Source organism: Coptis chinensis, chromosome 5, assembly GCF_015680905.1.
Source record: "Coptis chinensis isolate HL-2020 chromosome 5, ASM1568090v1, whole genome shotgun sequence".
NCBI lineage: Eukaryota > Viridiplantae > Streptophyta > Magnoliopsida > Ranunculales > Ranunculaceae > Coptis > Coptis chinensis.
In genome coordinates this window covers 7,302,223-7,374,311 of record NC_141460.1, presented here as the reverse complement: position 1 = coordinate 7,374,311, position 72,089 = coordinate 7,302,223, and the positions used below count along the sequence as shown (strand labels likewise).

Sequence of the window (72,089 nt, the reverse complement as noted above, 5' to 3'; positions counted from 1 at the left end):
CATTAATGAAAAACAAAAAGATTTAAAATCTTGAGGACTACACCAAAAAAAAATTTGGATGATATTTTGGGACTCACTTATGCGTGTTGTGCTTGCGAAGGTTTCTTTTGTGACTATGAGAAAGCACAGACTCATTTTAGGAAGGATCATCCTAAGATTGTTAAAGAAATCATGACTAGAAAGTAGGACTACTATCTCTACTTTCTTAGGTTCAATTGTAGGATGACTATGTTAGGCTTGAAGCCTCTCGGTATAGTGTCTTTGTGTTTCTCCTTTTAATGATCTAACTCTTAGGGAGGCTTGTAAGGTTTAACCTTTTGTAATAATAATAGGTTGGAGTCTGCCTTAACTTCAGCTTAATCTTTAAAAAAAAAACAAGAAGGTCGGGTCTTCCTTAACTCCAACTTAATCTTAAAAAATAAAAAAATAAAAAAATAAAAAAGATTGAGTACGGAGAAAGCATAGACGAAGTACAATTTATCATATTATTTTATTTGCACAAGCAAACACAATTAAATTATAGGTACTACAGTGTCAAATGTGTTTGTTATGTCTAATTTAGTGAAACGTGCCTTTGTTTGATTAGCATTTTCACTACCCTTTTCTCGGCTTGGTTCCCATGATGTCATTCACTAATTCAAATGGGGGACCATTGTTCTGTTTGGGAGAGTTTTACTCTGTCACGGCGACAGTGCGTAGTTTCACTACTAGGAAATTGGATTAATGAGAGAAACCGTCACAGATTTAGCATAATATCTATTTAACGCTTCTTTCTTAACTCCACCAAAACATCGGTGAAGGATTGCTTCACTGCTCCTTACAACAGATATTGCAAAAGTTATGTGGAAGTATTGATAGTTTAGGAACCAGTACGTTTCTCTGTTTCAAGACTTTCAAATTTTTGCCCAAAGATAGAGAGTGGTATTTCCCTGAATCCAAACCCAAAGAGATTAGTAGTATTCACAAGATCGACCAACATATATATACGTTGAGTAACAATATATTGTTATAGACTGGAAGACATCCATAGGCAACAAAATGGGTCTAGCATGTAAGATTAGAGACTGCCAAGTTAGCCAAGTAGACTGCCTATGAACCATACTTGGATTCCAATAGATATTGAATCATACAGAGACCTTGACAAGGATTCAGGCAAGTCATCCTTGGCTACCAAACAGGACTCTAATCTTCATGTACGACCCTTCTCTCCCTCGCATTGGAGACTAGCTTGCACCTACATCAATTGTTACACCAATTATCTCGTTAGAAGTTCTATTTATAAAGAATACACACAATGGGTAACGATATTCCTATCTACATAAGGAATAGTGAAACGTACCCTGGTGGGGCAATTTGGGATGAGGATAAGTAGGCTTTTAGTTATTATTTATAAAAAGAGCAAAATGTTATCGAAGACATTCATCTTACTTTTATCAACATCAATCTCCTTTTCAACCTTTTGAGTCACATAGCTACTGTTTCCAAGTCGACCACCTACACCATGCAAATGGATTCCCTTCTACTCCTTCAATGACAATGACATTCCTTTCGAACTAAGTCAATGGCAGGTGGTCTGGGACTCGAACCCCGCCAGCATCAAAGAGTTACTAATCTCATTTAAAACAAACTTGCCAATAAAAAAAAAAAAGTCAATGCGCGCTTGTGAGAATAGACCGGATATTATTCTCTTGGCAAATTCTCCAATTGTCATTGACTTGTGACTCTTTCAATCAAAATCATACAAAAGCAGTCTCCAAAACATTGTAGATCATATGGGACATGAAAATATGGGCATAAATATGACAATCCTTCTCTTTTAGTCATCCCAAGCGAGTGAAGAGACAGGGATTCTTAATTACCCCATATATGGAATAGTGGTCAACATCCCCGTATTGCCTCAATCCCTTAATAGCTAAATTTCTAGTTACTACTTTCTCTATATTACGAGTGGAAAGTACGTCTACTTGTCGACACTTTTCGTCCAGTATTGAGAAGAACTTTTGCAGGCAATATTTTAGCAAGATTTTCTTTGATCTAACAGACTAGTTTGTGTTACGTAAACGAATGCGGAAGCATGACAAATTGGTATCAGAGCCAAGGTTCTACCTAGGGCTTCTTTTGTTAGTTTATTGATTGTTTTGTGGTATATGAAAGTTTGAGAAAGTATGGCGAACGATCCTCCATCGGGTACTACTTCTACGACGTCTAAGGAGAATTCACCTCCTACGACTTTGAATATTAATCATGCAAGGATTGATGTGGAGAAATTCGATGGATCTAACAATTTTAGTATGTGGCGTTGTGAAGTTATAGATGCACTATGCCAACAAGACTTGGATGATGTGTTAGACGAAAAACCATCGGATATAGAGGAGAGTGTTTGGGTTAAGAAAAATAGGCGAGCTTGTGGTATCATAAGATCGTGTTTGGCTAGGGATGTGAAGTACATTGTTCTTAATGAGACTTCGGCCAAGGAAATCTGGAGAATCCTTGAAGAGAAGTACTTAGATAAGACAATAGAAGGTCGTGTCTTTATGAAATCAAAGTTGTATGATATGAGAAAGAAAGAAGGTGAAGAAGGTATTTCATTGTCCCAGCATATGAACGAGTTTAACAAGTTACTAACCGACTTGTTGAACATTGAAGAAGAAACGAAGGATGAAGACAAAGCTTTCCATTTGTTGAGATTTCTTCCCAAGGAGAAGTATGGGCATATAAAAACCACCATTATGTTCAGAAAGAAAGCTTTGAACTATTTTAAAGTGCAGTCTGCGTTGACAAATTGGGATATGATGAACAACAATGAAAAGAAGCCAAGAGAGTCGACGAGCACTGCTTTTGTGGTAAGAGGGAGGTCTAATGACCGCCCAAACTCTGGTGGTAGAAGAAGTAAATCTCGTTCCAAGTCGAGAAGGTGAAATCTTGCCCGTGATGAGTGTGTTTTTTGTCATGAGGTTGGACATTGGAAGAAAGACTGCAAGAAGTTGAAACACAAGCAGAAAGATACTGAGCAGAAACAGTCTAATGTCAATATTGCTCAAGGAGGTAATGATTTTGATAGTTCAAATTTCTCTTTTCCTGTTACATCGAGTATTTGTTTCATTAATTCCAGTCATTAGATTTTGGATACAGGTGCTACCTATCATATTTGTCCCGTAAGGGAGTGGTTTACAAGTTTCAAAGAGCTTGAAAGTGGTGATGTGTTGATGGGGAATGATCAACCCTGTTGTATTATGGGGATGGGTAATATTCGTCTCAAGATGTATGATGAAATGGTTAAGAAAATAAAGGATGTTCGATATGTTCCCGCTTTGAAGAAGAATCTTATCTCTGTTGGTACTTTAGAAGCTAAGGGCTACAAGGTAGTCATTGACATTGGTGTTCTAAAGATAGTTTCTGAAGCAATGGTTATCATGAAAGGCATACGTCAGAATAACTTGTACTATTTGAAGGGTGGTATAGTTAGTGGAGAAGTAGCTGTTACTGAGCATTCAAAGGCAGTTGCTAAGGAGGCTACCAGATTATGGCATATGTGTCTTGCACATGCAGATGAGAAGTCCATGCAAACATTAATAAAGTAAGGACTGTTGAAAGGTGTTAAGACCTGTAAGTTGGATTTTTGTGAGCATTGTGTTCTAGGCAAACAGACAAGGGTAAAGTTTGGCACCACTATCCACCATACACATGGAACCCTTGATTATGTTCATTCGGATGTTTGGGGGGGAGGGGGTCCTTCTAGGAATGCATCTCTTGGAGGGAACAAACATTATTATGTGACCTTTGTTGATGATTACTCTAGGCGTTTGTGGGTATATACCATGAGAAACAAGGATGAAGTCCTAGATATCTTTGTGAAGTGGAAGAAGTTGATTGAAACTCAGACTGGCAGAAAGATTAAAAGACTCCGAACTAATAATGGTGATGAATATATGAGTAATCCGTTCTTGCAAGTATGTCAGAATGAGGGAATAGAGAGGCACTTCACAGTGAAAGGTACGCCGCAACAGAATGGGGTAGCTGAGCTCCTGAACCGTACTCTAATGGAGAAAGTTCGGTGTATGTTGTCCAATGCTGGATTGGGCAAAACATTTTGGGCTGAGGCTGTGAGTTATGCATGCTACCTTGTTAACAGGTTGCCTTCGGTTACAATTGGAGGTAAAACTCCTATGGAGGTTTGGTCTGGTAAACCTTCTCAGGATTATGATTCCCTTCGTGTGTTTGGGTGTCCTGCTTATTTTCATGTCAAAGATGGTAAGTTTGATCCTAGAGCAAAGAAAGCTATCTTTGTGGGTCTGAAAAGTGGAGTTAAAGGTTATAAGCTATGGGATCCAAAAGATAAGAAATTTGTTTTGAGCAGAGATGTGACATTTGATGAGGCTTCTATGTTGAAGTCTACTGACTCTCAGCAGATGGAGATTGATGCATCTTCACCTAGTCTAGATGGTTTTGTATCTAGTAGATTGGCAACCATGGGTAGTCAGTCAGTTGATGTTCCAATTGAAGACACAGAAATAGTGATTACAGGTGATGGAACAAATGATGATGCAGAGGATATGGCTCCATTAGAGGAGCAAATGAATGTTGGTCCTTTGGCTCCGGTTCATGAGCCTTTGCAACTAGTAAATCTAAGAGGAATGTTCTCCCATTGTATTGGCTAAATGATTACGTTACATATGCACTTCCTGTTATTGAAAGTTTTGATGAAGATGTTCCTTCCTCATATTATGGAGCAATCCAGTGCTCCAAGTCAGAAAGGTGGAAGACAGCTATGGATGAGGAGATGTAATATCTTCATAAGAATGATACCTGGGTGCTTGTAAAGTTACCTAAGGGTAAGAAGGCGGGAAATGGGTGTTTGCATTGAAAGAATGATCTCTAAGTAATGAGTTACGTTACAAGGCAAGATGGGTAGCTAAAGGCTACGTTCAGAGGGAGGGGATTGACTATAATGAGGTGTTTTCTCTGGTTGTGAAGCACTCCTCCATACGCATCCTTTTGGCCTTAGTAGCTCAGTATGATTTGGAGCTAGCCCAGTTCGATGTAAAAACTGTTTTTTTTACATAGTGATTTAGAAGAAGAGATCTATATGACTCAGCCAAGTGGGTTTTAAGTTGCAAGAAAAGAGGATTTAGTGTGTAAACTGAAAAAATCGCTATATGATTTGAAACAGTCTCCCAGGCAATAGTATAAGCGGTTTGATCGGTTTATGCTAGGGCTCAAGTACACAAGAAGTCACTACGATCATTGTGTCTATTTTCGCAAACTACATGATGGTTCTTTCATCTACTTGCTCTTGTATGTTGATGATATACTTATAGCCTCAAGAAGCAAGACTGAGATTGATAAGCTTAAACAGCTTTTGTCCTCAAAATTTGAGATAAAGGACTTGGGTGAAGCTAAGAAGATTCTTGGCATGGAGATTCAGAGAGATAGAACAAAAGGTAGAGTTTGTTTGTCTCAAAAGACATATTTGAAGAAGGTACTATAGAAGTTTGGTATTGATGGGAACACTAAGTCTGTGAATACACCTCTTGCCCCTCATTTTAAACTTAGTGCTACTATGTCTCCGAGTTCCAATGAGGAGCATGAGTACATGACTCATGTTCCATATGCAAGTGTTGTTGGTAGTTTGATGTATGCGATGGTGTGTACTAGGCCAGACATTTCACAAGTTGTTAGTGTTGTTAGTAGATGTTTCGACCAGATATGATCAAAACATCAAGTGTTGATAAAAGAGACAAAGAATGTAGAAAAGTAATTGGAAAAATGATGGTGATCGGGGGAATGATGAGACTGTACCTTGCGGTTGCCTACATACCCAAATTATCAATGGGATCAAGTCTCAAGAACGTAGTTCTGTATGAAAAATAATTTGGTATTTATATAGGTAGAGTAGAGAGTCCTTGTAGCTCAAGTAATCTTGTAGCTTGAGTAATTGTGATAGACTATAACTTTCAACTGATAATTATCTTTTTGATAAGAAATGAATCTGGACATAAATCAACGTACATTAGTGGCAAGCCATGTGGCTAAGGTTCAGCCTTAGCCACATGAGTTAATGGGCCTGTACATTGATCCATGATATTGCGAATTGGGCTTTAGCCCCGCAATCGGTAAACGAATAAAGTGGAGACTCCTACCAATGGATGTTTGCCACGTAGGTGGGGGTCGAAACACCGCCCCCTCTTTGGCATGCGAACAAAGTTCATATGGCAAAGAAGAAAGAAAAATGATCGGAATGATAACGAAGTGTCGTGCGAAAAGAAATAATTGGAAAATTGACTGTCGAAAAAAAATTTGTGAATTATCGGGAACGAAATAATGGCAAACCAACGTATACGGGACGCAATGTAGTTAAATAAAAGATGGCCGAAAATGCACAGAAAAAAATAAAATATGCACAGAAATAAAATTGCAAAAAAAATCGATTGGCGAAAACTGTACCGAACGCGTCACGTAATAATACGAAATTTGAATTCGACGATGCGTGCCAACGGAATAGCGATACGTGGATTATACCGTTGAAAATTAAACGTAGGGGCAATTTAGTAATAATAATAATAAAATGAAGTTAAATACGAATTGGACTCAAAGTGTTCGGATGAGATAAGAATTGAGAGTAGAGATGAAGTTGGAGTTGGAGAAGAATCCCACCAGCACTGGAAAACCCGCTCGTAATCCTATATAAGTGCTGGGCATATCCCAATCCAGAAAAACACTATACGCTCATCCAACAGAACAGACGTAGGCAAGAGAAGTTTTGAAGTCGCATAAAGCTCGTCGTCTTCCGTATTACTGCCGCTTTTGAACGTTGTGTGCCGTCTTCCACCGAACAGGCACATGTTCAGCTCATCGTAGATTTTTGGTAAGTAAAACTTTACTCCTTATACTCCTTGTATTGATCCCATCAAACCATACTTTTGTCCAGGTTGAAAACGCCACACCTTGATAGCACCAGGTATAACCATCCTCTTACCCTTATCATAAGGAGGATTCAACCTGTCTTGGTGGGGAAAACACCAAGCGGTGGTGCTGATTTTCGTGGTCGTTTTTTCTTGTCAAAAGCTGTCTTACCGTAACCACTACGGAACCGGTAATCGGTTACTACTTCCTATGGCGTAAAGGCTTAACAAATGCCTAGCTTACTCCTCCACCGTCATCTCATCGAAACAGTAAGTTGTAGGAAGAGGAACGCTTTATCCGCAAAACCACGACTTTGTGGTTGCTAAAAGCGATGAAAGAAGGGGCTAGAATTCAAAACCAATATTAATCAAACCTTATACGGTGCAACACCTTCTAAGGAAGGGCACCGTGCACTGGCCCCATTGATTTGGTGTTTGTTTTTTTTTTTCTTTTTTTTAGTGATCATGAAGAACTGCTGGAGAAGACGGTGATAAAAAGGTACTGAAGATGAAGATGGCGCTCACGTTCAAATTGGTACTAACCAATATGATACGGTGCAGCGCTTGTGAATGAAGGGCACCGTACCTGTTCTTTTTAATATGGGCAAAGTGTATCCGGAATTGAAAGAATAAAACAAGATACGGTGCCGCACCAGCAAAGGAAGGGCACCGTACCTGTGTTGCCTTGAGCTGACCCGGTTCACCCTTGTGGAGCTAGTGCATCCGGTTTTTGAGCTATCTGACCCGATTTTTTTTTTTTTTTTTTTGCAGGTAGAAACGACTGTATTACACGGATGAAAGATAATCGAGAAGAAAAAAACTCGATGACGATCGGAGACTTGGTGAGGTGGAAAGAAGGTGACGATATCTGGCCGACTACCAAACCGCGTCGATGGTATTTGAAGGAAATACAGAAAATACTAGGACTCGAGAAATTTGAGATGGAAGAAGTGTACGAATTTGAAACGAAAGTCGAAGAAGATGAAGTAGTAATGGCTTACACACAATTAAATTGCAGGAATACAATTCCGTTGAATAAAGAAATTGCTAATTATTGGAGTGGTGGCAAATTGCACGGGACAACCGCTAATATCGTTCGGGTTAATCTTTACGAGAGCACAATCGTTTACAAAATGAATTTAATGAAGGTTTGGGGCTCAAGAAATCTTCGCGTTGATACGACCGAAAGCCATACTGACGAAAGGGTACATACAATTTAAAGTTGAATTCAAGGATTCAAACAGAACTTTTAAAGGGTTCCCAAAAGTATACACCGGATGGGATAGATTTCTGTACCGTTTGCGAAGGAAGTGGAATCCGACAGAGTTTAAAGTGCCAAACAAATTTCGAGGTAAGCCAAAACATAAGTATTGAAAACTGTACTACGAGTAACCGGTTGACTAACACGAGGTATTTTGTGTCTAATAGAAAACGCGAGTACACTACCAAACCTTGAATTGGACAAGAAAGTGGAGAACAACCTTCATTTCTTCTTTCATGAATGTTCTGACGAAAGATTGGTAGATCTGAGCTACTTTGATGATATTGTTGATTTCCAACACTACGGGGGTAACGAACAACAGCCCGATAGGTCCAAGGAGACACATAGTGAAATGGCGAAGAAGAATAAGATTCTCAGAAATGCAATATTTGGCAGCGATAGCGATAGTGAAAAAGAAGATGGAACGGAATTAACAGCCGAGAATTAGTCTTTGCCGAGCTTGCCAAACACAAATAGCTTAATTGTACAAAAGAAGATGTTCCACAAGAAAACGGGGTAACGGAGACCAAGAGAGACAACCAACGTTAATGTATGATGCCTCGAGGGACGAGACTACAATGCACAAAATAGCCCAGACGAAATAAAGTACATTCTCAACACAAAGAGGAAAAGGTATGTACCGTAGAAAACATATATATGTAAAAGTGTGGGGAGATGTAATATCTCGCTCTGGTTTAGTGTATACAGGAAAAGAATGGCGGGGAAAAGAACGAAACCGTGATACATACAAAAGATAGTGCAGCGAAGAACACAAAGTCGGTGAAAGAAAACAAACGGCAAAACAAAATGCAGGAGCAAAAAGCCAACCACCACTGGCAATCTTGTCGGGGTAGTACTACTTCATGGAGGAAAACCACATAATTTGTTAATGATGAAGTTGATCGTTGACTTTTACTATTGCGTTAGGACGGTAAAGAAATTTATGTCCGACACTAAACCGATGAAATTGGTAGATGAAGCAAAGATGTTCAAGTCTGGATGACGAAGTGAAGGTATCGCCAGGGACCACGCCAATGGAGGGGCTCAAAAAATATCAAAACTGTGACCAGAATACGGAGAACATCGGAGAATATGACAGAGCAGTGTCAATGATTTTCGATAATATGAACCAGGTATGATAGTATTTTTTTTATTTTGTATTTTTTATCATTTACTGCAAACTTGTGTTTAAGTCTAAAAGATTGATGAAAACAGATATTTTTCGCCGCAGGTTAAAACGGCAGTAGTGCGGGTCAAAGAAATTCATGAAAAAGTTGCGAAGAAAAGTATCGATCCGAATGAAGTCAATGTCGTAGAAGAATAGAGAAAGTGAAAATACTCAACCGAAAATTGGAAGAGGCAAACAAAGCGTTAAGCGGAACCAACAGAGAGTTAGAAGACGAAAACAAAAACTTAACCGAGCGGACGGAAGAAGCCGAGCAGAGATCGTACGAAGACTTTGGGAAAGCCTGTGAGATAATGGAAGAACACAAACACTTAAAAGCAGATGTGATAGAATTAAAGGCACTCGTGGCGACCAAAGATCAGGAACTTAAACGTGCGCAAAAAGAGGCAGAGAAAAATAACAAGCGAATGACAGATTTAAACGAGCGGCTCGGCCAAGATCACGTGCAAATGGCACATTGTGAATCGTCCGTAAGACAATTGACAGAGACTTTAATAGAAACGGGAGATGAACTAGAACGTGAGAAGATGAATTACAAAGATTTGTACGAGTTGTATATGCGAAAAGTTTGTAAGGAACCATTGGATTTGCCCAAACCAATGATCATGTGATTTTGCGTTTGTAATACCATAGAGCTAAAAATTCTTTTTGAATAAAAATAAAGTATGTGTTGGCAATTGAATATCATTGTGATGTCAGATAACATACCTGTGGAAAACTGACAATGTTGTTGAATTATATATATGACACGAAATAGAATGAAACGCCCCCAATGCTAACTTTAAGCTTGCAAAATTAGATTGAGCGAAAAAATGCTCCGACGCAGAACTGACGAAACGAAATGGGGTAACTTCATCAAATGTTGACATAGCGCGAGTAACTGACTAAGCGAGCGTAAAATAGTTCAATTTAGACTGACGAAATTAAATGTGGTAAGTTCGTCAGATTTTGTCGTAACGATAATAACGATAGTGAGCTGAATAAATAATGCTCGACTTAGACCGACCGAACGAAATTAAACGTTGTAATTTCACCAGAGTTTGTTGTAGCGATAATACGACTAAGCGAGCGTAAAAGCGTTCAACTTGGATTGACGAAATTAAACGTGGTAATTTCGCCAGATTTTATTATAGCGATAGTAACGACTAAGCGAGCATAAAAGCGTTCAACTTAGACTGACGAAATTAAACGTGGTAATTTCGTCAAATTTTGTCGGAGCGATAGTAACGTTGCGATGGAAACAAAATTATAACATTAGAACTCAGGTTTTTCGTTCAACTTGTTAATTTTGTCCGCTCATTTAGTAAAATAATTTGTTGCGACGAGCGTAAACTAACACCGCCGTGGGTCGGCCGGAAATAAACCAACAATGTCAAGGCCCCATTTCGTAAATGACCAAGGTTTATGGATTGGATGACGCTTCGTCGCGGGAAGTTGACCCATATCATATATCATGTGTTTGACAAGGCACACACTTCTCGGACAAACGCTTAACATCCTTTGGCATGTATGGTCACCAATACCATTGGGTCATTGCTATGTGAGCAAGACTTCGCCCCCGGGAGTGGTGTTCACATAGTCCTGAATGAATTCCTTCGAGGCCTAGTAAATTGTTCGTTACGCTTAAACAACGAAGGATAGGATTGAGACTTGTCTTTCTTTGTGGATAGAGTTTTTAGTCATCGAGGAATTCCACGAGCATCGTCCACCGCATGATCGTCGTCGATAGATACCGAGACATTATCGATTGCCAAGCTCGTTGGAATCATCTTACAAAGATAAGTGGTTAATCCGGTGTTGTCATACTTGATTGGCGACTTGATTTTCTACGAATAAGTATGCGATAGAATCGGGGATGCCTTACATCATAACGTGGATACTTGTCACGGAATGATAGATGTAAAATTTCATGCAATTCGTTGAACGAAGTCTAAATAAACGTCCATTCTATCATTACAAGCCACATATTATCATTCAAATTGGCTAACGACTAGCTTAGAATAATTAATCGTGAACTTAGTCCCCAATGAAGAGTTGCGTATACCACAAATGATAGTTTCGGACTTCGGCCATATTATTTGACGATCAAATCCCCAATGTAGAGACCTCTCAATTATGTCTTCATTCAAACTTCAAGATGACACAAATAAGACCAGGAGGCAAACTTATTATGCTTAACTATCGGTGTAAATCTAGCAAGTAGGCGATATATCCGATAAATATTTCAAGTCATCGCCCCAGGAGGTAATGACAATTAGAGATCGACGTTTTCCTCATCAAGTAATGCTTTCGACATAGGAATATCATCAATAAGAAAATCAGTCATTAGCGAAACCAAAGTTTGTCTCTGTTTAATTGTATGAGTGTCAGAGACAATATTGTAAACGCTAAGTTAACTTTTCCATTCTGCGACTCGATCCGTAGACGTTGCGAAAAAACTTGCGCAACGGATATTCGACAAGTATAAACTTCAACTATTCCTTCTTTGAAATAAGCTTAAGACGTCTGACAACATGAAACAAGGCCAGTGTAATATTTTCAATACAAGAATGCCTCGAGACATATGACGGACATTATCCGCAACAGATGATAAAGAATCGTCAGAGGCAATAACCGTCTTTGAATAATAATTTGATCGGTGGAATGGTAGCTGGGTCGTATGCAATCGGATGTTGAAAAGGAATAGGAGGGAGTAGTTCGATACCACCAGGTTGACCTGGAATCGCACATTCGCGATGATCGTCAGTAAGTGCATTGAGAACTTAGGCTCGTCGAGTATTCGTCATAACTTTTGTAGAACGTGATCGTCGGTTTTGCATAAGAACCGTAGACGGCGCCAATTATGTTTCGACCAGATATGATCAAAACATCAAGTGTTGATAAAAGAGACAAAGAATGTAGAAAAGTAATTGGAAAAATGATGGTGATCGGGGGAATGATAAGACTGTACCTTGCGGTTGCCTACATACCCAAATTATCAATGGGATCAAGTCTCAAGAACGTAGTTCTGTATGAAAAATAATTTGGTATTTATATAGGTAGAGTAGAGAGTCCTTGTAGCTCAAGTAATCTTGTAGCTTGAGTAATTGTGATAGACTATAACTTTCAACTGATAATTATCTTTTTGATAAGAAATGAATCTGGACATAAATCAACGTACATTAGTGGCAAGCCATGTGGCTAAGGTTCAGCCTTAGCCACATGAGTTAATGGGCATGTACATTGATCCATGATATTGCGAATTGGGCTTTAGCCCTGTCGATTAAACGAATAAAGTGGAGACTCCTACCAATGGACGTTTGCCACGTAGGTGGGGGTCGAAACAGTAGATATATGCATAACCTTGGGAAGAAACATTGGCAAGCTGTGAAATAGATTCTACGGTACATTCTTGGTACTGTAGATGTTGGTTTGATGTTTGAGAGGGATACTAGTAGGTTTTGTGTGGGTTATGTGGACTCTGACTATGCAGGTGATTTGGATAAGCGCCGGTCCACTACTGGGTATATATTTACTTTAGCTGGTGCTCCGGTAAGTTGGAGGTCTATTTTGCAGTCTACAGTTGCATTCTCTACGACAGAGGCAGAATATATGGCGGTGACTGAGGCTATGAAAGAGGTTATTTGGTTGTAGGGTTTGTTAGATGACTCGGGTATTGTGCAGGGTCAGCTCGAGATTCACTATGATAGCATAAGTGTTATATATTTGGCCAAGAACCAAGTTCATTATGCCCGTACGAAGCATATTGATGTGCATTTTACTTTGTCAGAGAAATTTTAGAGGGTAATATCTTACTCACTAAGATAGACACCAAGGAGAACCCAGCTGATATGTTAACCAAAGTGGTTTATAGAATCAAGTTTCAACATTGTTTGAATTTGATTCATATCCTTCATTTGAGATGATTTGGCTCTTAGGGGCATTGGTGAACTACGGTCGACTTGATCCTTTAACAAGAGTACGTAGGCATCCACTATGTGGTACAGTCGTGTTTGGTCCAATTGTCATACTTCCGCATTCGTTTACGTAACAGTTTGTTCTTCCAAAGTTGACCCGCCTACTCATTACTTCTTAATTTTAACAAGATGTACTTGAGAAGTTCCATAACTTCTCCAGTGTTTTGGCAACATCTCGGCATCTCGCTCTCTTCCCATATCGGCATAACCCCAACTTTTTCTTCCTAAACCCAAGCATTCTTTGCAGACAGAAACTATCAAATGATTTTGTAAAAATGCATCTCCATCAAGCTAGTGGTGCAATAATGTATCCGAGGTTTTAAGCAATTCAGGTTTTATGCTTTTTAGACTTGATCAGATTAATCTTATATTACCCTTTTACCTTTAGCAATGCAGCTTTTATGCCTTTTTCTTTTTCGATAATCCCAGAGCCATATATTAAGTTTCAAAATATTGAAGGTTACATAACAAAAATTCTGGCCGAGGCTCATTTCCTGAAAACTTAAGCGCCCACTTGGCAATAGAATGAGCCTCCCCAGTTTCGGTTCTTCTAATCCAGTTACAAGTAGAAGGAAAATGCAAGGAATTAAGGCTAGACCTAATACTACTCAGAATAGAGGTACAGTTCCAGTCTGAAGGATCTTGCTCAGATTTAATGCATGGTTTTCATGACACTCTGATTATCTCCATGTAGTACAGCAACTTCAGGGGATATAGATTGCATAAATTTACATGCCAGCTCATTAGCTCAACAGCAATGTATTCAGCTTGTAGAGCACTGGAAGCTCTAAATTTAGAGAAACAGGTTTTATGCATGTTAGACTTGATCTTAGTAACCTTATATTACCCTTTTACTTTTATCGAAAGGATGACTCTACATTAATGGACTTGCACCGGCCTTTTGCGTATATTCCAACAAAACATTTTACTCTAACAAATCAAGTGGATTGGTCTGGTTACTTAATTATGTACAGTCTAGCGATCGATCACAGGAAGAATGACACTTCATTTAATTCGCATTTCAATCATCAGGAATCCTTAAGCCCTTCAGATACTATAAAATGTCAAGCAACTATTAGTTCATTAGTTGACCCAATGGCAAATTCATACTTAATCTAAAAGTCATTGGGTCCATAAGATAATATTGCATCATACAGAGACCTTGAGGAGGTTGTAGGCAAGTCATCCTTGGCTACCAAACAAGACTCTAATCTTCGTGTAAGACCCTTCTCTCCCTCGTTTTTGTATACTACATACATTGTTAGACCAATTATCATATTAGAAGTTCTATTTATAGAGAATGCAGAGAAATATAATCATATTCCTAACTTCATTATGGAATATACACGGAGCAAATAAAGGTTTACGGAGAGCAGGGAATATCGTTGTGCAGTCAGCACCAAATGTTTCTTAGTCAATAGTGAGAAAGTGTAACATGATACAGTATATTGTCCCTGATAAGGCAATTTGGGCTGTGAATAAGTAGGCATATAGCTATTTAAAAGGGAAAACAGTGTTGCCAAAAATTGAAGAACGATTCGTCTTTCTTCAAATTTCCAAGTCGACCACGTACGTACAGCATGCAAAATTGCAAATGGATTCCCTTCTACTACATCAATGAAATCTTAACATTCCTTCCGAACTAAGTCAATGCCTTTAGTTTGACAATAGGCCGGATAGATATTATTCTCGTCCAAATCCTCGATTAGTCATTGACCTGTGACTCTTTCAATCAAAATCATACAAAAAGCAGTCTCCAAATCATCATATAACAATCTTCTTCGTCACTTCAATAGGCATAATGCCAATCATTCTCTTTTGGTTAGCCAAACGAATAAAGTGTCAGGGATTCTTACCCCATATGCATAGAATGGTCAACATGCCCATCCATATTGCATATTGCATGCATCCTCAATGTCTTAATTTCAACTTATGGATTTCCTTTTTTTTCTTCTGCAGTTTCTTTTCTCTGAAATTGAGAACACGTACTCTCAGTGCTTTTTGCTTTTCCATGGTTAAATAGTGTATCATAAGATTGAAAAGGAGATAAAAGTAAAATGGATGTCTGCACATTTTCATGAGCCTTTCAAATAGCTAAAAGCCAAGCTACTTGTTCAACGCCCAATTAAGTTGCCTCACCAGTGCACCATTGGCACAATATATACCGTATCTTTATTTAAGCCCCTTTTTATCCAATATAGTATTATACTATTGTGATTGTGTTACGAAAAAATGTGTGTAGAAGAACGTTCACCCATCCTCGATCTATATATGTTATATATGTTAGAATATATTCCTTATCGAGCTAGAAGCAGATTGAGTTGAAGTTGACTATTAAGTGATCGATAGGAATATCATCTTCATATGTGCATTCTCTATATATAAGTAGAGCTAGACCCTTCTATTTATAGTTGAATATACGGTCATGATCGAATGTCAGAAATCTGATCCAATGAGTGAGATTTGATCACTATTCAACTTTTTGACTTTAAGGAATAGTAATCACTATTTGACACTATTCAATACTATTCAACACTATTCATTTTTTTACTTTACAAAAAGTTAAATAATAAAAAATCTAAAATATTTACGTCGTCTTTGATGAATAGTGACGTGTTTGGCTTTAATTCTGATTTCAAATCATACGACCATTTTGTAAAAGCAAGATGTCATTGCGTAGAGTTTCCTGTGTTGATCATTTTGACAGGTCATATACTTCAATCAAAATTAGGAGTCAGAAGATATCGTCTTTTAAAGTTTTCTCTTGTCCTTCGGGCTAATTTAGGTCAGTTTGACCAAATTTTTTACCCGAAAATCTCTCCTTTAGCTAGCTTAGGGACTTAAGTTTTTATTTTTCAACTTGTTTCATAGTTCTCTGAGTCCATGGGCTTTGTTGGCAGTTTTTTTTTTTTTTTTTTTTTTTTTAAATGGTTATGGGGTTGAGGCAAACCCCTACCTGTTGATTAAACTTCAAAGAGTTACATACCTCCCCAAGAGTATGATCATTAGAGGGAAAATCCTGAGTACATAATAATAGGCTCGAAGCCTTACAATCATGAGAAACTCATGAAAATAACCCACTCGGGTACATACACAAAGACTTAACAACATAAAAACATCTAATGTCTGCCGCCAAACAAAAGTTTATCTCTTAAGACCGGGTGATTATTCCTTAGGTGTTTATGTGTGCTTGAAGTCATAGAAAAAGGTCCCACATTCACCGCAAGCATATGTTAGACCAAGAGTATCATCCAAAATTTCCTTGATATATCCATCAAGGTTTTTACCTTTATATCTTACTTTGAAAGCTTGCTTAATCATAGCTAAGGTAGGACTAATTTCACCAGCTAAGCGCCCCCTGACCACACAAGGAGAGAGTTTCTTGCTAGTTCTCTTTTTTGACTTTACCGTAGTTCATTCCTCATCAGCTCGAGTTTCCCTCTGTACTCTCGACCTTGTACCATGTGAAGAGATAGGTTGTGCTTTATATCTCGTATGCTATTCTATGGGAGTACAAGACTACTCACTAATCAAGAGGTTTTGGGAATCATTTGTACCTACAGCAGCATCCACCTGTACTGTAGCAGAATCCACTTGAACCACAACATCCAAGACTACACTACAAATTTCAGAATTCATGTGTACAAGAGCAACTTCTTGATGAGGTGGCTCATTCTCATGCTGCTCAACTTGTACCTCCACATGTTGTTGGCTATCTGCTATGACAATTGGAGTCACCTTACAATCCCCATCTCCACGATTAATTTCCTGATTACAAATTGATGGATGATTTGTAGTAGCAGTACCAATATTCCTTGCTTGCTAATCATGTGAAGCTTCTACAGAGACCTCTTCATGATTAATGGGAGTTGATGGATGGTCTGCAGGAGTAGTACCAATATTCTTAGCTTGTTGATCATGTGAAGCTTTTACAGAGCTAACACTGGTTTCCCCCTATTGAGGAGTTTTCTTAAGAGCCCAATGTTGCTTTTGCTTTTGTTTGCTTTTACAGAGCTATCACTGGTTGCGCTGCATGTTGAGGTTGTTGAGCATCCTTGTTCATTTGGCAACGATCATCCGAATGCCCGAAAGTTTTGCAGATGCTACATTTTGCAGGAATCCAATCATATTCTAAGCCAATATCCACTTTGTTCTCTTTACCCAATCATTTGGAGATTTAACTGAGCTAATACTGAAGATTTCAAGTCCAAGCTTTATTTGATTATATTTCATGCTAAAACGCAGGTTTTGTGTGTATTTTATCGTTGACTGTTAAAACCTATGAAAACATGAAAATACAATTAATTTACATTTATTAAACACATAATTGACCCAAATATAATGTCTCTACAGGGTTTAAAACATAGTTTTAGGTACTTATCATCTACCTATGTGTTGCCTGTTAATATTTGTAACAAAATTGATAAGGCATGCAGAAGTTTTTATTGGCACGGTACTGATGATACTAAAGGGTCCATACCATCAGGTGGGACAAACTCTGCAAACCCAAATCTTTTGGGGGGGGGGGGGGGGGTGGCTTGGCTTTAGAAAAGCTAGTGATATGAATAAAGTTTTGCTTGCTAAACATTGCTGGAGAGCTATAATTGACACTACATCTTTTTGGGCTAGAACTTTTAGAGCCATATATGGTAATAAGTGGCTAGGTCAAAAACGTAAACCTATCTCTAACGCTTCATTGTTCTCGAAGACCACATGGTTATGCCAAATGGTTTGAAAAACATTAATGTTGTTGAGTTGATGTTGGACGGCGGTGCTCAATGGGATATACCTAAGATGAATGATATTTTCCCACCCCAAATAACTCCCTTCATTTAAACCTTGACAATTAGGCCTGATGTAGAGAGTGATAAGCTCGTATGGAATCATTCTTCAAATGGCCTTTTTTTATGTGAGATTTGCATTCAGCATCTCCTCCGGTCAAGATTATTAGAGTACACATTCATTTTCTTATAAAAAGAAAATTGTAGCTAAGATTTGGAAGTTGAAATTGGCTGGAAAATGGCAACACTTTTTTTGGAAGATGTATATGCAAGCTCTACCTACAAGAGATCGGCTGCTAGAAAGAAAGATAGAAGGGGATATGAGTTGCCCCTTCTATGAATCTTGTATTGAGACACAAGTACATATCTTCCAAACTTGTGATTGGACAAAGAGTTTGTGGTTCGCTAACCCTATCAACTTGAGAGCTGAAGCGTACTCGGATTGGAGCATAAGACATTGGCTTGACGAGGTTGTCAATTGGTGTCACAATAAGAATGAGGATATAGCAACCAAAGGTTTTCTAGTTTGTATAGTCATGCATCACATTTGGGAAGCAAGGAACTTGTATAAGTTCGAACATACAAACTTCAACAAAAGAGGGCGTCATAAAAGGAGCAATGGCTATATGTCGGCAGAAATGCTTGGAAGCATATAAAGCAAACAAAGAAGAAGAGGATTCCATTCGTATCTTTAACCTTAACTCTAATACTTTGAATATGGTTGAATCGCTTCCAGTTGTTAATGAAGATTGTATTAATATACGGTTTGATGCCTCTTTTGACAGGAAAAAGAAGAAGAGGCAGGAGTGATAGCTCAGTTGCTACAGTTTTCAGAACCTTCAAAGTTCGAAGTGCTGAAGAAGCAGAGTTTGTGGCAGCTAAACTGCTATCCACTTGGCTGGAACTCTATCTGCAAGTTGCTTTCGCATTGAAGGAGACAATCAACGAGTGATTCAAACTCTAGCAAATCCGGCACCTTTTACTACTTTTGAGAACCTAGAGTGGCAACTAGAGACCATTGTAACAGCTTCAAAGCTTTCTCTTAATAAAGTTATATCTCGTAGTATAATTCATATGCATGGGATTAGTAGGTTATTTAACGTGGAGGCCCATGAACTTGCTAGGTGGGCTATTAGGAATCAAGACATGGAGCCTCTTCCAAAGTGTATTGCAACTCTAGATTGTGATCTTATTTAAATTTAAATTTTAATGTGATGGGTGATTAGCAAAAAAAAAAAAAAAAAATCTCTCTTGTTTTACAATTTAGAAACACCTCCCTCAATGATTTTAATCAGCTTCCTCCGTTTTAAGTAATTTACAAAAAACTCACTCACCTCACTGAAATTAGAATTAATTTTTATATTATTTAAAATAATTTAGAAAATTATAATCAACTCTTTCTAATATTTTTATATTATTTTTTAAAGATATTAGAGCGACAGATTTGAAGATTTGAAAAAAACCTATGCAGCCCGGTTAGCGTACTTGTACAAGTTCATTTGTAAGAAATAAGATAGAGAAAGAAGGGTCTTACATTGTCCGTATATTTTCTTGCTAATGTGGGCCCAACAACAGTATAAAAGCTCATGGTATTATTTGGGCCTGGTCCGGTCCATACAAACACTCAGTTGTTTATTAAAAGTTAGCATTTCTGATTTCAGTTGTTTCAGACCAAGAAAAAAACAAACCCTAGATTTGCATTGAAACTACCGAAGAAGAAGAAAAAATGAAGAGTGTGGTGGTAATGGTTTTAATGATGATGATGTCATGGACCGTGTTTGCCAGCTCATCAGATTCACAGCAGCAGCTGCCTTTTATTGTGGCTCATAAGAAAGTGGGTTTGACTAAGCTGAAATCTGGGTCGGAGAAAGTATCTGTTTCCATCGACATCTACAATCAAGGATCTGCGTATGTCTTTTTTACTCATAAACTCAAAACTAATTTTTTATTTATTAGATCTCATCTTTTTTTTTAACTGTAAATTAATCATTATTGGATTAAATGGGTTATATATTTTGAATGAATTATGGAAGGATTTATTGTAGGCTTTGCTAGGAAAGGAATTTATAATAGTTTCTTAAAAAACTAAAAAAGAAAAAAATCAAAGTGTGTTCATATATAAGATACTATGTAGCCATCAATGAACAGTTCGAATATTGGATATAGCTAAGCTAATAACTCTGGAACCTTGATACTGATGATAGTTGGAGTTTCCTAGTTTATGTACTGTTTATGATGGGTTTGGGAAGTATGTGGAGCACTGTGAAGGCGTTGTAGAACTTGTTCCCTGTGCTTGTAATGTCTTCTCTTGTTTATGGCTTCCTGTGTGTGCGTGTGTGGCATCCTTTTGGTCTCATATACACAAATGATTTTTGGTATTTTCTACCATTATTGAATTGGAGTGTCATGTAGCACTCAGTTTAATTTCGTTCTCTGGAATACCATTACCAACAGCATTGAGATTCGAAGATTTAGTATCCTCATGGTCATTTTTCTCTGTTTTGGATATCCTATATTTTAAAAGTTGGAACTTATTCCCTATCCCATTAATTTCTCTTTTCCCCCGGTGAAGGTTGGGATCAAACCCAATACCTTGGGCCCTACCTCCAAAGTCTTGACCTGTAGGCTACTGAACACCCACACCAATAACGTTGATATCACCCCTCGTAGTTGGTTTAGGTGTTTAGGGATGGTTAGGATTAACTACATTAACCGCATGATCTTGGCTGGTTCGGTTATTTTAGGTGCTGAGAATTGTCAGTTCAGGAGGTTCTTCTCCTTTTGCACATACTCGTAATGGTAGTAAATGTTTATATCACTGGCTTGAAGTAACAATTCAGCTCCGTCACGTATATATTTGGTCTGATATGTGTTGTGATTCCCAATATAATAATCAATATCTTTATAATATATCGATTATGCCTTTATAGTCATAGATTTGACGTGAAGTAACAATTCAGTTCCGCAGTTGGGATTGATGGGCTTCTAAACAAATTTTTTGAAGTCATATTTTTCCAATGCTTTGTGATGTGTGGCTCTATGACATAGGCAAACATTTTAGTGTGGATCCTCATGTAAATTAAAATCTGCAATGACCAGATGATAACTCAATATTGGGCCAATCATCATGGTATCGTCTATATAAATATGTGGAGATGTGAAAGCTGGGTTTCTGAAACGTTGCTCGTGTAATTTTAACCATTTAAAATATTGTTAGTATTTCAAAATTCTGTAGTTTCTACTATTCCAAGACTTTAGGTGCTGCAAATTTTCAAGTCAGGTCCTTTTTTCCCGTTGCTCATATCTGTAAGGTTAACTTCTATGAAGCACGGATACTTCTTCCGAGGCAAAGTATTTTTGTCTGACATGTGTCTGATACTCCGTTTGGAGTATCCGATTCATTAAATATATTTTACAATTTGAGAAATGCTTGGAACACGCTGATGACATGCACAGGGCACTATTTGTGTGCTGTTTTTTTTTTGACAAAAATCTATGGTACATGGACACGCCATATCTTAAAAGTAATTTGTGTCGGATATGTATCCACGTGTCCGTGTTGAACACACCACGGACACATATTGCATGTGATATACTCAATTTTGCATATTTCTCCATGCCAGACACTTTGTATTCGTGTCGGATATGGACACACATATCCAATGTAACTTAGCAAAAAAATTAAAAACAAAACAAGACCCCATATAGGGGTTTTATTCACTCATTTCAAACAAAACAATAGGTAGAATTGGACCCAATATAAGGGTTTTATGCTGCTTAATGCTATAAATTAGTTAATTAAAATGTTGGTATTTTGATTGAATTTGGTGGAGAATGTAATGTTCAATTGAATATACATATTTAAAAAATATACATATAATGTGCCCTTCACATTTCCTTATCCTCTTTGAAAATTGCTGTATCCATGTTGGATCGTATCAGTGTCACGTGTCTGTGCTTCATAGGTTAACTTAAGGTTTGTGTCATCAACTGGTTGGTTTAGACGTTTCGGGGCAGTTTTCATAGAAAAGGTTCACTGTTACATGTGATGTATTTTTCTGTTATAATTTACAAGTAATCCTACGATTGTTTATCGAGAGCATGCTAAAGCTATATACTTTTTTTTTATCGGTACTAGAGTTATAATTTCTATTATCTTAGCTGTAAGTTATCAATTTAGGTTGTCATAAATACCCATTTTTCTTTGGTAATCATTTCAGGACTGCATATGATGTAATGCTTACGGATGATAGTTGGCCCTCAGATGCTTTTGAAGTTGTCAGTGGTAAAACTTCCACATCTTGGGAAAGGCTTGATGCGTAAGTTATCCTTATTTTCTAGATATCGAGCTCTTTGATTTACCTATCATCATTTTCACCTCATTAGCTCGAAACTTATTTACATCTATGACAGTGGATCTATTGTTGCTCACTCTTTTACTCTGGAATCCAAAGTGAAAGGCCTGTTTCATGGTTCCCCAGCTATCATAAAATTCAGGATTCCTACAAAGGCTGCTCTACAGGTTTGCATCTTATTGGACACAATGTCTGTTTCGGTTTTGTTGATATGATGAGTATTTTGCCATTTTGGACTATGCTAACTAAATTATTTGCAGGAGGCTTACTCAACCCCAATCCTTCCTCTAGATATCCTTGCAGACAGACCTGCAGAAAAGAAGTTTGAATGGGTAAGTTGCAACTTAGACTTTTTCCTCTTAGACAAATCACATCTGTTTTACTGTTCGATTGACATTTTAGATTCAACTTCAATGCTGACTGATTTTTTTTAATTGTCTTTTCCTTTGATGAATCTACTTCGTCCGTTACCAAATATGCTCAGGCAAAGGTAAGATTCACACCTATATATATATCCAAATAAGCAATTCTTGCATCTTCCTCCCATACTTTTAGATGATATGAAGTGCTAGTTACAATGAACCTATTTTGCACTTTGACTGGATCTTGTTAAGATCTTGTTCCGTGTTAAACCTAACAAGATGGTGTTATGTAGTAACCATATTTTTGTGGTCGGATTTCCCTCTTAGCATATCTATTCTGAGAATGCTACATAGTAATGATTAGGGTCATCCAATCAGGTTGATTTCATTTCTTGTTGGTACCTTATGGTAGACCTATGAAATGTTGGGACCTTAGCACCGTATTCTTGCTTCTAGTACGGTCGTATGTCACAAGGCAGATGCAGAATCTTTATCTATCTCCCTCTTCCTTTTCTTGACAGTATCTTCTTAAGATTACAGAATGTGCTAGGAGCTTTTCTAATTTGGTTATCATTATTATGAATGCAGAGGTTGTTGGTGAAATATGGCTCACTCGTGTCTGTAATCTCCATTGTGGTTTTGTTTGTATACCTGGTTGCTACCCCATCAAAATCTGGTGCTGCAAAGACTAGCAAGAAAAGACGCTGAACATGGTAGTTGAGTTGGTAGTGTTTGTTGTTATTTTTTCTTTGTGAGGCAACTAGAGTCCCAACTACTTTTAGCTATTAGTTGTCAAAATGAGAAACTCTGAGATGAGAAAGTTATATGTTGATCAAAGCTGTACTCGCTTTTGTTTAAAGTAGGTTCACTCAAGGAAAAAACAGGTGATGAAAATATGAATTTTGTGCCGTTAATCTCAGTTTAAGTACAGTTTTTACGTCGTAGCCTTAATTCTTCAGACGATGGTCTTATCGAAAGTTCCTTTTAACTAGGATATTTGTATCACCAAAGTAGTCAATGCTGGTCGCAGTAATTTGATTGACCAAATTGTGTTTCCAAAATTCCACAATTATTTATCTCTGTTATTGGCTTTCGCAATAGTGGCTGCAATATGATCTTTAATGTATATAATTTCAAATGCCAAGTGTTATCCAATGGAAGAAATAGGAGGATTGTGTTTTATGTGGTTATCTAAGAACATTGTATTATATGTTTAAGAGTTCCGTCGTTACTCATTAGTCATTTGTATCTAAGTTGCTCACTTGCCAGCTTTTTCTGCTGCTTGTATGGTTCCTGTACCTCTAATATTATTTCTCAAAAAATTTCTCTAGTCTTTTGGGCTCTTCTTTAAGTTATCTTGGGAAGGAGAGAAGATTATTTCTCAAAAAAATTCTTTAATCTTTTGGGCTCTTCTTGAAGTTATTTTGGGAAGGAGAGAACAACAATACTATACTGACACAGGAAAAATGACAGTCAAAGACAAGACACATTGACGTGGCGTGTTGCAACATTGATATTCCAGTAGTGAAAGTAAGAGCTAAAAATTTATTTTCCCTCTCAAAATGTTTTTTCTCGTTTTTCCATTCTCATATTTTCTTCATAGCAAATCATCTATTTCATTGATTTCCCATAGTGTAATATTGATGCTGTGAGTGGTTTTCATGGTGCAACATTAATGTTGCAATGGTGGTTTTTCATGGTGCAATATTGATGTTGGATGTTGAAACAAGACTGCAACTCCGCAAGAGCCGAAACCATAGAATAACATGATTGTGTATCAAATACAACGAAACAATATTTGCTACAACTAAATGTGGTGTTTAAAATTAAGGCCAAACATTAGTTGCAAAAAGATTTTCAACAAACACAAGTATCATTGTCACTGCTTATTTCTCATTATCAAGGAAAGCCTCCTTGGCGAACAAGCTTTTAATGAAAGGAAAAACTATAGATGTACAAAAAAGTAGGAAAACTCATTCTAAAAGTCTATGGACGTAGTGTCCAGAACAATAGTTTCGGAAGGAGCTCAGCCATATAAAGTCTATAGTCCCAATTTGAGGAAGTCCTACAGCAAGGAGCTCAACCATATAAGGTCCATAGTCCCAATTCGAGGAAGTCCTACGCTGTCCTGTGATTCAAGAAAAAACTATAATGTTTAGGTCTTTCCTTAGGAGTAATGCTCATGTTTCCTACATTAGGAAGATCACATTTAGTATCTGCTAACAATTAGACCAACTCTTGTGGTTTGAGTGGATACATCTATATATTCTACATTCTACAGTGGATAGGGATGCGATTGTTAGGAATATACAACTTAATTGTACTTACTCTTTACCAATTACCAAACTATACAAACCTTTTGTCTTGTACGTGTCTTGTATTTCTTAATTAAATCCGAGCCTAGTGTAAATACACTATGTCCTTAAGACTGATTTTCCTCCTCACAGTGCTTGAAGATTGATAGGAAACTGTTTCCCAAGATAGAACGGATTTCCTTCTATAGAAAGCTAGCACTTTAATTCTATAGAATCAACTAACACAACATAGTATTTGACTAAGAACAGAAGGAGAAGAGAAAGATCAGAACTTTATGTGATCTGGTGTGTCTTTCTCTCCAAATTAATCCACTATTTATAGGTTCGTGGTGTCTCTTCGAAACAACACAGTGACTTTTGGGAAAAAGTAAGCAACTTTTTGAAAAGTTACATGTTTCGAAAAGACACCATTTCGGCATAAAACACTATTTCGAACCAGTGCCTATTTTGAAAGGTCACACATTTTCGACATGATGCACTGTTTCGAACCAGTGCACATTTCGTAAGGTCGCAACTTTTTCGCATAATGCACTGTTTCGAACTAGTGCATTCCTTTTGAAAAGATTTTTCTCACTTTACGTACTGTTTCAAGAGAAACCCATTTCATCTCAAGTGGGGTAACTTGGGAGACAAATTACTCATTCATATCTCAATGCATTTGTGCAAAGCAAATCAATTTTTCTAACAGCAATAATGAGCGCTACAATGGTTTTGATTTCTAAGTATGGGACGCCACTCGAAATGGCTTATCATGTTTTTCGCCATGCCAATGAGAGGCGCCTAGTGTAGTCAAATTTTCAAACAATAAATTTTTCGAAATAAAGTGCTAGTGTTCGGAAAAGGATTGTGTGAGCTAGACCTGAGTCAACCTGCATATGTAGTTGCATATACACGGTGATAAATTCAGTTACTGATAGAAGAATATGGTTATGAGGGCCATTAGAGGGAGATTTTCAGGGTTTTATAGGGATATATTTAACAAAGATTGCATAATAACCAAGTTGATACAAAATCACCAATAACTTTCACTTCACAGAAGCAGAGCATATGGCCACTATCTTGTGAATCATGTACTGGTTGGTCGCAACCTCTAACATATATCTTAAACTATTTTAAAGATCTCAGGTCTGAGCTACAATCCCGCAATAGTGGTTTATTATTTGTTTATATGTAACTCTTCAATTTTTTTTTATATACGGTTTTGTCCTTACTATGTTAATTTAATTACACAAACCCAAATAAAAAAGTTCAAGTAAATTTGAATTAACATTAAGGACAAATATATTATTTAGATTCAAAAAAAAAACACGTGTGTGGAGCTCGTGCATCATGCAGTAGTAGGGAAGAAGTTATATACGAGGGACGAAAATGCAACAATCCTACTAGTAGGCCCTTACAATCCCACTAATCATTTGCACAACTCCCTGTAAAAGAAAGACAACTAGCTAGTCAAATCTAAAATACATAGTCTAGGGGAGCCTCCCATTTATATAACCATTGGTCGGCTGAAAATTTTGATTCCCCTCAAGTAGATGCCAAAACACATGTATAAAGAATCTGCCTTCAATATCCTGTTTACTCTAGTTATAAATGTTTCTAAACAGTATTTTATTAATCTCTAAAGAACATAAATGAAAGAAAATTTACATAGCAAAATACTATTTTCTTCTGCTATTTCTATCTCGTTCATATTTATTTATTTGTAAGAGATGTGATTTTACCTTTCAATTAAACTGTCTTTGGAATTAGTTACATTGTTCTCAAACCCTAGTACCAAGAAATGTGTCTCTAATAGCGTGCAATTCTCTACTGACATCTCTAATATCCATTCTCTCTGATGGTGATTCCACAGAACATGCAACCCCAATTCTGACTATTGTAGTCATGCACTCTAGCAGATTTGTTCTTCTGTGACTGTTAATTTTCATGCTATTAGTATCTCCTAAAGTATCATCTCCTTCATATAGAAGTATTGGATCTACAATCTTTATAAGTTGATGATCTTGTAAACCGTTGCTAGCATAGTTATGGAGGTTTAAACCGTCTTTAAACATCTCATCGGTTGGTCTCATTCCTGTGGACATTTCTAACACCATAATTCCATAACTGTACATATCACCTTGTATGGATGCATCAGCTCCCATACCATATTCTGCAATATACAAATCAATCACTAGTGTCCATTAAACAATTTAAATATAAAAATAAATATATATCAAAAGCATTGGCCAAAAAAAAAAAAAAAAAAGAAAAGAAAATCAAATAAAAAATCAAATAAAGAAAAATAATAGTAATATCGTAATGTTGATAAGGTCTTCACAATCGTCATTTAAGATAAGTAAACAAACTAGCTTAATTGCCACCACAACTACAGTTTTTTCATCATCGATCTTTTGAATTTTAACTCAACTAACATGGACTGAAAAGAAATTAGATCTTGATAGTTTTTATTCTCTCTAACAACTTTTTATTTGCACTAACAATTCATTTTTCCTCTTTTAATTAAGATATCTAAATAACTATGTTATAAGCTAGATCCGAAGATGAAAACATCTAACTATCCAAGGCCCACCTCTACCTATATTAGCTTGTGTAACTTGGGTGTTAATGGCGTTGAACTTAACACATGCAGGAAAAAAGAGACAAAAGGATTTGAGTTTCACTAAAATGTGGCTACACAGAAAGATTAATTATAACTAATGCATTATATCATATATTGATTTATTTTATTTTATTTTTTTGGTTGGCAGATATTGATTTAATGCATTTATGAATTGGAAAAAGGACTAAAATCAACATATGTCGATATTTAAATTCCTACCTGGAGCGGCATAGCCAATAGATCCCTTTACCCCTGTTGAGGTACTTTGATTACCATGCAAGTTCTCTATTGATCCCGAAAGAAGCTTCGCTAAACCAAAATCACCAACATGAGCTACCATATCACTATCAAGAAGCACATTGCTTGGCTTTCGATCACGATGAATGACCAAAACGTGGCATTCATGATGAAGATAGCTAAGTGCAGAAGCAACATCAATGGCGACATTTAGTCTTTCAAGTATGTTCAAATTCAATTCTTCGTCTTGTTCATTGGTCTCTTGATGCAACCACTTCTCTAAACTTCCATTTGGCATGAACTCAAAGACTAGTGCTTTGAATTCATTTCCTTCATAATCCATACTAGAGCAAGAAGTTAGAATTTTAACAAGATTTCGATGGCGGATATTTCGCAATGATTCACACTCTGTTGTGAAACTCTTTGAAGCTCCTTTCAAATGAAGTTTGAACACCTTAACAGCAACAACGGATTCATATTGGTTGAGCATTCCCTTATACACACTGCCAAAACCACCTGAACCAACATAATTAGTTGGAGAAAATCCACCAGTCGCTTGAGAAAGATCTCCATAAGAGACCTTAACATGCTGATCACTGAATGATGGCAAAGAAGCTGTTTTAACTTTACTTTTTCTTCTCAAGTAAAATATTAGAGAACATGATGCCAAAAGGATAAAGATTGCCACACTGATCATAATTTCTATTTTGGAAGTATTGGACCTTCCTTGCTTTTTTTCATCTTGCTTTTCAAATTCGTTAATTCGGCATAGTGGCAATTGTAGTTCACGTATACTCCCACAGAGATCAGAATTTCCAGCTACTGAGAAATTACTTACAATTTTAAAGATTCCATTCAGTGGTACCTTACCTTCAAGTTTATTGAAGGATAGATTTAACCGCTGGAGATACTGAAAGTCCTCTAAATATTTTGGAATTCCACCAGACAAGTTGTTTCTTGATAGATATAACTCTTGGATATTCTTTAAAGAACTCAAAGATTGAGGAATAGTCCCTTCAAACAAATTTTTGCCCAAGTCAAGATAATCCAAAGTCAAACACTTACCAAGAGTACTAGGCAATGAACCAGATAACTTATTTTCAGACACATCCAGTGTAACAAGATTTGTTAGTTTTCCTACTTCTAAAGGTAGGGAACCAGTTAAGGAGTTCACTGCAAAGGAAAGAAGCAACAGAGAGGATATATTAAAGATCTCTTTTGGTACGGTACCATTTAGGTTGTTTTGTTCCATACCCAGTTGTTGCAATTGGCTAAGATCACCAAGACCTGAAGGAATGTTTCCTTCCAGTCTGTTCCTTCCTAAAAACAAGTAACTCAATTTAGTATTGTTTGCTAGAGAAGATGGGATCGGTCCAGACAATTTGTTTGCGTACAGAAGTAAGTTCTGTAAACCAAGAAGTTTTCCAATAGAAGATGGAATACTACCGTAAAAGTTATTAGAATTGAGAGCCAATGAAAACAAATTGACCAGGTTCCCAATCCCTTCTGGGATAATTCCAGATATTCGATTATGTCCTAGATACAACTCCTTCATTTTGTAAGAGAGATTGGTAATAGAGTTCGGGAAAACACCTCCAAAATTGTTTCGGGACAAGTCCAACATCGTTAGATTACTGGAGTTGGTCAAATAAGTAATAAAACTCAAATCATGAGTTTCTCCTGTTCCCAGATAATTGCTTGCAAAATTTATCATTTCGATAGTTTGAGGGAATTGAAAATCTTCAGGAACTCGTCCTTCGAAATTGTTTATTGAAATATCAAGTTTTTGAAGTTTAGAAACATTAGCTAATGAAACTGGGAGTAGTCCAGAAAGTTGATTTCCACCCCCAAAGAATTCAACGAGATTAGGAAGGGTGATGCCCATGTCTAATGGAAGACTACCACTAAATTGGTTACCGGCAATTCCTAAGAGATTCAAGGATGAGATGTTGAAAATTGTTAACGGGACCTCACCAGACAGTCTATTAACTCCAACATTGAAGTATGTTAAGCTTGACAGTCTATTGGCCGGAATACTTCCAACCAATGTATTTTGTTTTGTAGAAAAGATTTGAAGCGACGAAAGATTACCTAAAGAAGGGGGTAGCACTCCTGTCAAATTGCTTCTTCCAATTTTCAAGAATACAAGCTTTGACAATGAGCCAAGCTTTGACGGAATATTCCCTGACAATTTGTTCCAACTTAAATCAATGTACCTGAGTTCAGTACACTGGGTTAAATTGACTGGAATTTCTCCTTCGAAAGTGTTATCCAACAGATCGAGTTTTTGAAGACGAAACAACCGACCGGTTTCTTGTGGGATCTCACCGTAGATATTATTGTGGTCTAGGTTGATGACCCTTAGGAAACTGAGGTTTCCAACATGAGGCGATAGCGATCCAACCAAACTCTGGCTGGAAAGATTCAAACTTATGACTCTTTGATGATGCTTGCCGCATGTAATGCCTTGCCACTGACAGAAGTGAAAAGATTGGTTCCACGAGCTTAAGCCTTCAATTCCATCTCTAATGGCGATTAGAGATAGAAGATCAGTCTCATTTCCTGAGGTGGCCATAGAAAGTTTTGTTTGTAACAATTGGTTAAAGAGTAGGAAGATCATGTAAAAGTTATGTAATGTAAATGCCATTGAAATCATCTTTGAGAATTGTAGAACTAAGGTATGTATTGTAGCAATATATAGGAGCATTGCAATGTGTACTTGGTTGATTCACAAATGTGAATCCTCCGTTTCAGACTTCAAATTTGGTCTTGCCTGTCAAGATCTCCATTAATCATGCTGCGTAGAATAATTTGTTGGGAGATTTCACTAGAAAGTCACACCTCAATCTAGCTACTTTCTATCCCAAATGATTTCAACTTGGAGATCACACCAAGGAAATCACCCACCCAAGACTTTGGTAGTTATCACAACAACCTCAACAAAGCAAAACCACTACAATATCATCACAATCCATAGCAACAATAATAATGGAAGTAACAATGCAAAGAGACACAGAGATTTAGGTGGTTCGGTAAATGTTACCTACATCCACACACAAGAGCCGAGTTTCCTTTATATCAAAGATTGAGAGTTTACAAGAGATCAAGAATCAATAAGAAGAGGCCTCACTCAAACCCTAGCTCAACAGATTTTCCCACAATACCCTAGAAATGAATCTCTCAAAGTTGTACCTCAAAACCCTAATCTATTTTCTTTATATATGTGTACATAGACAAAGGGAAGTAAAATGGGCTTGGGCCTCACCTCGAAATTATAGGTGAGGCCTTGAAGCCCTCTTCAATAGAGCTTGAGCTGAAGTCCGCCCTTAGGTGGCCTGAGAGCGCTTCTTTTTCAACGGTCATGAGCTGAAGGCTTTATAGATTCTTCATCGAGAACCAGGGTGAGTGTGGTATACGGACACGGAGCAAAGCTCGGCGGTTCCAACAAACCCAACAATCTCCCACTTGGAACCTTCGAGATGCTTCATGCACATCACATCTCAATTGTACCTTCAATCCAAATCCAAAAAAAAACTAAAGAAACACTCACCATCCATCATGGTCTTCCAAGCAAGAACCCCCGAAGTTGAACACTTCAACTTCGCCTCCACAACACCCTATCATGACATAGACATGTCTCCGCGTGATACTCCATGAATAATACAATATCCATTTCACCGCTTCCCAATGATGTGTGCCAGGTTAGCCATAAACCTCCAAGCAACTCCCATCGCATGGGATATATCCTCGCGTGCAAACCATGTACCACCGCCTAGGGGTTTGTCGGGAACCATGCAAACTCTTTTCAGCTTGCACACCATATTTCTCTATCCTTCGTAGGAAACCCAAAGATTGTCGCGTGTAAATCTCCTCAACATGGTCACAATGGAGGTGAGCAGTTTTCACATTTAACCGCTTAAGATTTAAACCTTCCGCTACAACAATACTAAACACCGACCTGAAAAGTATTTGGGGAGAATATCATTGCCAAATATTTCTTGGAACCATCATGTTCCTCCTTGACTCGATACACCCATTTGCTCTGTAAGTCTTGTCCTTGGGTACTTTGGCCAACTCCCCCAAGTGACACTAAAGGCGAGGGACTCCATCTCATCATGCATAACAAGCTCCCACTTGCTAGCATCACCAACCTCCAATGCCGCGATCATAGCAATGAGGTTCACCATCATCGATAAATAAATAGGTGGAGGGAGGATACTTCATGCTCGACAGCTTTGTTTGCTGGATAACCTCCTTAGTGCACGAGGTGGAGATGGACTTGGTGGCGTAGTCTCTTCACCCGAGTCACTACTATCATCATCTGACTGTGGAACTTCCACAACACCACGACTCATATAAGAGCCTTCCAACTCAACATACTTTCGGTGTCACTAGAACCGGGCTCCACGGGCATTGCTTTTTTTCGTCCTTGTACAAAACCATCTCATGAACAAGGCATTTCTACGAATAATTTTCCGGTTTTGGTCATCCCAAAAACGATAACCAAGATCATCATCGCCATATCCAATGAAGGTACACTTGACATCAAGCTTACTCCTAGCTTGGTCACTAGTGTGCACATAGGACTCACACCCAAACACTCTCAAATGGGAAAGGTTCACATCCTTCCCACTCCACACTTCCTCGGAATTCTGGAATCCAAAGGTACCGACGGTCCCTCGGTTGATCGGGTAAGTCTGGCGTTGCTAACACTCTCGCCCTGAATTGCTCGGGCAAGTCCGCTAGTGTAACGATACACCTAGCCCTATATGTCAAGATGTTCTAATCATCCGCTTTGCTACCCCATTCTCCTGAGGTGTCCCTCGCAAAGTCTTTTCCATCTTGATGCCACTGTTAGCACAATACTTCTTAAAACCTGAATCAATATACTCTCCACTATTATCGGATCTCAGCTTCTTCACCTTGAAGCATGTCTCATTCTCAACCATGGCCTTCCACGTCTTGAACACTTCCAATACCTCGGACTTGTGTCTCAAGAAATAGACCCACACCTTTCTAGTATGGTCATCAATGAAAGTCACAAAGTATAACTTTCCGCCAAGTGAAGAGACATTAGCTGGCCCCCAGACATCTGTATGAATCAACTCAAGCTTCCTAGCTTTCAGAGTTCGACCCATCTCCTGAAAACTCACCCTTCTCTGCTTTTCAAACATGCAATTCTCGTAGAGGTCAAAGTCCGTCGACTCTAACGGGAGTTTACCAGTGGAGTGAAGGACTTGCATTCCTTTCTCACTCATGTGACCAAGTCTGCGGTGCCAAACATTTGGATCCTCTTTGCCATTTGCCACGGCATCCGACCCACACCCGTGTGCGGTCATGTAGAGAGTACCATCCTTGTCGCCTTTAGCGACTATTAGAGAACCCTTAGAGATTTTCCAAGTATCCTTCATGAAGATTGTAACAAATCCTTCACAAGCCAATTGACCCACCGAAATCAAATTCTTCCTCAAACCGAACGTTTAACATCCCTTAATAACCATGTCCTATCTTTCAACATAACACGGACATCACCTTTTCCAACAATGGCACAAGATTGGTCATCACCAAGAAAGACCTTTCCAAGGTCACCTTTGGTGTAGTTCACAAAGAACTCTCGATTTGAGGTCACATGGAATGATGCGCCGGAATCTAAAACCCAAGACTCCTTAATGTTCTCCATCGAACATATCAAAGCATCATCTTCCACTTCAACTACATTAGCTTCTTGATTCTTCTTGTAGTTGTCATTCTTTGGTGTTTGGCATCGGTTACTATAGTAATGCAAACCACAATTGTAACATATAATGATACTAACATCTCTAGGCTCATCACTGGGGGGCATGAGAGTTCATTCTCCCCTTCTATTTCTCGGTCTACCACGACCCTTGTGCATGTGCATCCCTTCGGCTTCAAAGCCGAACCCGATGTCGAGGCTCCATCCGAACTCCTTCGAATTTCCTCCGCTAGTATCATACTAACCACATCATCAAATTTCAGCTTATTCATTGCCGAGCCACTAATAGCGCGAACCGTAGCCTTCCAACTTGGAGGCATTTGTCCTATTATCGCCAACGCCTCACTTCATCACTAAATGTAATCTCAACCGACTCAATTGGTCTTTCGTTTGGTTGAATTCATTTAAGTGGTCCTTGAAGGAATCATTCTCCGACATTCTCATGGAGAAGAGCTTGGTAATCAAATAGACTTTGTTCGCGGCCGAAGGTTGCTCATACATGCACGTTAGTGCCTTCATGAGAGACGCCGCCGTCTTCTCATTTTTAATATTGAAGGCCACTGACTTCGAGAGACTCAATCGGATTGTGGCCAAGGCCTTTCTATCTTGCAAATCCCATTTATCTTGCGGAATCTCATCGGGCTTCTCACATATCAATGTTTCCATCAAATCCTTTTGATAGAGAACATCCTCAATTTGCATCTTCCAATAGCCGAAGTTTGTTCCGTCAAACTTCTCTATCTTGTAGCTTTCCTTTTCGGTCGTCATGACTCCCACTGAACCAAAACAACGGTGGAGAACTTCTCAGAGGAATTTCTTCAAACACCTAGCTCTCTCTGTGCTAAAGGTGGAAACTTTCCTCACACACCTTGTTCCAATGATTCAAAACCGTGCTCCGATACCACTTGTTGGGAGATTTCACTAGAAAGTCACACCTCAATCTAGCTACTTTCTATCCCAAATGATTTCAACTTGGAGATCACACCAAGGAAATCACCCACCCAAGACTTTGGTAGTTATCACAACAACCTCAACAAAGCAAAACCACTACAATATCATCACAATCCATAGCAACAATAATAATGGAAGTAACAATGCAAAGAGACACAGAGATTTAGGTGGTTCGGTAAATGTTACCTACATCCACACACAAGAGCCGAGTTTCCTTTATATCAAAGATTGGAGAGTTTACAAGAGATCAAGAATCAATAAGAAGAGGCCTCACTCAAACCCTAGCTCAACAGAGCTCCCACAATACCCTAGAAATGAATCTCTCAAAGTTGTACCTCAAAACCCTAATCTATTTTCTTTATATATGTGTACATAGACAAAGGGGAAGTAAAATGGGCTTGGGCCTCAATTGAGCACCTGAGGCGGCTGCCCCATAGGTGGTGAGGCCCTCTTCAATAGAGCTTGGCTTGAGTCCGCCCTTAGGTGAGCCTTGGCTTCTTCAAACGGTCATGGTAGCATGGAAGCCCTCTTCATCGAACGAGGGGTGAGTGTGGTATACGGACACCGGAGCAAAGCTCGACGGTTCCAACAAACCCAACATAATTTGGTAATCAGGGCCTTTTTCATTCTAATTAATGTCGAGTAGAAGTGTAGAACTACTGGTTCACTCAATCTCTGTACTGCTTAATCTTATTCCAGTTTCGTATATCAAAATATGGAACTTAAAATTATTTTCTGATGAATCCTTTTCTTCCTTATTTTCATTTTACTGATGGAGTACAGAGTCTGTGTTATTCGCTTTTACTTCATCACACAACTTCTTGGTAGGAAGCATTGCAGATTTGCAGAACAATGTGGAGTTGTGGACCTTTCGCATAACAATTTTACAGGTACCATACCAGAACAAGATTTTGCTCTGTCCTCGCGTTTAATTACATTGACCGGATCCATACCATTGGAAGTTGGTAATATAACTTGAAAAATCTTCAACTTAAGATGTTTCTGAGAACAAAATGTAATTATGAAGTTGGTAATTATCATAGATATGCCCTTGAGCTGCATAATGAGAACTAGAGTAGCTTGTTCAGAGCAACTAGCTATTGAGTGAATGAACATTCAAGATGCTCTGAGGGAAATAAATTATGTTAGAGAAACTATCAAGTTTGATTGTTCTATCGTCCATTAAAATATGGTGTCTACAGTTTATGTTGGCGTGAATATATATGTTTTTAAAGAATCAACCATTGGTTTTTTGCATGCAAGTAAGGAATTTTAAAGAATCAACCATAAAAAGAGTACACGTACACATGAATTAGAGCTAACTTTGTAAGGTTTAACCTTTTGCAGTAAAACAAGTGGGGGGTCTGCCACTCTTCCTTGACTCAAAAATAAATAAATCAATCAAATAATTTCGGTTGACTTTAAGAGTCCAGAATAACCCTATTGTTTCTGTCTTACAGCTGTGGAATTGTGGAGAAACTCATCCTCTTATTAATGTGGAGAAACTCATCCTCTTGTTTCTGTCTTTAGTTGTGAAGACTTTTTTTTTCCGGAAATATCCTAAACAAGACAAGAAAAGTGCTCATTCTTCTCAATCCAGCCAAAACACTCAATTTTGACCAATTTAAAATACTTCTCTCTCCTCTCTCCTTGTCCCCCCTGATCTGACCTTGTCTCATTGTCACTAGACGATTTTCTTTAGATTTGTGTGCTATTTTTAAACCGTTGGATCGCAATAGAGTCAAGATTAAACATCAATCTCTTTTCTCCAACACTCATTCTTCTCCTTCTCTAACACTCCTCACGCACAGTACACACACTGTAAATGAAGAAGCAATTAAGTGCAACAACATCAACAACTTATAGCAAATTAAAGACTATTCTGAAAACTTATTTACATAATATGAAACTTAATTACAACCATTTGAACAAGTTCAGAATGTCAAAACAACCATAACATCCATAACAAAATAAAGCAAGCAAGATTTAAAGGAATAATGACTTAATCTCTAATAAATAGTTTCCTTACAAGTTCATTGACATTGTCAACATTGCCTTCTATTAGCATTTTAACCGGACCATCAATGATGACTTTCAAATGGCTTTCCTGAACTGGTCCTTCTCCAGCAGGTTGTTTATCCTTATCCTCACTTGTTTCACTTGGCAAATCAATCCATCTAAAACCTTTGCACCATTCACCATTGCCAATACTAATCTTGCATGACAGATACCTTTGCCCCAGACTCCACTCCTGTTTACTGATACCATACCTCATATTTGTATTGAAGTATCTTGGACACTTAAGCTTTGCCCATGGACAGTTGATTTGCCAATGGCCAGTTGACCCGCACCCAAAACACTTGCTATTTTCGGTTAATGTTGAATCCATATATAGTTGCTTTAGTAGCACTAGAACCTTCTCCCCCACCCATTTGTTTGAGAGACAGTAAAGAGAAATGTATACAAGTCTGCTGGGTGAATGAGCATGAATATAAAGAAAAGGTTTCCTGCCTAAATAGTTTCCCACCTAAATTTCCCGCCAATATGGTATTGTTCTTATACATATACATCTATTGCAACTGGCATACTGCATTGCAGTAACAATCAACAACTTATAAAAAACAAAAACATAAGAGTGAAACAATTGACACGTACATAAACATGTTGGCGGGAAAAAACATAAGGGAACTTAGTGTGGCGGGAAGCCCATTACTGTATTACCACGACGAAGTGTCCTAATTGACACATGTCTGTAACCCGATTAAAAATAAAATTACGGATGCAATCTTAACTAACAAAAAAAAATCCTTAAGTAACCTTCTAAGCAAAATTACAATTCAAAATATTCCCAAAATGAGAAAGCTTAATCTCACATGTCGTTCATCTCTAGACAAAATGCATAAACTGTTCAAGAGTTTTAGTCAGGAGGAGGAGAGAAGATTTTTAGAAATCGTGCTTTTCTAAATTTCTAAACATTCAAGAGAATTTGCACACGATGACTACTCTGGTTTGTGATGTAATGGAGCACATGGTTAGTAGACTCTATTATCGAATCGGCAACAAAGATCTGGAGTTTAAGAAGAGTGACGTGGCTTTGATAATGGGTTTAAGTGTCAAGCCAGTTGCCAACTCTTTTTACACTAGAGACGTGAAGATACCATCAGACTTTCGAGCAAGGTATTTCAATGGAATTTCTGTTAGTGAAAACCAAATCTTGGAAGCTAGAGAACTATCCAAATCTAGTGAAGATAAAGCAGACATATTTCGACTTAATTGTTTGTATGTTTTACTTCAAATTGTAATTCCTGGTTCTTCTAGGACAATAGATGGAAGATTTATTGATCTTGCGGTCGATTTAGATACATTTGATAAGTTCCCCTGGGGAACTCCCTTGTTTGAGATGTTGGATGACTCTTTGGAAGAGATTTCCAATAATGTGAAAGAAGGGAAGCTTTCTTTTCATGTCTATGGTTGTGTAATATGTTTTGTTGTATGGGCATATCTTCACATTCCTACATTTGGTGCTCGTGCTCGATTTCCAAGAATACTTGATTGGGAGAAGTTCCTCCTAGGAACATGCATCTTCAGACTTTCAAGAAAAAATTGGAGCCATTAAAGGGGAAGGTTGTGGTGTTTGAGCATCTGGATATACTTGACGAAGAATTGAATGAGGTAGTAATGAAGGAAGCATTGTAGCTACATGCAGAACAAAGAGGTACTTCTGATAAGGGGTTCATGCTAGAGAGACATGCTAAAGTACTGAAGGGCCTAGTAAGATTCTCATATAGCACATTGTCATTATTGATATGTCAGCCACTATGTTATTGTTCTTCAATGTACATCATTGTTTTATATTGCATCAATGGTTAACAATTGCTTAAATTAAAGATTTTTGTTGGACTGAAGAAAATTGTTATTTAAGAATTGTTCAATTGGGTTTATATGTTTAATTGTGAGTGTCTTTTTTGTACTTGCACTCTGTGACGTAGGATATGTCAACAACTTTGTGAAGCTTTATGTGATTTTGAAATTAAATGTTCATACAGATGACAAAAGAGGTTAGGGTTATTGGAAAAGAGCTGAAGACTGAGCTTACGACTTCAATTAGAAATGGGATGGAAACAATACTGCAAGAAATTGTTCATGGGAAGAATAAAGTTGTGCTGGAGACAAGCAATGGGGAGGTGAAAGCATCTGATGGGGTTGTTAGGGCACCAAGAACAAAGTCTATTAGAAAGAAGGTTTCAAATACTGAGAAAATTGTGTCTTCACCCAGTCGAAAAAGGAATTCATCTGTAATGAAATTGTCAACTGAAAAAAGGAGTTCATCTCCAAAGAAAGGGTCAACTGAAAAGAGGAATTCATCTACAAAGAAAGTTTCATTTGATCTTCCTGAAGGAAAAAGTTGTCAAGAGGTGCTAATTGATGCAACAATACCTGAGACGTTCAAAATGGTGAAGAGGAATAGGACTGGAGAGCCACAACATGTCCAAGTTCAACCATCTAGAGTTAGTAAAAAAGAGGCAGTAGCCAAGAGTAAAAGGCAAAATATGAAAAGGTTAAATCAGGTGAGTGAGAAAAGAAAGGCAATGGAGAATAAGGTTAAGGAAGCTAACAAAATTAAAAGAATGAAGTTAATTTTAACTGATGAAGAGGAAGAGACTGACATGGAAGTAAAAGAGATGGAGCATAATGAAATAGAGTCATTTGCAGCTAGTGTTCTGACTGAGATTAGTGAAGAATTACCTAAGATTGATGGTGATATTGAAATTGAATTGGAGGCTCGGCATGTGGGTGGGGAGATAAATGAAGAGAAGAGAAAGTTCTAGATAATGAAGAAAAAGAGAAAGAGAAAGAGAATGCAACAGATGAAATAAATGGGGGGAGTCAATCTGTACTTGTGGATGAGCAAGAAGAAGCTCCTACTATGGCATTAGTTGAATTGGTCCAAGAGTATACTCCTTTGAATGTTGTAGATCCTAGAGGTATGCTTGTTGACAATCATGTTGATATAGATGCAGAAGAAGTTTTGAACACTGAAATTAGGAAGGTAAACTTGGCTGGTTTACTTGCTGCTACTGCTGAGCTTAGTGACATCACTGACTTACCATCCCTATCACCAAGTGTGAACAGAACCCCTGAGAATGTGAGGGAATCTAGAAATGAGGAGGGTAACACTAAAGCTACTGTTGCTGATGAGGTAGACTTGGGTGATGTGGAGAATGAAGCTAGGGTGAATGATGTTGTGATGAGTCAAGTTGAAACTGAAGCTAGGGTGAATGATTTGGTTGCCATGGCTGGGGATGATAATCAAGGTAGGGTTGATGATATTGTTGCCATAGATAAGGTTGATGATCGAGCTAGGGTTAATGATATTATTATGTTGGGTGAACATGGTAGTGCAAGTATAATGGATTATGATGAGGAGGTACATTTGGGTGAGGGTGAGGTTGATGATCAAGTAGAGGACGAGGACAATGTTGGTGAACCCATCGTGTTGCCAGATGTGGTTCTTATTCAGACTAAAATGGATGCTGAAATGGATAGAAAAAGTGAGGAGACTGCTACCAGAAAAAGGAGAAACAGAGAGTCCAGTGTTGCGTGGTCATTGGAGAAATTTATTGGCAAGGATTGTGACTCCCTGATCGAGACTGCTTTGTGTACTACCTTTCTCATGAAACCCACTACCAAAGGTGAGGTCAAAATACTCAATTACTACTGGAAGATGTTTACCAGAAACCAGAATCCAAATTCCTCAAAGGATATAAGAATCTTTGGCTACAATGACACTATTGATGTGTAACATTTCCACTCGTTGCATGGAAGGCAATGGGTAGATGGTGAGGTAAGTACAAAACAATAGCGTACTGATAGTCTTTCATGCATCAACCATCAACAACTTATTGTTTTACTGAACAATTATCATGTTTATTTATTTGTAGGTGCTCAGCATATATGTGAAGTTGTTGCGTAGGTGGTACTACCAACATTGCAAGAAGAATGGTCTGCCTGATTGTGAAGTTTATACCATATTCAAGGATGTATACTTTGATGTAAGTTGTGTTTGGATTACTTTTCTTTGTCATTATTGTTGTTTATTAAAGTTGAGTATAATGTATACACTGTTGTTGCAGAAATATCTCATCAGAGAGCACAATGTATTTGCAGAGAAGATGAAATACCAAAGGTTTAAAGATACAACTCCTTATGAGAGAGTTAACAAAGGTTACTACCTTCCAAATGAAGTAACAGCTGAATACTTCATCCCATCCAGAGACATCAATCAATATCCACCACCACCAACCAAGTGCAAGGGAGTTATAATTCCGATACAAATTAACTGTACTCATTGGGTGTTACAGGTCTACAATTTTGAGGAAAGAAAAGTGTACACATATGATTCACTTGGAGGTAAAAAAAGCTTCTAATGAGCAAATAACCTGGGAGACAATGCTCCCATATGTCATTAAGTGCGCTAATCGAAGTATCTATGTTGATATGGATTCACCATGGAGTCGTGAGTTTGTCCATGTCTCCCAACAACCTGATGGGAACAGTTGTGGCGGCCTTTTTTGCCTTGCTTTCCTTGATTGCCTTCTTAGAAGCGTACCTAACCAAGTAAAGGATATCAAAATGACTCCAGAGCAAATGTGCAAGAGGATTGGAATGGATATCATCAACTATGGCATCAATCCCAACACCGCAGAGACAAGGTAGAAGGAACTGATAGAGAGTCTTGTGAATTGGTTCAAAAAGAATAAGGAGAAAGAACCATAGGGGAAGTAAGACAACAGGTAAGTATTTCTGAATTTTGGGGAACATGGTCCATGATTCTAAGCATGCTAGTTCATGCTTTTGATTGTTTGTATTCTGATGTTGGTCAATGTTTGGGCCAATTTTTGGTATATTGTAATAATTAATAACCTATATCATGGAGTAATTGTGGTTTTCAGATTATGACTAGACTATAACTGTTGTTATGATCTAACTGTGGTTTTGCAAATTTGTACGTTTGTTTCTCTTAGTTGTTGATGCTTCATTACATGCAGTCTGATAATGTGTTTTTCTATAACTGCTTAATCATATCTTAACTGTGATAAGTAAAGCAACTGAAACATTTACAATCTTATGACTAAAATTCACGATCATCTTCTTTCTTCCTTTCTCCATCATCTTCTTTCTTTCTTTCTTCTTCAATGGTGGAAAATACTCTCACCACTTGCTTCTTCAATGATGTTTAATTTTGACTTTATTACGATCCAACGGTTCAAAAATAACACACAAATTTGCTATATAATAGGAATTCTTTTCAAAGCAATAAAAATTAAGGACTTTAATGAACATTGATTTATATAATTTTATCTTATATGTAATCAAACTTTAAATACACTGGAATCCAATTGAAAACAAAATAAAGGAGAGAAAATTTAAGGCATTCACCTTTTCCATCTCAAAATTCAAAATTAAACTAACTTGAAATTTCAAATTTTCAAAATTTGTGTTTGTTAAAAATAGACATCAAAATTCTGACAGGTTATAGAACAAAACTGCAACAGGTGTTGCTAACTGTTCCTTAATTAGAAAGTGTCATTGATGTCTTTAAAATGTAGTAATGTACATATGTACATAAACATGTTGGCGGGGAAAAAACATAAGGGCACTTGTAAATAAATTGTTAGTTGGAAATTAATTGTACTATTAAGTATTTTCCATTTCTTTTTAACCATTTTTTCTTTCAAATGCAAGCTAGACCAGATGCTGATACATTACCTAATAGAAAATGCTAGAAGGGAACATGAAAAATTCCAAAAACCATATACAATACCATGCAAAATGTTAAAAAGTTTACATCAATGGTGCCTTTACAAAAGCGTTTAAACGAAATTACAATATACCAAAGCCCATCCAAAATATGAATATTTCAAATAATTGAACGAGACAAGAATTATTGAAAACTACATAAGAGTTGTCCCTTCAATCACACTAAAATCCGTGATCATATGAAATCATTATCAAACTCCGGTGGAACACCAGCAGCAAAGTCAATCCATTCAGCATCATCAGTGTAAGAAGTACATGTTGCTGCATTGTGACCAACACCACCACATCCGGTACATCTCCTTATTTGGACAGGGATACCCTCTCCTTTAGATCTCTTTTGCTTCTTTTTTAGGCCAGCCTGTACCTCATCAATTGGTGGACGTACCATGATATCTTTAACCCAATGTCATTGTTCTTGACCTTTCATTGGTGTCCAATTTTCCTAATATGTGTCCATCATCATCTCCTTGTTGTAGCATGGGAGACAATAGTCATACACAGAAAATTTGGAAGTGTCGATGCATTTAACGACATGGGAACATGGAAGTCCCACTTGTTGAAAGTACCCACAAGTGCAAGTTCTATTTTCAAGGTCTACCGTGTTTGTTCCATCTTTAGTGACGACTGAAAAAACTGAATTCACTTGCCCTACTTGCAGTGTACGACCTACTCTCGAATCGGGCTGTGGTGATATGGTCTTCTGCTGATTTGGTGAGTTTGGTCTTCAACTTTGCAGCCATAACACAGTAGTCGTAGAAGTGCGTTATTATATTTTTCCGAATACCATCCACAAGAGATGTAACAGACATAGCTTGTTCAGGAATTATCATTTTGTTCCAACTCTCTATGTGATTGCTAAAAACAATTCTGTGCCTTTTCATTGGAGCAAAGGTATTGCACCATGATTCTTTAGGAATTCTAACTAACTTTGCACAAGCTTTATCGTCACTGCACCAGATGTGACCCATAATTCTAACAAACTCATCTTTATCAAAGGTTTCTGCGGTTCTTAACCCTCCATTTGGTGTCTTGTTTGCTAACATTGTTAGATATATGTTGTGCACAAAAGCAATGGTGCGCGTTTGGAAGAATTTTAGGAACTGCTTGAAGAATGCTACTATGTTGGTCTGATAGAAAAACAAAACTCTTTGTAGATCCTACAACATGGTCCCTCAATCTCTCCAAGAACCAATCCCAATGGTCGTTGTTCTCCTTTGGGACAATTGCAGCTATAATCGGAAAGCAATGACTATCTGCATCAACAGCAAGGGCTGTGAGTATTACATACTTGTACCTACCTTTCGAGAATGTACCATCAATCATAACCAAAGGACGGAGACATCTTTTGTAAGCACGAACTGTGATGCCATAACTCCAAAAAAAACGTTCAAATTTGTGCTCATGTGGCATTGTCTATATGTCGGTGAAACAACATGGATCAATCTTTTTAAGCTCTTTGCAATAAGTAGACAACATTTGATATGATTGACTGAAACTACCTCTAATCTACATGAAAAATATAACAAAATGAGTAAAAACCAACCACGTGCCACGTGTTATTAAACATGTTGCTGATAGTACGGGTGTTGAAGCTACCTGTAATCTACATGGAAAAGATAACACGCAAAGTTTAAACTACCACTTCCTACGTGTTAGTAAACATATTGCTGACATGACATATATTTTCTAATACCTTATTCTTTGTTTTCTACCTTGTTCAGTGCAATTTTCTTTGCTTTCCAAGTGATCTTATATGATATTTCAGTATGGTGGATTCCTTTGACCTCCTGTTGTAAATGTTTTGGCTACAGTTCTTCGTTATCCCTAAGTTTTGCGTTAACTATTTGTGCTACCCATGACGCGTTTGCTTGTGGATTTGTTGCAACATCCTGATCTGAGCTACTCTGAAGGTGCTAATAACCTATTTATCAGAGGTAGTCGTGGGTTTTGCATAAAGATGAAATGTACAACCAGGAGCCTTACACTTCATGACCACTCTTCGCGTTGAAGTTTGTGCACAGTGCAAAGTAAACATGCTCGCCACTGCATAAGATTTCATGTCTTTGATGAGCTCATCACGAGTGGCGTAATGCTGACCAACTTTGGGGGGTATGAACTTCTGCACAACACTTTGGTGCATAACTTGATCGTCATCCTTTCCTGTTTCTTGCATGGGTTCTTCTTGAATTTGGGGGGAATGCAATGGATCAAAACCATAATTATTTACATTTTCTGCATGATCAGCAACATTGACATTTACCATCCCATCCAATTGAAAGTCAAGATCGCTTCTTTCATCTTCATCGTCGATGATTGTTATTGGAGTGTCGCCCCAAAAATATTGTTGACTACGGTTAGGAGTAGACCACATATCTATATCAACATCCACTTCACTTCGATTAAGTGTGAACCATTGATCTGCATCAACATCCACTTGAACTTCACTTCGAGTAGGTGTGAACCATTGATCTGCATTAGCAGCTATTTGAACTTCCGAATCTATTTCAATTGGATCACTTCTTACACCAACCCCTAATAAAGTCACGACGTCCTTATCATTGTCATCATTAGTGGCATTTGTGCTAATTCTATATTCCTCAGGCACGTCTTGTGTACCTCCATATGGTTGTTGTGAATCAAAGTCATCTTCATCTGCCTCCTCATTATCAGTGACAATCTCTAGAAATGAGAAGCAACGCATACAGGTACCGTTAGCAAGTCTAACTATATGAAGAAACAACTGACAACACAACAATGAAATTCCCAGTTTACCTTTAGCCGCTAAAGATGGAGGTACAATCTGTTCATTTTCATCATCTGAATGAAGTACTCCAGTGGAAGAAGTAGTCACAGTATACTGATTTGAAGTAGCCTTCGGAAAGAAATCTGCATGTGGTCACCTAATAGTTAGCATTTACGCAAATATCTATCAATAACATGGTACAAGTTATAACAAAGACACTCAATTACCTACCATAACCTTTTGATAAGTAGCAAAACTGTGGGGCTTTTCAGGAACAACATCTTTGGCGACTGGATAATCTCTCTCTTTGTTGTTCAAGTGGATTATCTTGGGAATACAAAATGCCACAATGTGAGCAACTAATTAAACCAATGACTATTAGCAAATAAAACAGAAACAAAATGTGTTACATACCTATAGGTTCATCTACTAGTGTGAAAGGCCTCTTACGCGCTAATGCCTTTTGGTTCAACAAACTCTGCTTTACAGGAGATGGTTGTGGATGGTTTTCAACTTTTTCTTTAAATAACTCAACACGCACCTTTGGATTCTTCAATTTGCTTAGTCTAGGAGATGATGTGGTAGATTTGTGCTTCAACTGAACAAGCTCATCATTCAATACAACATGCACATTTGGATTCTTCAATTCAACATGCACCTTTTCCTTCATAGCAACACTTTTTCCTTGACTTCTTTGAACAACAAATCTTGCAAGACTTTCTTCCTTAATAACCCATACCTTCATAGCTTTGTTTGGATACCTTTCATGTCTCTTGATTAAGTTTACATAATCTGTTTCATAGTCGATTCTACATGGGTTCTTACTCATCAAGTACCGCAATGAAAACTCCACTCTACTATTTGAACAAACATCTTCAACAATACTAACAAAGACTTCATATGATGTTGTCTTACTGAACACCATTTAACCTCACCACCAACATACCTATACACACCATGCTTGTCGATTTTCATTTCACCACCATAATAAATTAGAACTTCCAAAGTACCACCTAAAAACAAAAAAAAAAAAGTTTTTTAAAACAGTTAAAGCTCCCACATTTATGGCACAAAATCTACAATAATTACTAGATAGTAAATACTTGATAGATGAAACTTTTTGGACCACTTCCAAAACATAGTACAACCACGGCAGCAACAACCTATGCAAAACAACATATATAAAATAAGAAGAAAACAAGAATAACCTTTAGAGACCCTAACCTTTACCTTTGTGGATGTGTGTGTTATTGTTTTCTTCCATTATTATCTTAAACAAATCGAAAAGGGGGAAGACAATGAGAAAGAAGAAGAAAGTATAACAAGTTTTTTGTGTTTTTGAGGTTTGTACAAAGTTTTGGAGTTTGGGAGTGCGAAAACCGAGATATAAGCTGTCTATGTGGCAATGACATAAAAGTTGTTAATAAGTCTTTAATTTATTGCTACCTTCAGTAAGTGATAGTTACTTCTCTACACTGGACAAAATACTACCATTTTTTTCTTCTAATTCGACCTTAAAATTTAACGGTCCAGATTTTTTTGTGCAAATCTTTAAGATGATCTTGTGGTATATGTTGACTATAAGGTCACATCACGTGGGAGAGAGAGAAAGAGTTTGTCTCCCAAGTACAAAGGGCAAAAGTGTCAATTTTTTATTGAATTGGTCAAAATTGAGTGTTTTGCCTGGATTGAGAAGAATGGGCACTTTTCTTGCCTTGTTTAGGATATTTCCCTTCTTTTTCCGCTACTTATTAATAGGGTGGAGGACCCCCATAGTATAGCAGAGAAGAGGATTAATAACTGCTTTAATGACCCGCAATACCACATTTATGTCAAAATCACCAGAATGATAAAAGGCCAACTTTTTCCCCTACGCAAAATAAAAAACGCGTACACATTCAATATGCATACCTATTGGCAATATGCACAACAATCCATTTTCATACCCAAAAATTGGTATGCACAATCGATGTCAAAATTTTGAGGTATGCACATAGCCACATACATTCATTATGCATATACACATTAAATAAATGTGCACAACAAATCGGTGAGCATTACCTTATGTGGTACTATTGCAGTACAAATATGCAAACCGTGCTATGCACTGAGGTTTTTTTTTTTCTAAGTGACATTAGGAAGTTTTTTTTCTAAATTCTTAATAAAAGAGAGCTTGTTCTAAATTCAGGGAGGGAAATAGAAAATAATTAAATAATTAAAGTGACATTAGGGGGATTCTTCTAAATTATTAATAAAATGGGGGTTTTTTAATTTTTATGAGGGAGGTGTTTATAAATTGAACAAATAGAGAGATTTCAATTTGCCTACTCGATAGTGGAGAGTAGGTTCCTGAAAACCCGGCTATCATATAGTGTAGAGATGTATAGGTGTACAACAATAAGTTTGAAAACCTAAAATAGATATGCACAACCTGTGTGCTAACCTGGGCTCTAAACTTATTTACATCTATGACAGTGGCCTATTGTTTCACTCTTTTACTCTAGAATCCAAAGTGAAAGGCCTGTTTCATGGTGCCCCAGGCCAGCTATCATAAAATTCAGGAATCCTACAAAGGCTGCTCTGCAGGTTTGCATCTTATTGGACACAATGTTCTTTTAAGTTGTGTTGAAATGATGTGTATTTTGCCTTTTTGACAATGCGAACTTAATTATCTGCAGGAGGCTTACTCAACCCCAATTCTGCCTCTGATATCCTTGCAGACAGACCTGCAGAGAACTAGAGAAGAAGTTCGAATAGGTAAGTTGTAACTTAGACTTTTTCCTTTTAGACAAATCACATTTTATTTAATTTTCGATTGACATTTTAGATTCAACTTTGATGCTGAATGATTTTTTTAATTTTCGTTTCCTTTACTGGATCTTCTTTGGCCGTTACCAAATCTGCTCAGGCAAAGGTAAGATTCACACCTATTTATATCGAAATAAGGAATTCTTGCATCTTCCTTCCATACTTACAGATGATATGAAGTACTAGTTGGAGTAATCCTATTTTGCGCTTAGACTGGATCATGTTAAGATCTTGTTCCATGTTAAACCTGACAAGATGGTGTTATGTAGACTGTAGATGATAGTATCCATATTTTTGTGGACGACTTTCCCTCTTTCTAAAATATTACAAACGTACGCTATAGTGGCATAATGCTGGAAGTTGGACTAGGTCAGTGGCGCAGAGGATAGGATGCAACATAAGATGAAGAAAAGGAGAAGTACTGGATCAGTACCGCGGGACCCTAGACCGCGACGTGGCATACGTAGGAAGGAGAGCCATGCGATGAGGCGACAGATGGATGGCCTAGGAGGGGCTGAGAGATATATAAAAAGAAGAGAATGGGAAGAGAAAAAGAGGCCATGAGAGAAAAAAAGAGGAACAATGAGAAAAAAAGAGTAATTTGATAGAAGAGAGATTTTAGGTTCATACATTTGGCGCCATCTGTGGGGAGAGAGAAAGGCAAGTTAGAAATGACACCAAAGAGAGCAGTGGGTAGACCAAAAAGGGTGGTGGTTTAGGAGCTGACGCCAGAGGTGGTGGTTGATGAGGGGGAAGAACGATAAGAGGTGCGAGCGGTGGACGAAACACGACTGATGCAAGAAGAGATTGAGAGGCTGAGAGAGGAGAACGATGAGCTGAGGAGAGAGAAGGAGAGGGTGGACGAAGAGACCGGGAAAGAAATAGGCGAAGGGTCCGAAGATGGGGAGCCCGGGCCAGAGCTTGTGGAAAACCCAGTAGCTAGCTTAACAATGGAGCAAGTGCAAGAAATGATAAACAATGATAGGGAGGCAAACCGGCGACAGGCGAAGGAGCACCGAGGAGCGGCCAGTCAGGTGGTGGTAGGGTTGAATCGCAATCCATTAGCAGATGACATATGGGCTTCAGAGGTCCCAAAGCGGTTCGCTCAGCCGAGGTTCGAGAGGTACGATGGCAAAGGAGATCCAGCAGACCACATCCATCATTTTCGGCAAAAGATGCCACTCTGGCAGGAGTCTCGGTATGATGGTCTGTGGTGTATAATGTTCTCGGCTAGTCTTAAAGGAGGAGCATCAAATTGGTACTACAAATTACCAGCTGGAAGCATAAAAAACTTCCAGGAGTTGGAGCAGGCGTTCATAGACCACTTCATACATCAGAAGAAGAGGGTGGTAGATATCGCAACTTTATTCAACGTGTGACAGAGGTCCGCGGAGTCAGTAAAGGAGTTTCTATGCCGGTTCAAAGCTGAGACACTGAAAGTGGAAAATCTGGATGAGAGGATAGTAGTGATAACGTTTGAGAGGGGATTGCGTCCGGAGACCGGAGTGCACCAGTCCGTGGCAAAGAATGAGATAGCAACTCTACATGAGTTGTATCTGCGAGTAGAAAAGTATATAAGGTATGAAGATACCATACAGAAGGATTCTAAGAGATCAGGAAAGGCAGTGTTGTCTTTAGAGAAGGAACAGGAACATCGGAGGGCGTAGACGAAAAAGAAAGTCTTTGGATACCAATCTGATACATCTGAGGTAGAAGGAAGCCGGGAAGGTCCAAAGGAGTACAGGGAGAGGAAGCCATACCGCGAGATGGAACAGACTCTGCTGAATAAGCCCCTGAGTGAGATACTGCCCCTAATCAAGAACCTTCTGGGGTATGAAGGACCGCGAAGCACACCGACAGAGATACCGGAGAAACCCTTCTGCGCATATCATTAGATACGGAACCATGAGACGAATGGCTGTTACGCCCTGAAATGGCTGGTGCAAAGGATGGTGGAGAAGGGGAGGATGAGAGAGTTTGTGAGGGATGTCCAGAATGAGGAACGCATGCTGCCTCAAGGAAGAATACTGGGAACCATCAATGTGATCTACAACGGGGAGGTTTTTAGTCATAATTCTCATATAGATAAGATAAGATGGACCGCGAGCATCCAGCAGATCAATGAAAGAATAGATAGACCATGACCGAGGGAGGTGACGACGGCAGAAAAGGATAGAATTGTATTTAGTAGCGCGGACCTCAGGGTAGTGGACTCACCACATGAAGACGCGCTGGTCATTACTAGTCGCGATGGAAAATTACATGATGAAAAGGGTGTTGATCGATTGCAGAAGTGTAGTGGATTTGTTATTCAGAGGTGCTCTGGAGGAAATGGGAGTTGATCCTAGGCAATTGCGTCCTTCGCGAACTAATTTGTATGGATTCAATGGGAGTATGACGGAGCCTATGGGGGAACTCTTATTGCCCGTGACGACCGAACCAGTGACAGTTTTTGCCCGATTCATGGTGGTCGATTCTGCTTCACAGTACAATGCAATTTTAGGAAGCCGGTGGATTCATGAGATTAAGGCAGTCCCAGCAACGTATTATCAGGTAATACGATTTCCCACGCCTACCGGCATGTACGAGGTCTACGAGGATCAGGTTACTGCCAAGAATAGTCATCGAGGGACAATGAAGCGGTTGATCTGCAGACTAGAAGGAGAAACTTCCAATCCTAGGAAGAGGCAGGCATAGCAATTACAATGCTCCTCGGTGGAGGGGGAAGCCGAGACGCCGGTGGGACCGAAGACACTCGATGAGATTGAGGTGGTAAATATTAGGAAAGGGGAAGAGGAGAAGTTCACGTCAATAGGATCTAGCTTGCCGGAAGAGTGGAGGGGTAAAGTGATACAGTTCTTGTCAGAAAATACCGATATCTTCGCCTGGACAATACTGAATTCACTTGCCACCGCTTGCACATGAAAGAGGATGCTAAACTAGTGAGGTAGAGGATGCGCGACATTAGGCCTAAATATGCCGAAGGATTCGTGAAGAAGTCACTAGGTTGAAAGGGGCGGGGATAATCCGAGAAGTGGAGTTCACGGACTGGTTATCTAACATAGTCGCGATGCCGAAAAAGAATGGAAATGTGCGTATGTGTGTGGATTTTACTGATGTAAACCTCGAATGCCCAAAAGACAGTTATCCCATGCCGCAAGTGGATGAGTTGGTGGATAGGACGGCAGGATTCAATATATTTTCTTTCATGGATGCCTCAATGGGATACAACCATGTCGCGATGTATGGGCTAGATCAGGAAAAGACAATATTTGTGGTGGAAGGTAGTACGTACTGCTATACGAGGATCTCGTTTGGTTTGAAAAATGCGGGGGCCACGTTTTAGTAGTTGGGTGAGAAAATGTTCGAAAGCAAGATTCGAAAGGGGATTGAAATCTACATAGACACGACATGGTGGGAAAGAGCATGTCGGAAGAGGAACATATAGAAGGTTTGAGAGAGACCTTTGGGATACTATGGAAATATAACTTGAAACTGAACCCGGAAAAGTGCACATTCGGGGTGACCACGGGAAAGTTTTTGGGTTACATCGTCACTCATAGGGGAATCGAGGCTAACCCTGAACAAATAAGGGTTTTGGTGGAGATGCCATCTCCAGAGAATGTCAAGGAGGTACAGAGGTTAGCAGGAAGGGTCGCGGCTTTAAATAGATTAATCTCTAAATCATCCGATAAATGCAGACTGCTGTATAGGTTGCTAAGAAGTACGCTGGACTTTGTGTGGATCGTGGAGTGTGAGGAGGCTTTTCAGGAGCTAAAAAGATATTTGGGTAAAGCACATTTGTTGTCACGGTCAGAGATGGGGGAGAAGCTGTATTTATATTTGGGGGCCACAGAGTACTCAGTCAACTCAGTCCTAGTCCGAATTGTAGACAGGGCAGAGAAACCGGTGTATTTTCAGAGCAAGACATTACTGGTCGCAGAGACGCGGTATAGTAGGATCGAGAGGTATGCCTTGGCGTTAGTTTTCTCGGCCTTGAAGCTAAAACCTCACTTTGAGGCACATGTGGTGGTGGTGGTGACAAATTTACCTCTAAAGCAAGCATTGAAGGCAGAAAAATCTGGTAGAATGCTGAAATGGGCTGTGATGCTAAGTTCTTATGAGATACAATATCAGATAAGGACTGCGAAAAGGCACAAGCGATGGCTGAGTTTCTGGCAGAGTTTCCTGCAGAGGACCCCACTTGGGGGGAAGAGATGGTCATGGAACTAGAGAAAGAGGGGGAACCAGACCTACTGGACCTGTGGGAAAAGAGAAATGGATGGAGGGTCTTTGTAGATGGATCGGCTACCGATGCATGCAGCGGTATAAGAGTTGTATTAGTCACACCCAATAACGACATAATAGAGCAAACCATGAAGTTGGGGTTTGCGGCATCCAGTAACGAAGCTGAATATGAAGCGGTGATAGCAGGATTGAGAATGGCTGAGGATTTGGGAGTGGAGGATCTGACAGTATATTCCGATTCAAATTTGGTGGTGTGTCAAGCGAATGGGGGGTTCACTGCCTGATGCCCCAGAATGGCAAGATATTTGAATGTGCTGCACACACGGGCGGCGAAGTTCACAAAGATCCGGTTCATCGCGGAGAGAATAGACATGCTGACGCTCTAGCTTACGTGGCCACCACTATTCCCGGGTCAGAAGAAAGGACGATATGGGTGGGAAGGTTGGAGAAACCGAGCACCGAGGGCGCAACAGAGATTTGTCAGGTCACGGAAGAGAATGAGGGTTAGATGGAACCAATTAAGGGCTTCTTGGCGGGGAAGGAAGTGACAGATAAGAAGGAAAGAAGAAAATGGGAACAGGCGTCTCAGAGATATATTCTGCTAGAAGGAGAGCTATACCAAAAAAACTTCAATGGACCTCTGTTAAAATGCCTAGGACCGAGGTTATCAAATGAGATGCTGGCAGAGTTGCATGAGGGAGATTGCGGGAGCCACTCCGCGGGCAGGACCACAACACATCGACTGTTGACACAGGGGTATTTATGGCCCCATATGAAAAGAGATGTAGTGGAGTTTGCTAAGAGATGTGACAAATGTCAGAGGTTTGCCTAGCTGATCTTCACCTCCGTAGAACCGTTACATAACGTCTCAAGCCTATGGTCGTTCGCGATGTGGACCATGGATATAGTGGGACCACTGCCCATGGCCAGTGGCAAACGAAGATTCATGCTCGCAGCCACTAATTACTTCACAAAATGGATTGAGGCCGTACCCTTGTAGCAGGTGAAGGAAGCACAAGTGATCAAGTTCTTATGGGAGAATATTATCTGCAGATTTGGACTGCCATATGGCATTATAGCAGACAATGGGACTCAATTCACAGGAGCCAAGGTGGCCAGTTTCTTGAAAGCTTATAAGGTGAGACAGGGGTTCTCAGCCCCTTACAATCCCGAAGGCAACGGACAGGCAGAGTCTTCCAACAAAACCATTATGAACAACCTTAAGAGGAAGTTGGAAGACAGGGAAGGGGGGGCATGGGCAGATGAGTTGAATCATGTACTGTGGGCCTATCGTACCACACCGCGATCGTCTACCCAAGAGACCCCATTCTCGTTAGCTTACGGAGTGGAAGCCGTGATCCCCTCTGAGATGGTGGCAGCTACTACGCGAACAAAGGCAGTGGAGGAGGGCTCAAACTGGAGAATATTAGCAGCGGATCTGAATCTGGCAGAGGAGAGAAGAGACACCGCCTGTATAAAGTTGGAGGAGTACCACCGCAGATTGCAAAGACAGTATAACAAGAGGGTCAAGCCGCGAAAATTCCATATGGGAGACCTTGTACTCCAATGAGTGACGCCTAGTACCAGGAAGGAGGCAGACGGAAAGTTGGGTCCAAATTGGGAGGGACCTTACACTGTGGTGGATATAGGGGGAGCAGGCACGTACAAATTGCGAACACAGGAAGGCAAAGTGATAGAGAAACCCTGGAACGTGAGGATTCTAAAAAGATTTCACACTTGAATGTAATGAAGATCTAGAGAAAGAGTTTATGGCTGTATGTAAATAGATAATACGATAGCACTTTTGAGAAAAGAATAGCATACATAGTGCAGTAGTCCAAAATGAACATGGGGCATGGATTCCAAGCAGGGGGAGAGACAGCGAAAGGGAGGAGCCCTTCGCTGACACGATACCAGAGTCAAACCTGGGGCAAGATGAGTTGCCCCCATTTGTTTCATGAGACTATATAAACCGCGGAGGGGATGAGCCCTTCGCCGGTAGAGTTGAGTTTGGGGCAAGATGAGTGCCCCTACTCGCTTCATGAGACCATGGAGCCCGCAAAGTGGGGTGAGCCCTTTACGAAGGAGAGATACACACTACACCTGGGGCATGGAATTCAAGCAGGAAGAGAGATCGTGAAGGGGATGAGCCCTTCACAGACACAATGCCAGAGTCGAACTTGGGGCAAAATGAGTGGCCCCCTACTCGTGGCTTGAGACCAAGGAGCCGCGGAGTGGGATGAGCCCTTCGCGGACGAGAGACGTACACTGCACTTGGGGCATGGAAGTCAACCATGGTTAGAGACAGTGGAGGGGAGGAGCCCTTCGCTGACACAAAGCAGGGGTTGGGCCTGGGGCAAGATGAGCTGCTCCCCTCACCTCATGGGACTATAGAGTCTGCAGAGGAGAGATACAGTGGGCACATGGGGCATGGAGTCCGATCATCACGAGGGAGAGCGGAGGGAAGGGTCTTTTCGCTGATACTATGTACTAAGCAAGCATGGGGCAGGGAGAGGCCCCTAATGAGTCTCCGAAGACGAGAGACGCAACTTACATGTTGGGCACGAAGAATTGCCTTCGTATGGATAAATAGTCAAACAAATAGAGTGTGACAGGGCAAGAGCAACATTTAATTGAGTCATGGAAAACCCAAAGATAGAGATATATTGCAAGTTGAATTAGTGGCAGAGTCAATAAATAAAGAGACAACAAGCACATCAGGCAAAAACAAGCATCATATTAACGGGAATAATAGCAAAATGAAGAGGGTGGCAAACAACAAGTTAAGAGTTGACAAAAATATTCTATTACATAAAGAAGTTCTCTAGGGCATCGCAAAGGTGGAATCATCAGCAATCGCCCCTTTTGCAGTGCCCAGAAGGGTAGCAGCGGTTACACCATCAGTAGTTTCTTCGACAACCCCTTCATTGGTCTCCTCAACAGCGAACTCCATGGCCTCGGGGATATATCGTTGTATGGGTGGATGGTTCGACGGCTGCAGGATGTTTGAGAATGGGCTCTTGGGTGGGCATTGCTTCTCTCAAGACGTCGACGGAATCTATCACCGAGGTGGCCGACCCCTTGGGGAGAAGACGATCTTCCTGTGTGAGTCTTTCGTGCTCCTCTTGAATTTTCTTGGCCACACGCTTGTCAGCCAGAAGCTTGAAACATTCGCAGAGCAAAGTCAGGTCGGCCTGGTGCTGTTTGAATAAGTCATATGAGGCCTCCTTGTGCTTCTGGTTGGGTGCATCCATGGCATCCTGGTGTTAACGGTTGAGTGAGTCCAGGTTGAGTTGATGTTGTTGAAGAAGCGCCACCCTTTGGTTGCTCAGGCGTTCATTGATAGTGTCCATGTATTCTTGGTGAGCTTTCTCCACGGACCAAAGTTCATCTTGGACCCGGACTTTGTCCAAATTAGCAACTTCAAGATCTGATTGGAGGACAACACAGGTAGACTTCAAGCCACCAGGGCCATTAAGCTCTTTCTCCAGGGCGGCTACCTTGGTCTTGGCATTATATAGACCGTGGATCATGAACGAGACATCCAGGCTCACCTAGAATTAAAGAGAAAGAGTGATGTAAAAAAAAAAACAGAGAGAGAAAAAATGGTACCCTTTCCCAGTTGGTATACAGGGAAGTGCGATGTTGATCGAACGAACCCCCATCGGCGTAAGCTATGTCCTTTGGAAGATGAGCATGGAAAAAGAGAGAGGAGGCTATGGCTGCATTGTCCAAAGTAGAGTCCGCAATATTCACTCGGCAATTGTGCACTGTGAAAATAGGACATAAGTCATCCATAGGTGCGAGCTCAGAAGTCGGGGCAGCAGGGGGGACCGGGTCTTTGCCAGGCCAGCGTGGGTGAGGAGAAGTGGCAGCAGGTTGATGCGGTGAATTAGTAGTGGCAAGATCTTCAGAGGGTTGCTCGGTAGTAGGGGCAGGTTCAGTAGAGGTCGAGGTCCTTTGCCTTTTGGATGGAGGTTGGTTAGCGGATGTCCGTATCTCGGTGGGGGAAACCTCCTTCACAACATCCTCATCAGAATCGCTGTCAAAAAGCTTTTGTGTGTGTACGTCCATGTCGTAAGGAGGGGAGAGGGGTGAAGTGTACTGGTCGTCCCACTGGGAAATGGAGCAATATGAAGGGACGTCTTCGGGAGCAGAGGAGGTGGGAGGATCAGGAGATTCAAGGGAAGCGATGGAGGGCGTGGAGGTTCGGGGGAGTTTGCGGCGGACTGTGGGGGCTTGAGACCTTTTCTTGGGAGGAGGGGATGCACAAGGTCTACGCTCTTTGGGAGGCGGAGGGCGATAAAATGGGGCTGAGAAACCGCCTATGTCGTGTAGGGCAGGAACTGGTAAGAAGGGGGTAGCTGTAGTAGGATGGATGCCCAGGCAGTCGGCTTGGGACGGGCCGAGGTCACGGAGCTGTTGAAAAATAGGGCTTGAAATGCCAGAGTAAATGTCGGACTTGGAATCTGACCGCCAACCTGAAAAACAGAGAGATATCACGGTTAGAAATAACAGGGGCTGTATACCAAGTTAGAAGGGGAGATTCGAAATATGCACCGCGGGATATGAAGGCGAGATTGTTAAGACACAAATGAGAAGGAAGGTCCGCGGACAGAAACTGCCTTGATACGTACAACGGGTAGTGATGCCACACTTTGTCCGAAGTGGTAACACGGAGGAGAAAGGTTTGCTTCCGGGGACGTACACAAAAGGACTGGTACCCCACACCGACATCTTTGGTACTTTTCTTAATAAAATATTGAGAGAAGATGTCGCGACTCGTAATCTTAGGGTCCCCGTTCTTATTATATGAGTTCGCAGCATACATGATTCTCCAAAAATTCCCTATGCCTTAACACGGGGGAATATTGAAATGATTGCATACCTCGACGTCCAGTAAGGTGAGGGGCAGTCGTAGACCGACGACTATTTGGCCCACAGTGACCACAAGATACCCCGGACGGCGGGGAACCAGATGGGGATAGTGTGTGATAGATGACACGTGTTCTAAGGTTATGTTAGCTGGAATGCCATAAGCAGCCCTAATTGCATCCAAATTAGGACGGCGGCACCTAGAAGGAGGTGGCAGCAGAGAAGGTTGGCGTCCTGAGGTGGATGGGATCTCAGTGGTGGCAATAGGAGGTGGAGACGCCACTCTATGGGATTGAGAAGAGGAAGACTCATCGGTTTCTGAGCCCGACATAGCAAAAGCTGAGTCACAGACACAAGATACGAACAGACTCGAATGTGCAACACAAACAAAAATAAGCAAGGCCTAGAAAACGTACCAACGGAGGCAAAGAGAGAGTGTTTATGCTTGAGTAGAGAGCCAGTAAGATGAATGAACCGCCGGAAGACTGAAGGAGCACGCGCAAGCCGGAAACAGATAGGAAGAAAGAAAAAACAGAGGAGCAGTGGAAGAGAAAAGATGGAGGGGGGAAAATAAAATGAAAAAGAGGGAGAAGAAGGGAGTTTAAATAAAGGAAGGGCAAAGAGGTAATTATTGGCATTGGGGACTTTGAGGAGTCGGGCAGATAGCCCAGCCAAATTGAGACACATGGAAGCGCGAGGTACGAGGGGCGGCTGATACGTGCGTGATGAGTGCAGTCCCATCACGTGCAAATCGAGGAAAGGAAAACGTGTACAGTGAAAAGAGAATAACAAGGAGAGTTCTCGACCCCAGATCCATTAACAGGACCGCGGAGTCAAGAAGGGGCATTTGTAATGGCATAGTGCTGGAAGTTGGACTAGGTCAGCGGCGCAGAGGATAGGATGCAACATAAGATGAAGAAAAGGAGAAGTACGGGATCAGTACAGCGGGACCCTAGACTGCGATGTGGCATACATATGGCAGGAAGGAGAGCCATGCGATGAGGCGACAGATGGACGGCCTAGGAGGGGGCGAGAGATATATAAAAGGAAGAGAATGGGAAGAGAAAAAGAGGCCGCGAGAGAAAAAAGGAGGAGCAGTGAGAAAAAGAGAGAAAAAAGAGTAATTTGAGAGAAGAGAGATTTTAGGTTCATACATACGCCATGTAACATTTTGAAAATGTCACAGAATCTGTGATATTTTAGAAGTGTTATGAATTGAGTCATCGCAACACTTTAGAAATGTTACAAAGCTGCTTTTGTGGAATACCTAATGAATGTGATCACGAGATCACATCAATCAACAGATAAGCTTATGGTAGACCTATGAAATGTTGGGACGTACGCACCGCATTCTTGCTTCTAGTATGGTCGTATGTCAAGGCAGATGCAGAATCTTTATTTGTGTCTCCCTCTTCCTTTGCTTGATAGTATCTTTTTAAGATTACAGAATGTGATAGGAACTTTCCTAATCTGATTATCATTTTAACCAATGCAGAGGTTGTTGGTGAAATATGGCTCACTCGTGTCTGTAATATCCATTGTGGTGTTTGTCGTGGGCAAATATCGTCACCCCGATATTCTATCTTGAAATATGGTGATATATCATTAATTGGTAAATAAGTTTGTAGATGACAGGTAGAAGGCGGGAAAAGGAAGGGAGAAGAAGAGGATGGACACACGGCAAGGTTTGATTGGTCAAAGCTATTCTAAGAGTACTATAAAAAGACTGGAAAAAGAAAGATTGATTCATTCCAAAATCATTACACAAAATCATTTGTAAAAACTAGAGCAGAGAGAGAGAGTGAGGATATTGTAACCGATATTGTTACTCAATAATAAAGCTTTGTTTCCAGTTCAATTCAAGCTTCATTTCTTATCATTAGTTCTTCATTCTTGTAAATCATAAGTGGTTTCTCTGATCACTACATTGGCGTCGTCTGGGTTCAAAGACAACAATCGATTTGTTTTGTCTTTCGTCTTCTTTGTTCGAATCCATTGATTGAAATCTGAGTGAGAAAGGGAAACTGGTAGTAAGATCAGTGTGGAAATAAGGATCAAGAAAGAGTTTTCTTTTCTTGGTATTCTTTGAAATTTGAGAATATAGTGTGAAGGAATCGGAAAGAGTTTGATAGGATTAGTGGAGAGTAGGAATTTGGTTAAAGAAAGTAATCAAGATGCCTCCAAAGCATGCTACAGCAAGTAAAGCAATGATGGTGAATAAGGGAAACACTTCTTAGGCTGTATCTAAGAATGAGGAGCGAAGAACTCAAAGATCAACAAGTAGGATGATAGAAGAAGCAAAGGAAATGCAAGAGAAGGAAGTGTCTTTGAAAGATTTGTTGAGAAGGATGAATGAATTAGAAAAGCAAAATCAGATGTTAATGGCTGAGAATAAGTCAATAAGGGAAGAAAAGGAGAAGCGTGCTGAAGACGCTATGTATGAGAAAGACGACGAGGAATCGAGTTCAGGAACTCCAATAGTGCAAAAGAGTCATTTAGAGGAGAGGAGAAGGAGTCATATCGAGGAAGTACAGTCTGTAGCAAGAACGACTCCGAAAAAAGTGAATGAAGAGGAAGGTAAAGCCTTAGTCACAAAGGAAATGGTGCAAGAAATGATGTAAAAGCAGTTAGGAAATCAGTTATTAGAAAAAGTCTCGGCATCGATAAGAAAGCTGGCAGATGATGTCGGTAGAAACCCATTACGAAAGGAGATAGAGAGAGCCTCGTTACCTCCGAAGTTCAAAAATCCAAAATTGAGCCAATATGAAGGAGCTACAGACCCCATGGACCATCTGTTTAGTTATCGACATCAATTCTCGATATATCAGGGCACTGAATATTGGGATACTGTGTTATGTCAGTCATTTTCATCAAGTTTGAAAGGAAAAGCATTAAAGTGGTTTTGCACAATTCCAGAAGGATCCATTTCATGTTTCAGAGAGATTGAAGAAAGGTTCCTCACTAATTATGGTCACCATAGGGTGAAGCCAAAGCAAGTGTCAGCGTTATTCCAATTGAAGCAAGCAAAGAAAGAGTCATTAAAATATTTTCTAACAAGGTTCAAGGTCGAAACACAGTCAGTGGAAAGATTGGATGAGTTAGAAATTATAGCGGTTATAGCTTTTCAAGCGGGGGTAATCCCAGGATCTTCTATGCATAAGTATGTGTTGAGGAAAGAAGTGAAAACTTTGCAAGAGTTGTATGATAAGGTGGATAGAGATATCATAGTAGAAGAAGGGTTAAGAACCACCACGGTGCAAGCGGTTTTGCAAGTCACCAACGCGGGTAAAAAAGAGAAAGATAATAATGATCGATATGAGAATCGAGACTCCTCAAGGTCAGACAACAAAAGACCTCAAGAGCATTATACAAATCGAGATAATCAGTCTCAACAACGAAGAAAGTATGACAGAATATTGAAAGAAAAGCTTGATCCTAGTAATTTCATAGCTTTAAATTCCATGGCAGAAGATATTTTGTGGCGAATAGCGAAGGAAGATTTTGTGGTATGGCCAAAATACACTCTTAGAGAAATGAAAGGAAAGCCATATTGTCAATTTCACAAGATTGAGAACCGCGAGACAAATAGGTGTCTCCAGTTATTAAAGGAGATAGACAGGCTTATGAAAGATGGGAAATTAAGAGAATTTCATGCTGATGTTAGACCTGCAGAAACAACAACCATAAGAGAAAAGCCATTGGGCGTAATAAACATGATTTACAAGGAAGAAATTCCTCAGAAGAAGATTGTTCGAGACAAGATAAGGAAGATCTCGATGGTCAAAGAAGTTCTCGAGGTCAATATTGAGCTAGTGCCAGTAAGTCAGCAGTTGATATCGTCTAGCATTCCTGGAGCAATCATGTTCGTACCGGAGGATTTGTCTAAGGTAATGTTGCCACATGATAATGTGTTGTTAATCACTTTGCGTATTTCGGGCTATGATGTACAAAAGATATTGGTAGATTGTGGGAGTTCAATTAATATTTTATTTTGGAAAGCATTCAAAGGAGTTGGTCTCGATGAGATGCATTTAAAACCACCAAAGTTCAATTTATATGGTTTTAATGGAACATCCACCAAGTCTGCGGGAGAGATAAAATTGCCAGTTCGAGCGGGGCCTCAAACGGTAATGACGAAGTTTGTGGTCATCAAACATCAGTCAAATCACAATGCCATATTAGGAAGGAAATGGATACACAAGATGCGTGCTGTGCCTAGTATGTTTTATCAAGTCCTCAGATTTCCAACCGTATATGGATTGCACGAGAATAGGGGGGATCAATCTGAATCAGAAAAATGTAACTTCGTAACAGTAAAGGGAATGATGAAGGGAAAAAGCCAAGACACTGGGGGCGTCTTGGAAAACTCTACTTAGCAGTTATAGCAAACTTTGCCTACTAATACTAGCATATAGATACATGATAAATGATATTTGAATAATTTACCCACGAAATGAACGAGGAACTCAAAACGTAAGTAAACTAAAACTATTTACGTGTCTATATTTATCAAAATTTCTACTCTCAATTCTATCGAAATAGAGTGGAGTAACAAATTTGTTCCACTCCTAGTTCTCTAGCATGGAATGTTTTCTAATCTAATTAATCGGTCTTAAGTCTAATGAGAGATTTACGAAGGGTGTTATACTACGATACAATATGAAATTGATTATGTTGAATTTAAACTACGAATGCTATGGAAATATGATTGTTTTTAAATCTAGATAAAGGATTAGAGGGGAATTGAATCCACCTCGAATCCAACTTAATAACCTAGCCTAGATTCTTGTATCTCGATTCTTACGTTCTTACGGCAAGAATTTTGAGTTCTAATCCCTAGCGTTCATGGCATTTCTACCAAATACTAACTAGCATGTGAGGTCGTCCACCCATTCTCATGGCGAATCATGACCTTCTAGAGTAGAATAGATTCTACAATGCTTCTACACTATACCACTAAGTTTTCATCAAAGCTTCATCAACCCCTCTAATGGAGGTTTTAGCCTTGAGTCATCAACCCATCATTTCCCATTGAATTATAACTATACATCATATTAAAATTCTAACTTAACTAGATTTAGAGTTCTATATAGTTTTAGGTCTAACTACCTACCATTAACCAAGAGTTAAGCTTTGGTTTTTATACTTTCAGATCCAAAAATCGTGCATGGGCTTGGAGCCATGTTTTGGGCCAGAGAATCAGGCCCAAAACCCAATTCTTTCAGTCCAAAAAGGCCTCTTCAGCTGCAGTTGGCTTCAATAGACTTTTCGTCCACTTCTGCTCCTCTGATTGGATCAAGGCTTAGACCATTGGAAAGCTCTTTCCGAGCCGGTCGTTTTGACATAAGGTAGGACCCATTCCGAGGTCTGAGTCCAAAGATACGGCCTTCGGAAGTTCTGCTGACTTGTGTGCTGTTTCTGCCCGCGTCGACTTTTCAGCTTTTGACCGGGCTTTAGAAAGGCTTTGTCTTCTTGAATCTTGGCCTTTAATTACGGAACTCCTTAATAACCGACCTTTGCTCATTTATCTCGCTAAAGTGGCACATTTCTCCACATAATGGACTTTGAAACCTAAAATACATAAAAACACGTAATCAGTGTTAACTCTTAATTATTACTCACATAATTGGTCTAAAAGTATGACTGTTACAAGGTTAAAAACTACAGTTTTGGGCTCTTATCAAACCACCCCCAAACAGCATTTTGCTTGTCCTCAAGCAAAGATGAGAAATTAGAATAAGTGACCAAAAATGGAGTTCTAACTACTCTCGTTTCGCTGAGTGCAATTGCATTGACCATATGCAACAAGGCCTTAAACCACTAGGAATTCCCTAGTGGGCGAAGTTATAGCCTCGCGGAGAGTTTTCCAGTGAAGGTACTCACAAACTTCAACTATACTCCAACGACTAAGAAATAAAATTATTGTTTCCCCATTCATGTCCCAACTATCTATACATCTCATTAGCAAATGAATAAGAATAACCAAGTCAAAAACCTAAGCTAATATATGCATAATAATCAATCATCTATGATACAAATATAAATACTATGAGTAATACTATGAAATGTCTAGCAGGTGCGTTTCTGAAAACTCGGAATAGCGTCCTTAAGTAGGTCCTCACATAAATGTCAAGACGAAAACCACTTTGATTTTTCCGTTCAAGTTTTGCTACTCCAGTGTGCAGTGGGCACACTTTACCTTACAATCTCAATGACAACAAGGAAGCCGGAGTCGATCAAACACATCTGCCACTTACTATCACACTAACTTATTCCTAATTGAGCTAGAGGTCTTTATTAGGTGTTGTGGGGATTAGGAGATGGTTTAAGAAGGAAGGAAATAGATATTCAAAAGGACAAGTCTGAGATAGTAGAGTCTTCATATTATGTAACTTAGAGAAAACTTTGTTATTTACTTTTCCTTCTACACTTTGTTTCCATCCTTAGCCATATTTTTTTCTTTTTCTTTGGCTTTTAACTCCTTTTATTCTATTTTTTTGGAGTTTTTATTTTATTTCTATTTTTCTTTTTCTTTTTCTTTTCTTTGGATGGAAACTTCTTTTCTTTATTTTCCGAAGCAATTAACTAACTTTTGTTTACACCGGTTTTTCTCTTCTTCTTTCTTCCTCATTCTATTCTCAGACTTATTCTAGATTGGGTAGGTTGATTTTTTTATTTTTTTATTTTGTTTTGTTTTTGTAACAGGGTAAAGGGTTTGTGGGTTATGAAAGGCTAAGGAAAGGCTCAGAGGGGCTTAATTAGAAAAAAAAATTCATAGGTTTGAATTTCTCGACTATATCGATCCAAAGAGGGCCTAAATTCTCGCTTTAGGATATGGCATAGTGATCAAGCAAGTGGACGGTGATTTCTCTATTCGAATATACTTCTCCCCTTGTGTCATTTCTCAAATGTTTCGGCCATCATATAAGGCTTTAGGCTATATTCTCACAGGATTTGTAGAATAAGTACTCTAGCCTAGATTTCAGAAACTTCATCGCTAACAATCATAGATACTCATGTAATATATTTATAGATAGATGCAAAGATTATTACCTACATATTAACCTAAGTTTCTAACAATTATTCGATGCAAAAGCTACGCGGAGACTTCTAGATTGTTAAGAGCATAGAGAAAGAAAACAATACCAATATTCCTAAGTGTATAGCATAAACTTATTTATTTATATTTTTGAAATTTTAACTTGAAAACAAATGCATATTATACATATCTATATCCTAACAGATGCCTTAATTACACGTGTTTCTATGCCCCCAAACAAGAAGCATGTTTTGTCCTCAAAGCATTTAAATAAAGAGGGTAGAAAAATACCATGGAAATGCGCGGAAATTCTAGAACATCTGCAAAACAAGGTTAGAACATACTAATATAGGAAATAAAAACCGACGAACTCTATAAAGAGTTCCACCCATTATGGGGTTAACAAAATTAAATTGCTTGGGACATAAGAAGACAATAACAAAACTAAAACTTACCTTATCTCCCGCAACATCCTCCTCCTCATTAAAGAGATGAGGTTCCTTCACATCCCCCAGTCCATTATAACTTGCCAAGCTTGCCGCCATTTATCATCTACTAATGCTAACATGTTAAGTGTTATTATGTCCGATGGGATGTAACGGGTGACCAAATGAGGTCGCGACTGCGCCATCCCGCCAAGTCATTATTCCCAATGAGCTTAACCACCCCATTAGTGGGTCTCATGACTTCAACCCTTTTTCCAATGCGGAATTGTGCACGTAATCACGTAAACAACTACGATGATGCGGCTTACCAACACAGGCATAAGAAGATACTTACGCCTCATGGTTTGGGCTCTCTTAAGACTAGCGACTAAAACTTCGGGGAATGTCATATCGGGCGACGCCCCTCGCCTAAAGCGAGGAAAATGTCACCGCCAGATCTTGTTTGCAGAAATGAACCGCCATTCCCCAAAATATTCATCGGGATGAATAACATGGTGGTGCCTACGTTTAGGAAAGGCTACCAAGGGCAATGCTATATTGCCCCTGGTCCATTACTCGAAATACCTCTCCCCCATAATACTCATGGAAATATGTATAATCATAAAGATATGTATTATCGGTCATATATGCCCATGTGTGAACAGGATAGGTATTGGTAATCCTGAAACTAAAGCGACCACATGTTTATTGAATTTATGTGTCCTGTCATCGACTACGACGGAGAATTCTTGTTCTCCATCCCGATTACAATAGAATTTAACGTGGTCGTAGAAATAAAAAGTAAGTCGTGTGGTGAATATGAATCGCCATCACTTACCGCGATAGATGACGCCATCCTAATCAGGATCCCGTGGTCGGAAACCAATGTCCATAGGTCTCGGTTCCCAACACGCCTTCGAAAAGACTGTTCGTATGACTATAGGAGATGTCATCAACGACTCCTTGAACATTTCCAAAAATCCTGGAATGACCTTCAAAAATTGGAACTTCCGCGGTTCACAGATGGCGGTGGTGGTGCGCTTTTGCTTTGGGCGCGGTCGCTCGTGGTTTTAGAATTATAGTGTTTTTGCCGAAGTCGCCATGGAGGGGCGCTGGTCGCTCTGAGTTTTTAGAATTACAGAGTTTTGGTGGTCGCCAGGAGGGGCTGGGTCGCTCGACTAAACTTTGTGAAAAGTGTGCAGCAGCGCCTTCGTAGAATCTTGAAAACAGGAGTTTAGAGGAAAAAGAAGGAAAAGCTTGGAGTGAAAGGTCGCGGGATGATGATGGGGTGTAGTGTGGTTTGTTAGTGTAGAATGAAGGGAGTTTAAATTGGTTCTCGAGGCTTCCAAAACGAATCGGCAAGTTCCCAAATTGTTTTAAGGCAATTTCCGAAATAGAAAAATTCCAAACCCAAAAAACGAAACAAACCATTTTCGCGGATTTTCTAAAAATCCCGGTATCTTTCATACCGGATTTAGAATAGTAACTTCTAAACTCTCCTACATTTCATGCTACCACCACACAAATCATAGATATGCCGACATCATCGCCAAATTCTCAACCTTTCCTCCAAAACAACTTTACAGCCAGATGATCATATAACTAATTATATTAAAACTAAAATTTAAAACCAAACAACATAAAACAAACACCTTAATATTTAAATTTAACAACTGAATTAAAATCCAACTAATAAAACAAAATCAAGAAATAACAAATAACACAAACCGATGGTGAACACCTAGTTATGTGATGAAGATGGACCCCGAGATGGAGATTCGCCCAGGATGGAGAATGGCTTGAACCATTCGCTTTTCGGCGACGACGCTCATGCCGGCGTCGGACTCGGCTAAAACAGAGTCCTCCACGGGTGGGCATCGTCAGAAGCATCTCTATTCGAACAAGCGCCGGCTTCCATCTCAATCCCGAAAAATCGATACCGGGCTTGTTGATGCCGGTGGATAGTCTCCATGTTAGACAAGATATCATCCCGAACCCTTCGAGCATTTCAAGTCTCACCAAGGTTCGCTTTGCTTCTTTCAAACTACAATCTGTCTATCTTGGATATCTTCACAAATACCATAAACGCTAACGCGAAGCCGGTTAACAACACTTGCATGCGTTCTAAATTAGAACTACAAGTATTTAATGCATCGCCATCCGGACATGTCATATCCTCCCTTTCATCCTCCGACTCAACAACCTTTCCTTCGCATTAACGCCACGCCTCTTGGATGCAATCCAGATAAATACTTGCATTAGAATGCAATTTGATCTTAATAGGAGCAGATTTTGGCGACGGCTCTAAAGGAGAGCATGATCTTAGTGATCAATATGGGAAGAGGCCAAAGGTCTTTCCCACTCCTCTAATCACATTAAACATTAAGTCGAGGATGCAGAAATTATACTTATTTGTTTGCAAAATCCGAGAACGTGCGACATTGCAGCCGATATCATTGACTTTGTCTTTCCCGAGGGCGTTCCTACCAATCCACCGAGCTCTGGCTTGATTGGTTTGGTGGTCGATCGGGCGGACGAATGAGATGTCGGATTGTATTCACCCTCCACGACGGTATCTTTCATCAAAGCGGGAACTCCAAAGATATCGGGATCCCTGAATTGTCGTTACGAGGTTGCTTTCAAGCGCGTAATTCCTATGATTCGACCAACAACCGCCTCGTTATTTCCTCCTCATTCCTCGCTACCTTTATAAAAATCCTATCCCTCCAATTCTCGCTTTTATAAAACTGTTCTACCACATCATAATGATAGAACTCCTCGATCGAAAGTACCACAATCCGCTCTAATCCTCCTAATCATCTCCGGTCGTGAAAATGGGCTAAGTCAGTTTGGGAAGCAAAACGATGCTCCAAGAAAATTCTTCGTCAGAGCGCCATTGAAGTTTCGAGATAACTAATGGTTTTGTAGACCGCTGGGGAGGCGAAGTTTGAAGAAAAACAACTAAAACAACGGTGGTGGCGGTGGTTACTTGAATTGGTGGCTGTTTTTCGGAGTTAGGTTGGTGGTGGTAATGGTTTGGAGAGGATTTTAGTTGGATTTGAATTTCTTGGCGTGGGTGTAGTTAGGTTTCCTTTTCTCTTTTTTTTTGGTTTTTTTTTATTTTGGTGTTTAAGGTTTGTTTTAAACCTTGGTAACCGGCGGGATTGAAAAGGAAAGAACTGTGCGTTTTTGGAAAGGAAGGAGACGCACAGACGTGCGTGCGGTTTGGGCCCAAGCCCAATTTGAATTCTGAAATTTTCCGATTTTTCGCGCAATTTCAAATTCAATTTGCCGCTTCATTACTGGCCCGATTTTGGCGAATGAGTTATGGAAATGATCAGTAGAGAATTTCCAATCCAATGATCCATAAAACACTCGATTCCAACTATGGGTGACGTATAAAAGGGTGGAAAAATGCCTCGAAGTGCGTGTGTGATGTAAGTTATGTGAACGAAGGAAATCTAAGTTTAGATTACGTCAACCCAATTGAACTACAAGTAATGGGCCTAAGCAACACAAATGGAAAGTTCTAGCAATCCAGATGGAAAGACCGATTGCCCACCCCCAAACAAATTTTTAAACATAAAATTTGTTCTAACGCGGGTCGTTTAAAGTCAGATTCCCTAGATATGTTGGATTGCTATTTCTATGATTTAGAATTTTTTTTTTTTTATTTTTTATTTTTTAGTTTATTATAAGAAAAACGAAAAACAATAAATACATAATTCACCCCATAGAGGAACATGTCTCAAAAACCGAGAAAACATGCAAAAGTGGAAAACGTGAATTATGTTAACCGTGGACTTAGGATCCGGTACTTACAGCCACACACTCCATAGGGAGGGCCCGGTTACCTAAATGGTGCACTTACCACTATATGGAAGTGAAAGGAAGTACACCAATGACAAAGGTCAATCCTCATAAACAGGGTCCTGTAAAAAGACTTCCTCTACATCAGGGGACAGAAGTTCGTGAAAATATTTTAACCGTTGACCATTAACTTGAAAGGTACTATTGTCATTTGGATTTACCAAGGTGATTGCCCCGTAAGGGGTGACTTCAGTAACCAGAAAAGGGCCAGACTAACGGGTTTTTAGTTTCCCTGGAAAAATATGTAGACGGGAGTTGTAAAGCAAGACCTTTTGACCAACCACAAACTCTTTGCGCAAGATTTGCTTATCATGAACACGTTTCATGTTAGCTTTATAATCCTTCGCGAGATCGTAAGAATCGCTACGGATTTCTTCAAGCTCATTCAATTGCAACTTGCGTTTGACACCCCCTTCATCAATATTGAAGTTAAGGCTTTTTATAGCCCACAGAGCACGGTGCTCTAATTCAATCCGCAAATGACATGGTTTCCCAAATACAAGTCTAAAGGGAGACATACCTATAGGAGTTTTGAAAGCAGTTCTATATTCCATAAGGCATCCGATAGACGCTCGACCCGCCTTTCCTATAAGGGTTTACAATTGTTTCTAAAATCTTTTTGATTTCCCTATTAGAAACTTCTACTTGTCCGCTAGTTTGTGGATGATAAGGAGTTGCTACTTTGTATGTAACTCCATACTTTTTTTCACTAGGGATGCAACAAACTGTTGTAAAAATGTGTTCCACCATCACTAATGATGGCTTTAGGAATGCCAAACCGACAGAAAATATATTCTTTAATAAAAAAATACAACAGTCTTTATGGTCATTGCTACGGCAAGCTAGGGCCTCTATCCATTTAGACACGTAGTCCACGGCAACTAGAATATAAATGAAACCGTAGGGGAACAGGGAAAGGACCCATGAAATCAATGCCCCAAACGCCAAAAATTTCTACTATCAAGATTGGATTTAATGGCATCATATTACGCCGGATTCGCCAAGTTATTGGCAAACTAATACACGCCTTGCAATGCACTTGGGCATCCTTAAAAGGGTAAGCCAATAAAATCCACATTGAAGCACTTTAGCGGCTGTTTTCATTCCACTAAAATGGCCACCACACTCTTTGTCATGGCGTAACGATAGAACTTCATTATATTCCCATCGGGAATACAACGATTTAATAATCTGATCCGCGACAATACTTTAAAAGGTATGGCTCATCCCAAAGAGTATAACTTAACTCGCCAAGAACTTCTTACGTTCATTTCTTGACCAATTATAAGGCATAACATCAGCCGCTAAATAATTTACAATGTCAAGATACCATGGTGTGAAAAAATCGCATACGATGCTCATCATGAGAAAGAGTCCCAGATGGACTCGTAATCACTCGATCATCGTTTGTGAGTCTAGATAAGTGGTTGGCAACCACTTTTTTTCGACCCTCTTTTTGTCCTTTTTATTTCTAATGTGAACTATTACAGAGAATGATCCATCGGATTAATCTGCTAGCATCCTTCTTTGCAAGAAGGTACTTATATGGTCAGATGGTCCGTGTAAACTAAAGTTTTAGAACCAACCAAATAAGGACTAAACTTATCTAAAGCATAAATGACAGCTAAGAATTTTTTCGGTAGTTGAATAATTCCGTTGAGCATCGTTTTAAGGTTTTACTAGCATAATAAATAACAAAGTGGACTTATTATCTAGTTTTTGTCCCAAGACCGCACTAACCGTGATAGTCACTAGCATCACACATGAGTTCGAAAGGTTTAAAACCAATCGAGGTCAGATAATTGGTGCAGAGGTTGTAAGGCGGCTTTTAAAGTTTCAAAAGCCCGCGACAGTTAAAATTAAAATCAAAGATTGCATCTTTCAAAAGCAGATTAGTTAAAGGGCCTAGCTATTTTCGGAGAAGTCTTTAATAAACCGCCTATAAAAAACTTGCATGGCCTAGAAAGGTTCTAATATCACGGACAAACAGTCCGTGGTTTAGGTAGGTCGCTATCTTATCTAGTTTGGCCTTATCTACTTCTATGCCATCACTAGATAATTTATGATGTGACCTAGTACTATGCCCTTTTCACCATGAAATGACACTTTTCCCAGCTTTTAAAAACGAGGCTTTTTTCACAATCGCGGTCAAAACCTTAGACAAGGTTAGACAAAAATTGCGGAAGGAGTCTCCATAGATAGAAAAATCATCCATGAAAACTTCCATAAAGCGCTTCTACCATGTCACTAAATATATGAAGCATACAAATCTGGAAGGTACCAGAGCATTACAAAGGCCAAAAGGCATTCGTTTATAGGCATACGCTCCAAAGGGACATGTGAAGGTAGTCTTTTCTTTGGTCATCAATATCAATAATAATCTGAAAATAGCCCGAGTAGCCATCCGTAAAACAATAAAAGCATGACCAGCTAGGCGCTCGAAAGCATTTGATCTATAAAAGGTAAAGGAAAGTGATCCTTTTCGTGTCATAGCATTTAAACGTCCTGTAATCAATACAGATCCTCCATTTCATAGGACCTCAGGTGACAACATAGTCACCCTTCCCGCTTCGCACCATGGTAACTCCCCGATTTCTTAGGAACTACATGAATGGGGCTTACCCATTCGCTATCGAGATTGGGTATATGATACCCGCGATCGAAGTAATCGTAAGACTTCTTCCCCTAACCACCTCTTTCATGGCAGGGTTCAAGCGGCCGAGGTTCGCGAGAAGTCTTCGCTATCCTCCAAATGGATACGATGGGTGCAAACATTAGGGTCAATTCCCCTTAATGTCGGCTAGTGGACCAACCAATCGCCGAACCGATGTTCCCCTAATCACCCGGATTAAACGCGGTCTCTTCATTCTTAGATAACAGAGAAGATATAATTACCGGATGACTACCATCCGGATCAAGTTGAATATATTTTAACCCGGGAAGAGGTTTAAGACCGGGGTGGAAGAAAATCAATAGATGTTTCGTCGGGTCCTCATTTTGCATAATGAATACTTGCTTAGGTAGCAAGTCTTCATACTCAAGATATGGAGCAACCGGGCGGTTTACAATTGGTGTGGACTCGGGATGGTGTTGACTTCCTAAGTAGAGTCATTTACAAAATCTGAAGATTCAAAAAGAAAGGAATTTGTACATATTATTTTCGGAAACGGTTGTTGTTAAAATAATCTTGAGCTAAGCTCTCGATCATGCTAACCTCCCCATCTATAGACGAAACCGTAACTCGTTTCATCATTTTAAAACATTTACCTCAACCGTAAGATGGCCAAAAGATAAGGACGCATCTTACCATCGCGCAATTTATAAGTGCGTTGGCAGTTGCCAAGAAGGGCTTCTAAGATGATCGGCACGTAGTCGCTTAATAACTTCGTATCGAGGATAACAAAATCAGCGGGGATAGTAAAATCCCGAACCTTAACAAGCACGTTTTCCACTACACCCTTTAGGATACTTAATTGACATGTCCGCTAATTGCAACGCTTATTTTTGTAGGTTGCATTTCTGTAGACCTATTTGTTTATACAAGTAATACGGGAGTAAGTTAACACTCGCCCCGTGTCTAATAAAGCGTTCGTCGTGTGGGAATCTCCTAAGGTGTAT

The 72,089-nt window shown here is 39.4% G+C and overlaps 4 protein-coding genes across 7 annotated transcripts; 3 read left to right on the top strand and 1 right to left on the bottom strand.

Annotated features, from left to right (window-relative positions):
- The first annotated feature begins 19,698 nt into the window (after positions 1-19,698).
- LOC147496468 (uncharacterized) lies at positions 19,699-23,747 on the top strand. 2 transcript variants are annotated; one of them, XM_086559476.1, is made up of 6 exons: positions 19,699-19,994; positions 22,307-22,405; positions 22,500-22,608; positions 22,702-22,773; positions 22,926-22,931; positions 23,392-23,747. In XM_086559476.1, the coding sequence occupies exons 1-6, from the start codon at positions 19,813-19,815 to the stop codon at positions 23,509-23,511; spliced, it is 588 nt and encodes a 195-aa protein (XP_086415602.1). In that variant the 5' UTR covers positions 19,699-19,812; the 3' UTR covers positions 23,512-23,747. The 2 variants fall into 2 exon arrangements, with proteins under 2 accessions (XP_086415602.1, XP_086415603.1); XM_086559477.1 differs by lacking the exon at positions 22,926-22,931.
- An 895-nt stretch (positions 23,748-24,642) lies between these two features.
- On the bottom strand, positions 24,643-30,747 carry LOC147496467 (putative LRR receptor-like serine/threonine-protein kinase At3g47570). Of its 3 annotated transcripts, none has more exons than XM_086559474.1 (3): positions 27,940-30,747; positions 26,840-27,270; positions 24,643-24,931 (listed from the first exon to the last, which is right to left on the bottom strand). In XM_086559474.1, the coding sequence occupies exons 1-2, from the start codon at positions 30,662-30,664 to the stop codon at positions 26,879-26,881; spliced, it is 3,117 nt and encodes a 1,038-aa protein (XP_086415600.1). In that variant the 5' UTR covers positions 30,665-30,747; the 3' UTR covers positions 24,643-24,931; positions 26,840-26,878. The 3 variants fall into 3 exon arrangements, with proteins under 3 accessions (XP_086415600.1, XP_086415601.1, XP_086415599.1); XM_086559475.1 differs by lacking the exon at positions 24,643-24,931 and having other exon boundaries at positions 26,666-27,270; positions 27,940-28,971; positions 30,049-30,740; XM_086559473.1 differs by lacking the exon at positions 24,643-24,931 and having other exon boundaries at positions 26,666-27,270; positions 27,940-30,746.
- A 19,517-nt stretch (positions 30,748-50,264) lies between these two features.
- Positions 50,265-50,711, top strand: LOC147496466 (uncharacterized). The gene has a single exon (XM_086562584.1). It carries the CDS (start codon positions 50,265-50,267, stop codon positions 50,709-50,711), a length of 447 nt encoding a protein of 148 aa, XP_086418710.1.
- Positions 50,712-59,920: 9,209 nt separating this feature from the next.
- On the top strand, positions 59,921-61,513 carry LOC147496465 (uncharacterized). The gene has a single exon (XM_086562583.1). It carries the CDS (start codon positions 59,921-59,923, stop codon positions 61,511-61,513), a length of 1,593 nt encoding a protein of 530 aa, XP_086418709.1.
- Positions 61,514-72,089: the final 10,576 nt, after the last annotated feature.

Coding starts and splice junctions, on each gene's coding strand:
- LOC147496468 (XM_086559476.1), top strand. CDS start 19,813: ATGAAGAGTGTGGTGGTAATGGTTTTAATGATGATGATGTCATGGACC. Junction 19,995..22,306: donor ATCTACAATCAAGGATCTGC/GTATGTCTTTTT, acceptor TAATCATTTCAG/GACTGCATATGATGTAATGC. Junction 22,609..22,701: donor CTACAAAGGCTGCTCTACAG/GTTTGCATCTTA, acceptor AATTATTTGCAG/GAGGCTTACTCAACCCCAAT.
- LOC147496467 (XM_086559474.1), bottom strand. CDS start 30,664: ATGCTCCTATATATTGCTACAATACATACCTTAGTTCTACAATTCTCA. Junction 27,271..27,939: donor TATTGGCTATGCCGCTCCAG/GTAGGAATTTAA, acceptor TGTATATTGCAG/AATATGGTATGGGAGCTGAT.
- LOC147496466 (XM_086562584.1), top strand. CDS start 50,265: ATGGAAAATTACATGATGAAAAGGGTGTTGATCGATTGCAGAAGTGTA.
- LOC147496465 (XM_086562583.1), top strand. CDS start 59,921: ATGGACCATCTGTTTAGTTATCGACATCAATTCTCGATATATCAGGGC.